The 67,436-nt window shown below is 36.2% G+C and overlaps 3 protein-coding genes across 4 annotated transcripts; all 3 read left to right on the top strand.

Moving 5' to 3' along the window:
• The first annotated feature begins 8,103 nt into the window (after positions 1-8,103).
• On the top strand, positions 8,104-37,905 carry LOC142607345 (uncharacterized). Of its 2 annotated transcripts, none has more exons than XM_075778794.1 (15): positions 8,104-8,194; positions 16,091-16,760; positions 16,843-17,155; positions 18,592-18,738; positions 18,851-18,939; positions 19,924-20,016; positions 20,969-21,095; positions 22,044-22,108; positions 22,196-22,367; positions 22,953-23,147; positions 23,690-23,737; positions 26,775-26,921; positions 31,301-31,383; positions 32,541-32,656; positions 37,559-37,905. In XM_075778794.1, exons 2-15 carry the CDS (start codon positions 16,162-16,164, stop codon positions 37,639-37,641), a joined length of 2,277 nt encoding a protein of 758 aa, XP_075634909.1. In that variant the 5' UTR covers positions 8,104-8,194; positions 16,091-16,161; the 3' UTR covers positions 37,642-37,905. The 2 variants fall into 2 exon arrangements, with proteins under 2 accessions (XP_075634909.1, XP_075634910.1); XM_075778795.1 differs by lacking the exon at positions 8,104-8,194 and adding an exon at positions 13,052-13,165.
• A 5,273-nt stretch (positions 37,906-43,178) lies between these two features.
• Positions 43,179-43,742, top strand: LOC142607597 (uncharacterized). Its single transcript, XM_075779139.1, has one exon. The coding sequence runs from the start codon at positions 43,179-43,181 to the stop codon at positions 43,740-43,742; it is 564 nt and encodes a 187-aa protein (XP_075635254.1).
• Positions 43,743-44,222: 480 nt separating this feature from the next.
• Positions 44,223-44,759, top strand: LOC142607595 (uncharacterized). Its single transcript, XM_075779138.1, has one exon. The coding sequence runs from the start codon at positions 44,223-44,225 to the stop codon at positions 44,757-44,759; it is 537 nt and encodes a 178-aa protein (XP_075635253.1).
• The last annotated feature ends 22,677 nt before the right edge of the window (positions 44,760-67,436 follow it).

Here is a 67,436-nt window from a genome sequence, read left to right as displayed (position 1 = left end):
AAAGTGAGGCTTTCTTTGGGAAGAACATGACTACTATGTAAAAACACAAACTTTCACATAATAGAGAACTCTTAGGAGTAAGGGACATTCTTCCCTTACCCACCCATGACTTTCCAAGTATTTCCCATATCTCATTTACTTTCTCTATTTCAAATTTGCATTCTCTCAATGTTAGAGTGTTAAAATTTTCATTTTTTGTTCTTAATCTTTTTCACTTAGATGTACTATTAGGCACATCACCTATTTCCTTACATAGTCTTGATAAATCTAACTTCACGTATAAGCTGAAAAGGCCCAAGTGAAAGAAGAGAGAGAAATAAGGTCCAACGGGCTAGCCTAGTAGAAAGTAGCAGCAGGCAGTTCCATAGGGCCATGAAGAGGCAAAAAGTGGGGGCAAACCCAATAAACTCATGGCATCCTCTATAAAAGATAAGCACAAACAGAAAGAGGTCAAGAACAGAATGAGACAAAGTTGAGCAGCAATGACAGCAACAGCGTGAGAAAGAAAGAAAATAAAAATAAAAGGTAGTGTAAGAACCATACCATGGTCGGAGCACCACTAACCTGCACCTAACAAATGCAAGAGAGGTGAGTCCACGGTTAAGAGATTTGCAAAAGGTGTGGTTTAGTGGAGGGTGAAAAGGTCCTATTTCCGATATCCTGCCATGACCTCTTTTGGGATATGCTTTATTGGGATGACATCTTTACCCAAATGGGGTGGAAGACGTTTGGGACTGCTTGAGGCATGCCAGAGAGAGAGAGAGAGACCCAAGGCCTTATTTGTCCAAGCAAGGGAGAAATACCCACGGCAAAACCAAATGGATTGAGATTTGTTGTGGAATGGGTAGTGGAAGAGAGAAAGAGAGGATAGTGGGCGTGCCCAGGTGTAGTAGCGGCCGAGAAACTAATAAGTTAGTGGATAGCTCTAAAGAGATGTTCACAACATACAAATATGATTGGTGAGCTATAGGGATAAAATGGAGAAATCTCTTAGGGTGAGCGTAGTATAAATAGAAATAGTGGCCATAAATGGAAGGGGAAAACAACTAAGGCAAGAAATAATGAGAGCTGAAAGAGAAATAATAGAGAAAAGAGAAGAGTTAAGTAAAAAGAAAAGAGGGTAAACACGGTAGAAATGCATGCATCAATAGGCTACTTTTTCCCTCCCTTTTACAGCAAACCCCCTCTTCGAAATCCCAAAGCAGTGACAAGTAGCCATACAGGCCCATTCTCCAAAATACACAACTTTGATGGCTTAGACCAATAGCGAGGTCGTTCAAGTTGGGGTTTGACTTCTTTTTGGTTTACTTCTTGCGGGAGGACTTATCACTTTACATTCTGCTTCATTATCTTTATATTTTGATGTTTCGTTTAATATTCTACCATATTGATTGTGTTAAATGTTTCCTTGAACACCTTTCTTTGATGTAACTTGTCTTTCTGCTATAAGGCATTCGCTTTAAATTTATGAATATAAATTAACATTCACAAATTGATACATACCTATATTTGTTGATATTTGTTGTCTTTATTTTTGGGATGTTGGGTTTGTGCAAAAACTAGTCCTTTAGTAAGGTACTGCTAGAATAATGGGCCAGACCTAACTCTTCGACCCACAGCAGAACAGGCATTAGTCCAGTAGACGGGCTCACCCCAATAGCACAAAAAGGCTCCCATATAACCCAAACTCTAAGTTCTCTTCATATAGTTTGTATTGGTTTGGTGTTATGCTCAAGATTATTTGGTTATAAATTTGCTTTTATCTGTGATGATGTTGTTCTAATAATCAATTTAATAATAACAATAGTAATTTTTTTATAAATAATTGTCCAATCCATAAGTCCAACTTAATCCAAGTGGGTTGAGTTAGGTTGGGTTGGGTTGAATTTTTTTTAACCTACCCTGGTGGGTTAGGTTGAAAAAACCCCTCAACAAGACCCAACCTAAGTCATGTACACCCCTAATTCTATTTATTTCATTAGTCCTTGTTTCAAAAATAGATTTATCTATTCTTGATTTCTTAGCTTATACTCTGACTTGACAAAACTTCACCAAAAAGAGAGAAGAAGAAACCAACTGAAAGTTTTGTTATTTAGGCTGCGTTTGGTTGGGTGTAAAATATTTTTCGGGTGTAAAATAATTTCAGGTGAAAATATTTTCGAGATAGAAAATTTTTTTTAGGTGTTTGGTGGTATTTTAAAAAATACTTTGGAAAATATTTTCAGGTGTTTGGTTGTAATCTTGAAAATATTATAGAAAATACATTTTTTACTTGTTGCTCACATTTTCTCAGCTTCCAAACAAATATTAACATCATTTCTTAGTAGGGAATCACAAAAGAAACAAATTAAAAAAAAATCATAAAATCCGGGAGAGAAAAAGGAAGAGGGAGAGGCGAGATTGCGATCGCGATCGCGTGATCGCGAAGAGAGAGAGAGAGGCGAGATCGCGATCGTGCGATCGCGACGGCGGCGCAATCGAGAAGGCGACGCCGGTGCTGGGGTGTGATCTCGCCGGCGTGTCTGGGGTTGGGGCGCAATCTCCTTAACTCTCTCTACTCTCTCTTCTTTCTCTCTCTCACTCTCTATCTCTCTCTCTTTACACGTCTGAGTCCGGAAATGGTATGAAGTGAAAATTTTCACTTCAAACCATTTCCAAGTCAAACCCATTATTTTTCCGGTCAATGAAAATGCTTTTCCAGAAAATTATATTTTCCATGCGCAACCAAACACACGGTGAGGTGTAAAATGATTTCTTGAAATAGTTTGAAGCCAAAACAAACACAGGCTTACTTTTTTTTTTTGAGGAAAAAAGTGTTGTCATTTCTTAAATAATAAAGAGTAGCATTCTTCTCATAAAAAAGAAAAAGAAAAAAAAAAAGGAGTAGCATTTTGGTACGAATATTGTAGAAGAGAAAGAAGAATATTCGATCCAATTCAAATAAAGCAAATTGGCGTCAAAGATGTTGGTCCCCTCCACAAAATTTCACTTCCCTCACTAGCGGTCTATCAAAAAGCTCCAACCGTTGATATCCATGGCCCACAAATCTCATTCCCACCTCACATATCATCGTATTGTATATACTAGTCTAGTTATACAAGGAGACTTTTTAATCACCCCACAAATCTCATTCCCACCTCACCCCCCAAGTCTAGTAATAATTTTTTTTTCATCACAATTTTTGGATTATAAAAGATAACATGGGAGACGTGAGTTAAGATGTATTTAGTTATCTCAAATAAATGCTTTATTTTGAAACAAATATAATTGCTTTAAAAAAAATGTTTCAAGGATTTTTGAAAATGAATAAACTGCTAGGTTTAGTGTGTGCTAGTTAAAAAAAAAATGTATCAAAGATGTAGGATATATATATAGTGTGTGTGTGTGCGCGCTAATTTTTAGGAGAAAAATCTTGAATAGTTAAATTGATGTTTCTTCGGTACATTTTTGTTTTTGAATCTTGTTGAATTATGATTTTAATTCTATTTCTTATTTTTTAGGAATAAGGACTATATAATTAGAGTATGAATTTTTTTTTTTTACATTTTTTTGAAGTCATAATTAACTTTTTTTTTTTTTTAGAGAAGAGATAAATACCATACTTTTTTTAAAAAAGATAAATGACAAAATTTAGTTGTAAAATTGTTTGTAGCCTAAAGTTATAACCTTACTCAATAAAATAAACATTACTACATATTTTGAAAATCTAACCATGAAATTGCATGTTATTCATGTTCTTAATACACATGTCAAATTTTGTGTCAATTGGATATTCTTTACTTTATTTTTTTTAGGAGAATATTCTTTACTTTATAATTTATAAGCTTATATTTTATGGATAATTTTAAACTACAAAAACTTTCATATTAAACAATTTATTAATGACATATCTATTGATCTTTAATTTTCTATAAATTTTGCAAGTATGAAGAATTTAGGAAGAAGACGTGATCAAATGGTGTATTTGTTAAAATTCATCTCCAATAAAAAAGATCTTGAGAAAGGTTGTACAATTTCTCAAGACCTTGTAATTATAACCAATTTTGTAGCTAAACTTTATCCTAAAATAAATACCATACTCCATTAATATATCAGTATTTATCTCCCCTCCCCATTATACCTACAATTATTATTTTTTTGTTTACAGTTACCTGGGTAGTTTTGTTTTTTGTTTTTTTTAGGGCAATTACCTAGGTAGTTTGTAGAGATTGATAGTGATGAATAAAATGTTAGTCTTACTCAGAATTAAAATTAAGAAAATTTTATTCCAATTTTGTTTTTAGAAAAATTTAAAATTACTATAAATTTCATATTTGATATATGTAATAATAAATAAAATTAATGCTACACTAACAACATATAATATATTCAAATATACTTTTTTTCGAGAAAAATATTCAAAGGCAATTATGATTTCAGATTTCTAATTGATAAAATTTATTAATTGGTTATTAAAGAACGCAACATAATATATATATATATATATATATATATACGTGTTTGTGTTTATCAAAAACACATACATGACATCATACACCTTAATCGCTTTTCAGGGCAAAATTTGATGTATTTCTCTATCACTGTACAAACACATACACCTTAAGAAGGCTCTCTCTTTGTCAAGCACAGAAACATTCAGGCACTTTCTTCTTCTCCTAAATTATGTGTGTCGGCCAAAATGGGCAATTAGCCATAATTCGTCAACAATATAGTTAGTAGGTACTGTTTCGAAAGTTAATATAATACTAACATCTCGACTCTTAGAGAGTCGATTTTAAACCTATAAATCGAGTCTTAGAGACTCAATTTTCATGTTCTAATCGCGTCTGAGTTGGTGTTTTGTCCATGTGGCGTCCACCTGAAAATTGAGTTTTATAGACTCGATTTGTCCACGTGGAAGTCACCTGGAAAGTCTCTAAGACTCGATTTCTAATAGGGCTTTTTCAAAATTAAACGCAATCTCTAACGCGGAACGCCTCTCCACTCTCACTCACCCTCTCACTCTCACACAGACCAGAGCGATCTCACGCCTCTCTCACTCACCGACCCATGCTCACGCCTCTCTCATTCACCCTCTTCACCCTCACACTGACACCCATCGCGCCTCTCCACCCTCACAGACACCCTCATAAACACCCTATGACGGTCGCGCCTCTCTCTCTCTCTCTCACTCACCCTCTCCACTCTCACTCAGTTCTCTCAGGTAATTTTCTTATTGTGTGAATTTTTCATGTGGGTTTGTGGTTTTTTCTGAAATTATGATTGATTTTTTCATGTGGGTTTGTGGTTTGTGATTTTTTCGTGTGTTACTCTATTTGGTGATAATGGATGAGAAAATTTTGTGAAGCTCGTTGTTGTCTATTTGGTTGAAATAGACTCCCAAATTCCAAACCAGTTTGTACTTTTATATAGTAGTTGCTTCGAAAATAAAACTTCTAGGACATTTTAGCCAAGACTTGATGTGGACATTAACTTTGATATCATATTGGTGAATCATAGATAGCCTTTGAAAATAAAACTTATTTACAATATTTCCTATAGGACAGCTTTAACATTAACAGAAATGACTTGAATCAATTAGGAGGAGCTTTGACAAGTAAACTACATAATAAATTAGTTGAACTTTTAATAAAATTACTTAACAAAAAACGAAATTAACAAATTAGTTGGATCCCCACTTACTGTCAAAATGTGTGAATCTTTGAGTTGGACCTGTTTGTTGTACTTCTTAGTTCTTATGTTCAATGTCAATTTAAACATTAGATCAATCTTTCATTTATGTTATGCCATTATGGTTGACAGAGATGATGTCCAGTACAATCTCTAATTCCTTTTGCACCATTTCAGGCAGATATAGTTGTGACTTTTATCCTTTTGATTTAACATAATTGTGTGTGTTAAATTTTTGTTAATGTATTTTCTTGTGCTTCTGGACAGTTTTTTTTCTTCATCTTTTTTAATTTTGTGGTTAATGATTTTGTGTTTCCCACTTTTGTTTGACATGAATAATTTATTTTGCATCCTGAACTTGCCTCATTACAAACTTGTGATGCCACTGTTTTTCTTTAGTAAAATTCTCTCTTAATTGAGTAAGTTGATCCGTTAAATAAGATTTTTCAAGAGCAAGGGTTGAAAACATTTTATTAAAGGTCTGCTTTTAGATAAATTGGTGCATTTGCTATTGAAGATAGATAGATTCTTTTTGGTAGTGTGATTTTGTTGGTGGTTAAGGAAAAGAGAGAAATTTAAAGGAAGACATGCAGGTTATGCACCATATCATTAAAAATAAGAAATACACACACCCAAAAAAAAAGGTGTCTGACCGTCTGTAAGAGCCAAATGAGTCAATTGTCCAATAAGGAGGAGTTTTGGTAGTTTCAATTTGTTGTATATTGCGGGACTGCCACATTGTTTTTGTTTTTGTTTTGTTGAGAATCTTTCTTAGATTGTTTTTGTTTTTGTTTTCAATAATGTCTATTACTTGGTAATTGCTTATCATTCTTGTGCAGTATGGCTGCTGCAAATGCTGGACAGATTGACCATGCGCAGCCTGGCCCCATTGACCCGTCGGTGTTGACTTGTAATTTGTCCGTTCATGAACGACTTCTTGTGGGTAACGATAAATAATATTTATGTAATAACAAATAGGGCTCAAACTCAGTTCTTTCATTATTTTCATCTTCAAATCATTCAATGTCTTCAACTTACGACGTATCATCATGTAATAGCATTCGATACTCGGCCCTTGAAATGGGAATCCGTCAATCTGTTCAGGATTGAAAAGGGGTCCATCGTAGTATACATTTATGTTAATATTCTTCAGAGATTGTGAACCTATTAGAGTCAAGGGTAATCTATTAGTGACATATTTTAACACAATTACAAAACATTTTTATGTACTCAAAGTACAAAAATTACAACTTCTTACATCAAACACACCCCACATTTGCATATACTCACTCCACATCATATACAAACACATTCAATCATTATCATTTCATACTCAAACAAATAAAAAAACTAAAGACAAAACTTACCCCCACTACAAAATTTCAAATCATTCTAACAAAAAAAATAATGAAAATATTAAACCAAACAACAACAAAAATAGCCATGATAAAAGCCTAACAATACAAATATATCTTAAATATTTATTACTTTTTATATAAAAAAAAAAGCGTAGCATATATACACTAACTTGTTACATCATATGCATATACAAACCTCACATTTGCATATATACTCAATCATTACCATTGGTTTCTAAACAAAAAAAAAAAAAATCATTAATCATACTCAAAAAAAAAAAAAACTAAACACACAAATCTTCAAATCATTCTATCAAAAATATAAAGAAAAATAACAAACCAAACAAAAAAACTCATAATACATACCCATAACAAACCTAACATTACATATATATGTAACTAACAACTGCCCATAAAAAAACCCTAACATTACATATATGTAACTAACAATTATTCATAAAAAAAAAAAAAACTAACGACTAGAGAGAGTGTATAAAAACCTTACTTGACATGAGAATGTGTAAATGGAGGGTGAGTTTGATTTGAAGTTTTGTATGAGAGTGAGAGAGAGAGAGAGAGAGAGTGATAGAGGAAGAGAGACCTGCTGGATTTTTTGGTGTAGGAAATGACAGACCCCAAAAAATAGGTAATGTGAACTAAAGAGCAGATGCCCTAACCACGTGGATTAAACTGGACCAATTATTGCAAATAGAGTCTCAGAGACTCGATTTCTTTTTTTAAAAACCGAGTCTCTAAGACTTGATATCTAGTTGGAGTTCACGTTAATGCAATTGACAACATAAATAGAGTATTTAATTTGTTCACATGTAAATCGACTTTTAGAAACTCGATTTTTAGGTGGCCGCCATGTGAAAAAGTACCATATTAGATCTGATCAGCACATAGAAATCGAGTGTCTAAGAGTTGATTTATAGGTTCAAAATCGACTCTCTAAAAATAAAGATGTTAGTATTATATTAGCTTTCGAAACCGTACCTACTAATTATATTCTCGAGCAATTATGACTAATCACCCATTTTCACCATGTGTGTCTCTCTCTCTCTAACAAACTGACATATATATATATATATATATATATATATATATATATATTTGTTCTCTTTCTGATCGATTTTCTTTTGCTGTGAGCTTCATTACTTCAAAGGGTAAGTAAAAGTTTTCATCATCAAACTTTGCTTATAACTATTTTGCTTCATGAATTTGCATTGTTACACCCAATATGTACACACGTAAAGAGACGTGATTGTATGTATTTGTATATGTTAGTGGGTGTGCCATTTTGGATTTGGGTTTTGATTGATCATAATCAATATTTGACTTTCTCTCTTCTGGGTTTGCAATGATTTTGTTATTTATTACTATTAGTATAGTCATTTGGGTTTTTATTTTGTACTCTGTTTGGTTGCCGAGAAATTGGAGGAAAATTTGAGGGGTTAATCATTCTGGGTTTTTGATATACATGACTTTGAATGGCGGGAAAAAAATTCATTTGCCCCGACCCGGACTAGTTTGTTGAGGATCCATAACCATTTTTTTCAGTACCTTGTTGGTTTTGCTCTGTGAATTTGCATTGCTACACCCAATATGTACACACACAGACACGATTGCATGTGTATATGTTATTGGGTGGGTGCGTGATTGGATGTGGGTTTTGATTGATCAGAACCAAAGTTTGAGTTTCTCTCTTCCATTTGACAAATGGGTAGGGCCGGTTGGCAATAATTTTGTCATTTATTAGTATCATTATTTGGGTTTTTAGTTATACACTTATACTCTGTTTGGTTGCTGAGAAAATGGAGGAATATTGGAGGGATTATTCATTCTGTGTTTTTGAGATATATATGTTTCACTCAAGGAGGTAATGACTTTGGATAGTATAGGATGATGGAAAAGAATGCATGTGGCTGGCCCTAATTAGTCTGTTGAGGATCCATAGCCAACCATAAAATTTTGGGACTAAGGCTTGGTTGTTTTTGTTGTATAAATGTGTGTGATTTTGACTATTTGGGATGTGAGCAAGTGTAACAAAAAAAAAAAAAAATCCAAGAATGGTAGAAGATATTGGCTTTGTTGTGTTGTACTCTTGCAGTTGGATACCAAAACACAGAAAATGAGTAAATCTTCGTTTCGTTTTTTCCGTTTTTCTTGTAAGGACCTATTTATGAGCATGGATTTTAAATCCTGAAATTATGATCGAGAAATGTCTATTTCTGTGTGTGTGGGAGTGGGTATGGTTGAGGCAGAAGTGAACTAATTAAGGTTTAGTAATTTGTGCAGATACTACTAGCTTAAGCAGGTTGTTGTGACTTATTATGCCTAAGCAGGTTGAGATTACAATTTACATCGTTCTGAAAAGATTACAATAAAATTATAAGGAATTAGTTCATGATAAGGTTCTGCAAAACCAGAACCTATGATAGAGCAGCTGACTTCGAGGGCAGCTAGCCTCCAAGAATTGGGGAAAAGAGAGAGAGATAGGAAAAGAGTGTAACTGACACAAAAGATTATTTCATTGCTCTAGTCCCCCATATAACTAGTACTCTCTATATACTTGTACATGTCTATCCCTTAACTGTAACTAACTAACAAAATAGGAATCTCAACTAACTACTAACAGTTTAGCAATTATATGGTACAGCAGCTCACTATACAATTTTCTGCACTCACTCACTTAGCCAATGATCCTAACAATATCCCCCCCTTTAAAGCACCTTGGCCACAATGTGAGGGAAATGTTGTTATAAACTGTATAAGTTCTCCCAAGTTGCATCATCTTGATTGTTTCCTTGCCACTGGACTGATACTTGAATGATGGTTCTGTTTCAAAGCTTGTGAGACCTCTATTGCAGCACTGCAACAGGTTCATGGTTAACAATGCCTTCTGTAGTAATATCTGGTAAGATAGGAATGGGAATGACTTGCTGTCCCAGCTTGGCCTTAAGGCAGGACACATGAAATACTGGATGAATTAAGGCATTGGAGGGTAGGTTCAGCTTGTAAGCTACTTCACCTATCTTTTGCAGAACTTGGAATGGCCCATAGTACTTAGGAGCTAGCTTTCCAAGAGTTTTATGATTAATTGACTTTCAAATACACCCACTCCCCCACTTCGAATGACCTTTCAGACCTATGCTTATCAGTTTGTAGCTTCATTCTTTTTTGAGCTAAAACCGGATTATGCTTTAGCAATGACATTATCTGCTGTCTAGACCTGAGATGCATATCAACTGCCTCCACTCTAGTAGTTCTAGGAACATAATGCATTAATCTTGGTGGTAAATAACCATATAGGGCTTCAAAAGGATTTGTTTTAGTGGAGGTGTGAAAGTTGGTATTGAACCAACATTTAGCTAAAGGAAGCCAATCAACCCAAGCAGTAGGTTTATTAGTTGCAAATGCCCTCAAATATTGCTCCAAGCTCTTGTTCACCACTTCAGTTTGCCCATTTGTGTGTGGATGATAGGCCGAAGACATGGCCAATTCTATTCCTTGCAGCTGCATCAATTGCTTCCAGAATTGTGAAGTGAAAGTAGGATCCCTGTCACTTAAAATAGAAGCTGGCATTCCATGCAACTTAAGAACATTCTGCACATACAATTCTGCCACCTTGGAAGCTGTGTAAGGATGTGCTGAAGGAATGAAATGAACATATTTGGTTAACTTATCCACAAATACCAAAACCACATTTTTCTAGTGGAATTTAGGAAGACCCTCAATAAAATCCGTACTTACATCTGACCAAGGTATAGAAGGAATGGGCAAAGGTTGAAGTAACCCAGCTGGCTTACAAGTCTCATGCTTAATTCTCTGACAAGTGTCACACTCTCTTATATGCTGCCTTAAGTCCTTCCTTAATCCAGGCCAGTAGAAATCTTGTTGAATTCTGTGCAAGGTCTTCAAATAGCCTGCACGTCCTCCTAAAGGACTATTGAGCACATAGTGCAAGACAGAAGATTTGAGATGGCTATTAGGCCCCAAATAGATTCGACCCTTGTATAATAAGAGGCCATTCTGCATTGTGAACTCTTTGGGAATTTCCCTCCCAATTTGAAAAGCTTGAAGCAGTTGGTGTAGGTTAGGATTAGACTCATAACTATCCTTAAGTTCAGCAATCCAAGTAGGAGTGGGAAAAGAGATAATGCATAAAGTACAAGCACTAGAGGAAGCACCCTCATCGCCCTCCTTGCTGGACAATGCATCAACTACCAAGTTGTCCTTACCCTTCTTGTATTCAACTATGAAAGCATACCCCATAAGCTTGGAAATCCATTTCTGCTGAGCTGGAGTGCCAACCCTTTGATCCAGCAAGAACTTGAGACTTCTTGATCAGTCCTGATAAGAAAGGGCCTTCGCACCAAATATGACCTCCCTTTTTTGACAGCTGTCACCAAAGCAAGGAGTTCCTTTTCATAAGTAGAGAGAGTAAGAGCCTTTCCCTTCAAAGCTTGGCTATGAAAAGCAATGGGCCTGCTATTTTGCATTAAGACACCAACCCAAGACCAGAGGTATCGCATTCCATTGTGAAGGTTTGAGAAAAATCTGGTAAAGCCAACACTAGAGGATTGGAAATAGCTAACTTGAGATGATTGAAAGCCTGTTCAGCCTTGTCAGACCATGAAAAGGAATTCTTCTTCAACAAAGCAGTTAAAGGTGCTGCTATTTAACTATATCCCTTGACAGATTTTCTGTAGGAGCCAGTTAGACCAAGGAAGCCCCTCAAAGCCTTAATATCTTTAGGAATAGGCCAATGTTGCAGAGCAGCTGTCTTTCTAGGGTAAATTTCAACACCCTCTCTTGAGATAATATGGCCTAGATACTCCACTTCCTCACAAGCAAACATGCACTTGGATTTTTTTGCAAACAAGTGATGCTTAGCTTGCAATCCCAACACAATCCTTAAGTGCTCAACATGGTCAGACAGGGACTGACTATAAACCAGTATATCATAAAAAAATACTAACACAAACTTCCTTAAATAAGGTTTAAAAACCTCATTCATGAAGGACTGAAATGTGGAAAGGGCATTGGTCAAACCAAATGGAATTACAAGGAACTCATGATGTCCTTCATGGGTTCTAAAAGTAGTTTTAGGGACATCATATTCTTTCATTCTAATTTGGTGATAACTTGATCTTAGATCGAGTTTAGAAAAAAGGCTAGCTCCATGCAATTCATCTAAGAGTTCATCAATGACAGGAATTGGGTATTTATCTTTAATTGTAGCTTGATTCAAAGCCATAGTCAACACAAATATGCCAACCATCTGCTATACTTACTAAGAGGACAGGGGAAGCAAAAGGACTTTGGCTATTCCTAATAGACCCCACCTCCAATATTTCTTTGACTATTTTTTCAATTTAGTTTTCTGGAAATAGGGATACCTGTAGGCTCTTTGGCAAACTGATTGGGTGCCCTCCTTGAGATTACTTTGGTGTTCATGTCCCCTTAGAGGTGGTAGACCTGCTGGTGTAGCAAATACCCCATCAAACTCTTGCAACAAAGACTCAATAGCAGCTGGGCATTGGTTCTGATCAACTGCAGCAGACTGCACTGCTACGTGAACAAGTAGACCTTTCTTTGTAGGTTCCTTGAGGAATTGGGAAGCATCTTGGAAGCTAGCACTTGCTGCCTCAATTCCATGTAACACAATTTGCTGTCCTTCATACAAAAACCCCATATTCAACAGTTTAAAATCCCAGCCAATAACCCTTAATGTACTGAGCCAATGAATACCAAGTACCGCATCACAACCTCCTAAAGATAACACATGTAACTGCACATAGAACTTATAGCCCTGTATTACCACAAGAACATCTTTGCACAACCCTTTGTCTTGATTATCTCACCATTAGCTACTTCAACTTCAAGAATTTGTGATGTATCTATTGGAATCTGCAACTTGGTTGCTATTGCATCATCAATGAAATTGTGGGAGCTACTAGAATCTAAGAGAATGATTAAACATTCTCTAATAATCTTGTCCTTGACTCTCATGGTTCCAGGTGCAGGACTTCCAACCAGAGCATACAAGGTTATTTCAGCTTCTAACTTCTCTTCCGGCACAACTATAGCATTCTCTATTGGTCCCTCTTCCAACTCAGTAATTTGCACCCCAGGTACTGAATCTTGAATTACCTCAATACCTTCTAACAAAAAGAGTTTGGCATTCTTACATTGATGCCCCAATACCCACTTTTCATCACAGTTATAGCAAAGTCCCTTTTTTTTCCTTTCTTCCATTTGAGCAGGTGAAATTCTATTAATGGGTATTCTTGTTTTCTCTTCTATGAAACCACTAACTTTAGGAGGCATACCAAGTATAGAAGACTTAACTTTAGGACTGGTAGTCTGATTTCATCTTTAAGGCCACTCAAGAAACAACTCAGTTTGTGTTGTGGAGATAAGCCTCTGATTCTGTTTGACAATTGAAGCCTTGTTAAATCTTCCATTGGAGCATCATAGGAAGTGGTACCAAACATGAGCAGCAGAGCTTGTACCAGTGTTTCCCATCGATCAAAAATACCAGATTCTTCACAATCTTGATACCAAACCAGAGCCTCAGCCTCCCCATCCATATGGAAGGATGCCAATGCCAATTATTCATTAGGTGAAACATTGTAATACTTGAAGTATTGGTTTGCCTTGTAAACCCAAGCTGTGGGGTTCTCTCCCCAAAACCTTGGAAATTCCAATTTCATGGGGCGAGAGGCACAAACAATTGCAGAATTGGGTTGTGGAGTATGAGCTTGAGGATTGCACGGTCTATCATCTTCATTGGAACTCAGCTTCTGCAACACCAGGGCTAATTGCTGATTCATCTCATTCAGAGTACGAGTATGACATTGTGTGTTTGATGAATTTCCTGTATGTCTTTGGTATGATGATCTGAAGTAGTTCTCAATGATGCAATTGCTTCATTCATTGCAGCAGTGGAACGAGTCTCAGTCATGGTGGAAATGGCTGGATTGAATTGCTCTGATACTACTTGATAAGGTTCTGCAAAACCAGAACCTATGATAGAGTAGCTGACTTCGAGGGCAGCTAGCCTCCAAGAATTGGGTAAAAGAAAGAGATAGGAAAGAATATAACTGACACAAAAGATTATTTCATTGCTTAAGTCCTCCATACAACTAGTACTCTATATACTTGTACATGTCTATCCCTTAGCTGTAACTAACTAACATAATAGGAATCTCAACTAACTACTAACAGTTTAGCAGTTATATGGTACAGCGGCTCACTATACAATTTTCTGCACTCACTCACTCAGCCAATGATCCTAACAGTATGATGGGTTGAACTAATATTTTGTTGAGACATGTATATGTAAACTCTTATATTAATGCATGAATCTCTTTATGTGGTATGTGTGTATGCAATGGAGAATCAATAGATCACCTCCTTATCCATTGTCCTATTGCTACGGAATTGTGGACTATGGTGTTCTCTTTGTTTGGTAGTCATTGTTTTATATCGAAGACGGTGGTTGACCTTTTAGCTTTCTGGCAAGGGAAGTTTGGGTGACATCGGAATTGTGTTATATGGATGGCTGTTCCTCATTGCTTGATGTGGTGCATTTGGCTGTTCCTTATTCCTGATCTTAAACTCTTCTTCTTCAAAAGCTTATTGGTTTGGCTGTCTGTAATAGGCAGTCATTCTATTTTTTCAGATTTTTTGTTGATGGATGCTTGTAATTTGTGTCTTTGATTGTTCTTGTCCCTAGTGTATACTTCCTATATTCTTGGATGACCCTTTTTTGATATTCTAATAAAATTTTCTCATTACTTATATATATAAAAAAATGTATGGTGTATGGCCTTCTGTATGTATGTGTATATACATGGATATGTAAATCTTTGTCTGGATAGGAAAAGAATGTAACTGACACAAAAGATTATTTCATTGCTTAAGTCCTCCATACAACTAGTACTCTATATACTTGTACATGTCTATCCCTTAGCTGTAACAAACAAACATATAGGAATCTCAGCTAACTACTAACAGTTTAACAGTTATATGGTACAGCAGCTCACTATACAATTTTCTGCACTCACTCATTCAGTCAATGATCCCAACAGTTTGATGGGTTGAACTAATATTTTGTTGATAAGTTTATATGTAAACTCCTATATTAATGCATGAATCTATGTATGTGGTATGTATGTATGCAATGGAGAATCGATAGATCACCTCCTTATCCATTGTCCTATTGCAATGGAATTGTGGACTATGGTGTTCTCTTTGTTTGGCATTCATTGTTTTATACCGAAGACTGCGGTTGGCCTTTTAGCTTGCTGGCAAGGGAAGTTTGGGTGACATCGGAATTGTGTTATATGGATGGCTGTTCCTCATTGCTTGACGTGGTGCATTTGGCTGTTCCTCATACCTGATCTTAAACTCTTCTTCTTCAAAACTTATTGGATTGGTTGTCTGTAATAGGCAGTCATTCTATTTTTTCAGTTTTTTATTTCATGGATGCTTGTACTTTGTGTTTTTGATTGTTCTTGTCCCTAGTGTATACTTCCTATATACTTGGGTGACACTTTTTTGATATTCTAATAAAATTTTCTCATTACTTATATAAAAAAAAAAGTATGGTGTATGGCCTTCTGTATGTATGTGTATATACATGCATATGTACATCTTCGTCTGGGTACTGAGCACTGTGAAATAAGTTTGAATTTAGGCTTCCAATGTTTGGGCTTTATGGAGAAAGAATCTTTACTGAACAGACCCTAAGCCCTTAATGCAATTATTTTGCTTATTCAAGTTCAATTTTGGGAAACAAACAACATAAATTGAACGTTTATATTTTCTTTTTATTGTCCTTACAATAAACAAGAGGGTAAATGAATCGAAAGCAACTTGAGAAAGCGCACATTAGTTTATAATATTCTTTGATAACTGTTATTAATTGGGGAGAATTGGGGAATAGTGAGAATGCATGGCTTATTGAATTTATCAAAATTTCAAGAATTACTTTGTATTTTTCCACTTGTTAATAGCGTGCTTCTGTTGGGTGATTGTACCATTGTGTATAGGCTGGCTAAGGCAAGTGGCCGCATGAGACATGTTATCTTTTTTCTTTGCATAGAGGCGGAAGATTGTAATAATGGCTTCAAGAGCAATCTTGCAAAGGAGGAGAAACCTGTTCAATTCCCTAAATCAATCCACTTTCTTGATTCGAGGTTTCCAAAGTTTTGATCATGGACGACCATCCCCAACTAATGAATTAGTGAATTCAAGCTTGGTTGCAAATCATGCAATTGCAGGCACTGATTACAGAAATGAAGGAGGTTTATCTTCAGTCAACAAGGATGGATCACCAGCTCTTTTAACAGCAGGATTTCGTAGGCATAGCTCCTTTGTTAGTCCAACTCTAGGTTATGGAATTGGAAGGGAAAATTTTATTCCTCATTTTGGAGTTCGGTGGATTTCACAATCTATTCACTATGCTTCCACAGCTGCAGCTGGTCAACCTGAAACAGCTGGTGGTAATGATGAAAATGAACAAAAGGTTGCTAAAAAGGCGAAGGAAGCTTCACCAGAGGAGTGTGATCAAGCAGTTGAAGGTTTGAGTAATGTTAAAGCCAAAGCAAAAGCGAAGCAGATGCAAGAACCTCAAAAGAGCGTTGAATCTATAATGAAGAAAGTATGGGCCAAGCTTCTGGGCGTTGGTCCTGCTTTGAGAGCTGTTGCCTCCATGAGCCGGTTTAGAACACTTATTCTGTTGTGTTTGTCTGTTTGATCTAATTTAACTTGTTTAGTACTTATTTTTTTATTGTATGTATAGGGAGGACTGGGCTACGAAGTTGGTCCACTGGAAGGATGAATTTAAATCTACATTGCAACACTATTGGTTGGGTACAAAACTACTTTGGGCTGATGTTAGGATCAGCTCAAGGTTATTGTTGAAGCTTGCTAAGGGGAAGAGTCTTTCTAGAAGGGAGAGACAGCAACTCACGCGCACCACAGCTGACATTTTTAGGCTAGTTCCTGTTGCAGTTTTTATTATAGTTCCATTTATGGAGTTCTTGCTGCCAGTATTCCTGAAATTATTTCCCAATATGTTACCATCAACCTTCCAGGACAAGATGAAAGAAGAGGTAATGGTTCTAATGTTTGTCAAAATGCTCTTTGTAAGCTACATGCAATTCCTATTTCATAGTTTTGGAGGTCAATGAACCAACCTCTTTGGTCTCTTCCCTTTTTCAGCTCTTTAAATTTTTATTTATTTATAACCCTTATAAGAGGGTGTTGCCCAAAAGTTTTACCCTTATTGCTAATCCATTGGTCTAGGGCACTGCCCATGAATTTTTGTGACAAATCATACTAGTCTATAAGGTTCCTATGTACACTGCTTCTAGGAATTTTCTATTAAAAATGTACTGTAGCTAAGGGATTGAGTTTAAATATAATTACATGGTGAGTGTTATATATTCTTTCATTATGGATTCTTTCTAAGAGAGTTTGACTATTTGTTTTTGTATGGATTCTTTAGGTATCTTTTCCTCTTACTTTAATTCATGATCAAATACTTATCTTTGGTATAACTATTTTAATTAGATTAATTCTTATTAAAAGTTTTTAGTGAGGAGCAATTTATGTCTTCTTTATGGGACATCTAAGACACTATTCATGAAGAAAGTTCTGTTTTATTAAGAGTTTGATGATTGTACTAAAAAAATACAGAGTTTGATGATTAGTTAAGAAAATACAAGATAAAAATACCTTTCCTGCTTGATTTTCAACAAGCTACCATAGATTTGACTCCATGTGAAGATTTAACAATTTTATAGGCTCTTTTTGAGAAAGTTAGAATACATTTATTGATTATGCTGCTGGCATTCTTCAGGTGAAAAAAATAGAAGAAAAAACTTCTTCACTGCCAGTCTGCAAGTTATGTTATTTAGTTGGATGTAATGCTAAACTATTGATTCCTATAGATTTGTGTCATCTGAATTTCCACAACTATTGCACAAGCTGCAAATTTTAGTGTTTTTTGCTTGAGCTATACTGACTATTTGGTGTCTCATTTACCTGAGCACTGAGCACCTAACATGTTGGTTCTTCTGGGCAAGTTATAACAAGACCAATGAATTACTTTTTATTTATCTATGTTGGTATATGCATGTTATTGAAGGTTGAACAGGCAAAGACTGGTGAAAATGAAAACAATTAACTAGTTGTCTCTACAATTGTGGCGTTACATATTATGCCGTTAGCAAACATGATGATCTAAAATAGATAAAGGTATATATTGATGTTTATATCTTTTTTGAAAAGAGAAGAATGCCAACTATCTATGTCACTGTTGCTTAACCCTTAATTATTTAAAATATCAGCAAATGTTTCACCTAATTGCTCTGTGTTGTGTTCCCATTTATCAATAGTCCTCATAGAAGCGGGGTACCCACAATTCTGGCACACTCAAATACATATACATAGATATATACATGCATGTCTATGTATATACCCTTCAGATTTGGCAGTCCCATTATCAAGGAGATTGTTGGTCTTAATTATAATGGTTAACTTGTAGGAGGCTTTAAAAAGGAGGCTAAATGCAAGAATAGAATATGCAAAGTTTCTTCAGGATACAGTGAAAGAAATGGCAAAGGAAATTCAACACTCTCGAAGTGGAGATGTTAAGAAGACAGCGGAAGATCTTGATGAATTTATCAATGAGGTATGCCATTTATATATTCTCCTTTTCATAAACAAGTGAGTTTAAATTACTCTTTACACCATTCTTTCTATTGGTAATACATTATGTTTGTTTTTGTTTTGTGGTTAAATAGTTCAGAAGAGGTGGCCGTGTTTCCAATGATGAAATTTTAGGATTTGCTAAGTTGTTCAATGATGAGCTTACTTTGGATAACATCAGCAGGTTGTATTTTCTCTTATTACTTCATATTTTGTTAGTATTTCTTTCTCTTTAGTTTAGACTTGCTTGAGTATCAAGTCACTAACTCGGATTTTTTTTTTCTTCTAAATAACCAAATCCCTCAAACAATTTCATTAGTTAGCAAGGTTTCAAAACAATTTAGCAATCTAACAAATTGAGTCCTTTAGACTTGATTTTTCTCTTTGAAATCGAGGCAGGAGGGGTCGAGTTTCAGTTGGAAATTGAGTGTTTCACACTCGAGTTTCATACTCGATAGTGAAGCACTCGAGTTCCATATTGAAAGCCCAGATCCCAGAATCCCATGCCCTGCTCTGAACCCAAATCTCCCTACAGCAGCAAACCCATGCCCTCTGATCTTCAGCAAAAATGACAAGGAACATCGAAGAAACAACAAAATCAACAAACCCACAACGAAATCAAAAACCCAAGCAAACCCACAGCAAAATCAATAAACCCAAGCACCTGATCAATGCCGTGATTGCGACTCGGATGCTAACTTGGAACTCAGAAATCAAGCTACTGTTAGATTCTGCTTCTTCTTCGTTCTTCTTCACTTAGTCTGATTCTTCTGGGTATTTTTTTTTTAATTTTTTTGATTGTGGGGTTCCTCTTCTTTGGTCAGATCCTCCATCTTCTCTGTCAGATTCTTCCTCTTCTTCTTCTTCTTCTTCTTCTTCTTCACACTTAGTCAGATTTTTCTTTTTGCAATACTGAACTCGAGCACTGTTGGCTTGATTTTGAGGTCGTTGAAATTGAGTTTATTATACTCAATTTAGCACTGCAAAATCAAGTCTACTGGTCTCGAGTTGTTAGATAGCAAAATAGTTTCAAAAGTGTGCTAACTAACAAAATAGTTTGGTTTTTAGTGTTATTTTTTTAAAAAAACCCACTAACTCTTATGGCGATTGGTGTTTTGTTTTCACTTCAGTATTTGACAAAAGTACCTGATTTTGTTGTCAAATACAGGCCTCGGTTGGTAAACATGTGCAAATATATGGGGATCAGCCCATTTGGAACAGATGCATATCTGCGGTTTATGCTTCGGAAAAGACTGCAAGAGTAAGATATATGTTATTTTTTCTCCCCATCCCCTCCCTCCTCTAACCACTTTCTGTTAGCTTGCTTGCATGATTTTTGGTCTGGGCATTGGACTTTCAGCAAGTCATTTGGTCAGAAGTCCCTTATATGGCCACCTTCGACAAGTGTGTTTGACAGTGGGCCTCTGAATCTCTCTCAACTGGTCTTTGCCGCATTGGTTAATTGTGCATACAGGAAGATTCATTTGTGAAATATCTTTTGTATCATTGCCAATCTGCACACTAAAAAAATAAAAAACTGAAGGATTTATTGCCAATCTGCTTGCATTCTTTGCAATTGTTTTTTTACCCATTAAGGTTGAATTTGATACTCACATTCTTCATTAAACTTTTCTTTTCGCCATGTTATTATTTAGTGATGAATAACAGAATAAGTACTTAAAAAAAATTTAATAAATGTTTCTAAGACCATTGTTTTGTATAAATAGGGGGAAAAAACTGTGGAACAGTAATTTTCCTTGAGTTCCTTTGGAGGCAATTATAGAGGGTTTCGTGTTTCTGTTACAGTTCTGGTGTTTGAATATTTTTGGGGTATTTTTTGGTGGATAACTTCAATCTTGGGACCAAAAAGTATTGTGGTCTATATGGTTGTGTTTTTGCGTTTGTTTTTTCTTTAAAATTTATACATAATTCACCTTCTCAATATGATTTGTCATTATATGTAAAAACTTTTGGGCTTTTTATAAATGAATGTGATGGACTTTAATCATAATATGTGAATATATTATTGAATTATATGCATTATTACGAATTTTTCTTGCTTTGTTAAATATGCAATATATAGATTGAAATTAAAGAATTTAATTGCCATTTGAGGATTCAAGAGGAGCTAAAAATGAGGGATAAACAAAAACTTCTTTGACTATTGTAAAACATTGAAGTTTTAAAATCATGATATTGTTTGGGTTTGGCAGGATCAAGAATGATGATAAGATGATTCAAGCTGAGGGTGTGGAGTCCCTTTCAGAAGCAGAACTTCGTCAAGCCTGTAGAGATCGTGGAATGCTTGCATTATCTTCAGTGGAGGAAATGCGGCAACAGGTTAGTTCTTGATCTTACATATTCTGTTGTTTCACTGACTAAACAAAGGAACATGCTTTTATTTTTTTTTGGTGATTCAGTGATTGTGACTGATAAGAAGCATGATATTCATAGATAAGTGTAGCTGAAATAGGAATGTTAAGATGGATAAGTAAAAATAAACGGAAAGATAGGATTTAAAATTAATTTTTTTTTTGCTTAAAGATAGGAGTGACCTCAATTGATGAATAGATGAGGGAGAGATGCTTGAGATGGTTTGGTCATGTTCAGAGGAGAGCGATTAATGCACCAATGAGAAAGAATGAGTTAATTCAAGTGGAGGGAACAAAAAATCTAGAGAAGACCAAAAATAACATTTGTAGAAATAATAAAAAAGGACATGTTAATTAAAGAAGTAACATGTGGCGGATCTTGACTTATCTATCAAGGATTCATAGCTGATCCCAAAAAATTTGGAACTAAGGCTTGGTTGTTGTTGTGACTGAAAAGAAATGTTCTGAATCAGAATCTTTAGACTTAATTGAAATCCTCGGTTCGTGGGACTTGCATCCATCAGCAACTCTTGTGTTCTTTTGATATGGTCAGCATTAACCCAATAATTCTGCTCAGAGCTGTTTAACTAACCAATATACCTTAGCTCACTGTGTGCCAAGCTTATGTTTTCCCAAGTAATTTGCTTCAAGAACAGAGGATTTTTCATGCCTTTATGGGATTATATCACTTTGAACCTAATTGGTTCATGGCAATAAACCCTGTCTATTGTCTGTAACTTATTTGTGATAATATTTTGAAGATGCCATTGGAAAAGTTAGCTATTGCCTTTCAGTTTTTTCTTATATTGCTCTCTTCATAGAGAGTACAGAAGTTTCTCTGTATTCAAGCATGTAAATAGTTTTATTTTTTTTTTTTTTAAGACTTTAAGCATGTGAGTTGTTTATCTGTTTGCAGCTGCATGATTGGTTGGATTTATCTCTCAACCACTCACTTCCATCTTCCCTCTTGATTCTTTCTAGGTATCTTAATGCTACACCTGGTTATCTCCTTTTCAAACCATACAACCACATCTAAATTACTTAATTGTGGTCTGTTACCCTCTGCAGAGCATTCTCTGTGTCTGGTAAAAAGCCAGAGGAAGTTGTTCAAGAAGCAATCTCCTCTCTGCCAGATGAGGTTGTGGATACTGTTCAAGTGACAACCTTGCCATCTGAAGATATTGTTTCAGAAAGGAGGAGGAAGTTGGAGTTCCTAGAAATGCAGGAAGAATTGATCAAGGTTGATTATACTATGCCTTAGATATGTTTGTCATCTTCAGGGGCTTTTTGTTGGGCTAGAGAATTGGTATTTGTTTTATGTACATGATTGTAGTTTTGTTTACAACTATTATCGATACTCATTCTACAAGCAGATAGGATTTTTTACTTTTGATGTTCTATTTATTGACCCTTACTGAAGTTATTTATTAAACTTTTTCGTCATATGTCATACTTAAATTTCCATCATAATTTTGTTAATATTAACAAAAAGTCATAATTGTAAAGTTGTCAGATATTATGAACTCAAGTTATCTAAACTTGTATTAAAACAAATGAGAAGGATAAAGTGTCAGAAATTTGTATATGCCATGTCTAACTGAAAAATCTTGTTCTAGTTTTTAACGAAAAATTTTCATTACACCTTCTGAAGCATATCAATTATAATTGAAAAGAGCTTTACTATATTGTAAGATGATTATTGCAGAAGGAAAATGTAATTCTGTTGCAATGAAACTTACATAGTTCTTTAGTTTCTAGGTCTGGTGTTTATCATATCCTAAAGCTTTGCTCTTTGGTTAATGCTTTTAAATAATTTAATATATAGGAAGAAGAAGAGGAAGAGGAAGAGGAGCAGGCCAGGATGAAGGAATCTGCCAGCAGTCAAAAGGATTTCGCGTTGGAAGAGATGACTACAGCAACAGCTAGTGAAGCACGAGAACAGGCAAGAGTGAAAACAATGGAGAAAGTGGAGCAGCTTTGTGAGCTCAGTCGTGCATTGGCTGTTTTGGCTTCAGCATCTGTAAGGATTGGAAGTAATTAGATTTCAAAAGGCTTGTATAAGTCATATAATTGTTATTTCATGGGAGATACTTTGATAGGGTATCACCCTATCATCTTGATGGGGCCTCACCCAATTTTTTCTATACAGGTGAAACTTTGTAACAACTTAAGATATTTAATTGGTCAAGGGTTATTATGCAAAAGATTAAAGAAAAAAAATGAAAAATAATAATTTAAAATCCTTTTTCCTTAAAAAAATTGGGTGCTCTATGTTGCCCATGTATCCATTGCTATCCACCATTAAAATTCATGTGAAAAAATAAGTTATTTGGCTCCTTTATTTTAAACCAGATTTAGAAGATATTTATCTATAAAGTTCATTGAATATCTATTTATACTGTTATAGATTACTTGAACAGTTATGATTATCAACATTAAAATTCAAGGGAATTTCTATTTATTTGGCTCCATTAATGTTGATGATGTGCTACCCTATCATAGTTTGTCTTTTATTTTATTTAATGTAGATTCCTGATTTGCTTTTTCTGCTTCTCATTTTAGTCAGTAAGCAGGGAGCGAGAAGAGTTCCTACGACTTGTCAAAAAGGAGGTAAGCTAACTAATTTGTAAATCTAACTTATGGACCATTATGTTTTAGCTTTTTAAGTCCTAGAAAAGTGGCAGTATCTTTATTTGAAGATTCAGGGAATATGATGCTAGTATCACTTCCCAAAAGTGCAATCTCCACCTTTTTAAAATTTTTTTTTAAATTTAAAAAAGCACAAAAATCGATGGCTACCCCAAAACACGGAAAATATACAAAGGAAGTGCCAAAAAAGAAAAGAAAAATATATTATAGGTATTATTTGAAATTCATGTTGTCCAGGAATTCTAACAAGTTCGAAGTAGAGAATGAATTCAAAGCTAAAATCCACACATATGATGTCTTCACAATTCAAAAATAAGAACTTCAATTTCTTCAATAGTGGTTGATAAGAAATTTGTTCCAAAAAAGAGAGACCAAAACACAAGTATATAGTTGATGACAACGGGCTTTGGGGTGAAGTGACGTAATTGGATATGTACTTGTATATCTACAGTTCAATTCTATGTTTTAATTAGCGGGTCTCCAGCTGATTTTTTTTTGGCAGTTTGAGGGGATTGAGACAAGGGGGCCCACTATTTCCTATGTTTTTGATTATGATGGAGGTATTTAATAGGTTGTTGATGAGAATAGAAGGAGTAGGCTCACTTATCAAAAAAAAAAAAAAAGAGAGTGGAGGTAGTAGGCTTACTTGGAGGTTTCAAAGTTGATGATAGGTGGGGTGGTGGGAAATGTGTTTCACATTTCTTGTTTGCCAATGATACAACTCTTTTTTGTGATTTTTTTGTGATGCAGAAGCGGGCAAATCCTTCATAAAAGGATGTTGCTACTTTGTTTTCAGGTTGTGACAAGTTTGAAGGTTAATGTGTGTAAGAGTGAAATGGTTCCAATAGGTGAGGTTAGTAATGTGCACACTTTGGCAGAGATTTTGGGCTGTGGGGTTGGGACTTTGCCTATGTCTTTTATAGGCATGCCATTGGGGGCTTCTCATAAGTCACCTCAATTTGGAATCCTATATTGGAAAAAATTGAGCGAAAGTTGGCCGGGTGGAAGAAGTTGTATTTGTTAAAAGGTGGTAGATTGATGTTCCTTAAGATTACATTATCTAGCCTTCCTCCTTATTTCTTATAACTTTTCACCATTCCTACTCACGTGGTTAATAAAATTGAGAAGTTGCAATGGGACTTCTTATGGGGCAATTCCAAATCACATTTGGTAGGATGGGATGAAGTGTGTGCTCCTATGGCCAATGGTGGATTAGTAATAAGGAAATTGACTACCATTAATAAAGCCTTAATAGGGAAGTGGTTGTAGTGTTTTGGGGTTGAGGAGACTCGGCTTTGGAGAAGGGTGGTAGCTTTGAAGTTTGGGGAAGAGTGGGGAGGATGGACTTTCAAACTGGGTAGTGGTGTTCATGGGCGTGGGTTATGGAGAGATCTCTGTATGGATTGGGAGGCTTTTAGAAAAAACACTCAGTTTGAGATTGGGGTGGGGAATTGAGTGAAATTTTGGCAGGATTGGTGGTGTGGGGATCAACCTCTTCAATTGGCATTCCTGGTATTGTATGAGATTGCCACTAATAGAGAGGCCTCAGTAGACTTGTCCTTGGCAAGGTAGGGGGTGGGGGAAAGGAGAAGTTGGGATGTGCGTTTCACTCGGGATCTAAATGATTGGGAGTTGGATTTAGTGGTGGCTTTCCTTCATATGTTGGAATCTAATACACCTTTGGGGATCGAATGTGATGGAAGTTGAAAGACGAAAGGGATTTTGACATTCGTTTATTTCATGATGAATTGAGAAGTTCTTTCTTTGTCATTTTTCCTTGGGAAGGTATTTGGAAAGTTAAGGCTCCTTGGCGAGTTTCATTTTTTACTTGGACCATAGCTTAGGATAAGATTCTTATAGGTGATAATTTGAGACGTAGGGATTTGATTTTGTTGATTGGTGTGCTATGTGTCGTTGTAGAGAGACTGTGGATCATTTGCTACTTTATTGCGAGAAGGCTCATCGGTTGTGGAGCCTTGCTTTTAAATCATTTGAGGTATCGTGGGTCTTACCAAAAATGGTCTCAGATGTTCTTTGGTTGGTGGAATTGGTTGGGGAAACACTCATCAAGTATTTGGAATTTAGTTCCGTTTTGCTTAATGTGGTGTATATAGAAGGAGCGTAATCAACGGACATTTGAGGACTTGGATAGATCAAGAGATTAGTTGCTTGCTTCCTTTAGTGGTTCTCTATTTGACTGGTCTTGAGTTTGGGGACTCGCATCTAGTGATTCCCTCCTCTTGTTCCTTAGTTCTTTCCCTGTTTGTAATTAATTTCTTCTTTGTTCTTTTTTCCTTTTAATTTTTTTTCGACTGCTTTGAGCTCTTCACATAAGGTAGCTTTTTATTTATACATCTTTTTTTTCTTATTATAATATATAAAATTTTCCTTGGGTTATCCCAATGGAATTTTCCAACGTTAAAGCCAGACCATGATTACTAGCTGTCATCTGGTATTTTGCACTGGTTGCAAGATTGAGGTGGTCATGCTGTGCAAAAAGTTTCTAACTACGCTTTTTTTTTTTCCCCAAAAATCTTCATTTTTTTTTCTTTATATAATTTCTTTCTCTTCCACGAAGGGTCTTGTGAAAATTTGTCTTCTAGGTATAGTCTCCCTCCCTGTAGTTTGTTATTGGAAATTGTTAGTGGAGACCAACTTTGTGATCTGTAGAATGATACTTGAGTACTCTTCATCATCATCACACGTTTCTCTTATTTTAGAATTATGTGTAGCTGATGATCTTGAGCATCAGCTACATCACCCATGGTCACTGCCACATGGGTGATACTGTCATTTCCCCTTGAATTATGTTATAAACTGTACAATAAAACAAAAATATTTACTATGTAATTTTCATGCTGATGTATAGAAATAACAAGTAGTTAAGGTGTAGAAGTTTGCCAGGTTTTATTTGCTTTTGCTTTCTCATTTGTAACCTTGTATTTTTCTCGTTATTATGCTGTTGGTTATACTTATTTGTCGTTAATATCATTTCCAGATAGGCCTGTATAACAGCGTGGTGGAGAAAGAGGGTACAGATGGTGAAGAACAAGCTAAAAAAGCATATAAAGCTGCCAGGGAGGACAGTGACCATGCTGCTGAGACTGCTGCGGATCAGAAGGTTTCTTCAGCACTTATAGACAGGGTAATAACTAGATTATAACGTTTCTATATATAATAGCTACAGTTTTTTTTTAAAATTTTTTTTTTTAGTTTGTTCAATTTTCACTGTTCACTGGCTTTTTTTTGGGGGTAATATCCCCCGTTCAACTCTTTTATTTTTAATTTTTAATTTTTAAATAATAATAATAATAATAATAATAATAATGCAACCACAAACTAATCTACAACAATTTTACAAACTATTGATGTGGCAAATTATTATTAGTTCTAATATGGGTCAACTGCTAACATCACATTTATGTTTACCAATAATTATTTGAAAATTACTAAAACCACATTAGCAGTTTGTAAAAATGTTATAAATTAGTTTGTGTCTGTAGTATTACTCATAATAATAATAATAATAATATATTCAGGCAACAAATTGTTTATTATTCACACAACAAATTGTTATAATTGTTGAGGTGTTAATTCCTTATAGGTCAAAACAAAATATCATACTACAACCAATCACAACCAAAAATAAAGGTATTCTGAAAAAATAAGTGTTACATCCACAACTTTTTTCATAACACTTTCATAACAAACCGTAGGTGGTAAGTTGTTATTAATTCATCATTGTTGGAGAATAGTGGAGAAAGACGTCCTTGCGGTCTTTGAAGAGTTTTTTCAACATTGTAAGTTTGAAAAATCCCTTAATGCTACCTTCCTTGCTTTAATTCCTAAAAAGAATGACGCCTCTAATATTAGAGATTTCCGCCCTATTAGCTTGGTGGGGAGTGTGTATAAAATCTTGGCTAAGGTTTTGGCAAATCGGTTGAGAGTGGTTTTAGATCAGTTGATCTCTGAGACTCAGAATGGTTTTGTGGGTGGGAGACAAATTCTTGACTCGGTTCTTATTGCAAATGAGTGTGTGGATAGCCGAGGGACGAATAGGGTTCCTGGAGTCATTTGTAAACTTGATATTGAGAAAGCCTACGATCATGTGAATTGGGAGGCTTTGCTGTATTTGTTGAACATAATGGGCTTTGGGGCGAAGTGGTGTAAGTGGATCTGTACTTGTATATCCACAGTTCAGTTCTCTGTTTTGATTAATGGGTCTCTAGCTGATTTCTTTGGTAGTTCAAGGGGTTTAAGACAAGGAGATCCGCTATCTCCTATGCTGTTTTTGATCATGATGGAGGTGTTTAGTAGGATGTTGAGAAGAGTGGAGGGAGCTGGTTTGATCCGTGGTTTTAAAGTTGAGGGTAGGAGGGGTGGTGGGGAATGTGTTTCATATCTATTGTTTGCAGACGATACTATCCTATTTTGTGATGCAAATGTGGAGCAAATTTTGCATATTCGATTGTTGTTACTTTGTTTTCAGGCGGTAACAGGTTTGAAGGTAAATGTGCATAAGAGTGAAATGGTTCCAATAGGGGAGGTTGTTGATGTGCATGTCCTGGCTGAAATTTTGGGCTGCAGAGTTGGATCCTTGCCTATGTCTTATTTTGGCATGCCGCTGGGGTCTTCTCATCATTCCCCTTCTATTTGGAATCCAATTTTGGAAAAATTTGAGCGGAAATTAGCCGAGTGGAAGAAGTTGTACTTGTCTAAGGGGAGTCGATTGATGTTACTCAAGAGTACGCTATCTAGTCTTCCTACTTATTTTCTATCGTTATTTACCATTCCTACTCATGTGGCCAATAAAATTGAAAAGTTGCAAAGGGACTTTCTATGGAGCGTTAGCAAGTCTCATCTGGCAGGTTGGGATATAGTTTGTGCTCCTATAGCCAATGACGGTTTGGGGATGAGGAAACTTACTACTTTCAATAAGGCCTTAGTGAGAAAATGGTTGTGGCGGTTTGGAAAGGAGGAGGATCGGTTATGGAGGAGGGTGGTAGCTTCAAAATTTGGGGAAGATTGGGGGGGTTGGACCTTAAAGCTGGGTAGGGGAGTTCATGGGTGTGGCTTGTGGAGAGGTATTCGCATGGGATGGGAGGATTTCAGCAAAAATTGTCAGCTTGTGGTTGGATTGTGGAATAGAGTGAGGTTTTGGCAAGATGGGTGGTATGGGGATCAACCATTTCAATTGGCCTTCCCAAGGTTGTATGGTATTGCCATTGATAAGGAGATTTCTGTAGAAGCTTCTTTGTCTAGGCAGGGGGCGGAGGAAAGAAGAATTTGGAATGTTCGTTATATTAGAGTATTTGAGGATTGGGAGATGGATGAAGGGCTGCATTTCCTTCGTTTATTGGGAGCTAATACTTCTCCGAGGGATGTTGGAGACCGGATGAGATGGAAGTTAAAGCCTAATGGGGAATTTGACATCTGGTCGTTCTATAATAGATTAAGAGATTGTCCCTCAATTGTCTTTCCTTGGAAAGCTATATGGAGAGTAAAAGCCCCTAGGCGAGTTTCTTTATTTGTTTGGTGTGCAGCTTGGAATAAGATCCTAACGGGTGATAACTTGAGATTGAGGAGATTGGATTTTGTGGATTGGTGCATTATGTGCCGTCATTGTGGAGAGACCGTAGACCACTTCTTCATTGTGAGATGGCTTATCGGTTATGGAGTTTTGTCTTTAGAACTTTTGGCTTGTCTTGGGTTATACCTAGATCGATCCCAGATTTGCTTTTTGGCTGGTGGAATTGGTTGGGGAAGCACTCGTCTCAGATTTGGAATTTAGTTCTATTGAGCATCCTATGGTGTGTTTGGAAGGAGCGGAATCAGCGGACTTTTGAGGATTTGGATAGCACTGGTGATCAGTTGCTTGCTTCTTTTAGTGGGACTCTTTTTGATTGGTCTAGGGCTTGGGGACTCACAACTAGTGACTCTCTCCCTTCTTTTTTTTAGCTCCCTTTCTCTTTTGTAGTTTTTCTGTTGTTTGGTTTTCTTTTTTATTTTTGTTCTGTTTTCTTCCTCTTGTTTTTTTCTAGGTTTGCTCTATGTTTTTCATGCATAGAGTAGCCTTTCGTGTGTGTGTATATATATATATATCACTCTTACTTATCAAAAAAAAAAAAAAATCTACGAATGAAATTACTTTTTTGCCCACCAATAACAAATCGTAACAACCTACTACTTATGATTTGTTGTAAAAATGTTGTGGACATAGCATTTCTCTTGTGAAAATGTTAAGACATCTTGTTGTCGTTATACTATTTTTCACAACTGTTGAAGTGTCAATTTTCTACAAGTGAAAATAAAATATAACAAAATTATAAAGGTATTATGAAAATGTTATATCATTCTGTCGTGTTTCTATAAATTATTTTTGGTTTAGTCAACTTTATTGAGCCAAAATGCATTATTTCACCTACAGTTCTTAGGTTGACTTTTTGTATTTTTTATTGTATTTTTATCTTTATGCACCATTAAAGTAAAAACACAGTTTTACAAAAAATGAAAAAAAAAAGCTTGAAGTAAGTAAAATATTTTTCGTCGTTTATGTTTGGTAGTTCACAATTCCTTCTTAAACTTTAAAAATCAAGCAATTTCCCCCTTAATATTTTGGAAAAGAGAAAATATGTCATATTTTTATTCTCTTAGTTAAACCCTAATGAAAGCTTATGATTCTTAAAATATTCCATTGTGTAATTTCTAAAATTCTCCCACTAAATTTTAACATTCCAAAAATTTTCTTCACGTATTTTGAGTTTTAGATGATAGTAATGCTTAGAAAGTTAGAATGGTGATATAAGGTGTTTTATTTATTGCCTAGAGAACATTGATTTTCTAAGTTTAAATCTTCCAAACTTATAATTTATCTAATGGAAAATTTGATGACATATGCCTTTTGTTATCTTTTTTATTTATTTATTTTTGTTTCTTTTCTTGCCTAAAATGGGTGTTCATTAAAATCTAAGCTAAATATTGCACCTAGACTCATGTAGAATGATAAAGAAGAAAATATGAATGACAAAATTTTCATTGTATATGGTTGAAGGTCTTTGATGAAGAGGTTCAATTGTAGCATATGACATCATTTATCACGAAAATTTAAATGTTGTGGCAATATCTTAGCAAAAATTAGTTGCTTATTGTTGGAAGATGATGATATTTGTTATCGTTCTTAGAAGTTTTAGTGAGTGAATATTTCCTTTAGCAAATAAGTACTAAGAAACTATTATAATAAAATAGATATTCATATGTTAAAAAGCAACCATAACTTTTTGTGTGATCAAAATTCTTATATGAATGAGATTAACTTTGTATGACACATTTTTCATACTTCTTCAAAAAGAAATTTTATCTTAATTTTCTCACTCAAGAGGTAGCATGTGCCACCCTAACTAGTCTTGTTATAAAGCTGCAATCTTAATTTTGATTCTTGATTTTTGTCCCAATTGTAGTATCATCAACTTTATTTCTTTGTGCAATTGGCAAGTTACAACATGTTACTGGATGTTCATGTTTCAGGTTGATGCTATGCTCCACAAGCTTGAAAAGGAAATTGATGATGTTGATGCAAAAATTGGAGATCGTTGGCGGTTGCTGGACAGGTTTGTTGCCATTTAGTACCATATCTTTTGACAGTTGATACTACATTGAATTTGCTACAGAACTTTTGTTCACAGTTATGATGTGTGCATATAGGATGTTTTTAGATTATATAATAGCGTATAGAATTACAGAATTGAAGCAAAACTGACACCAAAATGCTAGCTATTGTTTAAATGGTTCCGAAAAAAACAAAAAAAAGAAGAAGAAGAAGAAGACGCACTGCCTGTCAAGTGTTTATAGTTGCTGAAAACTAATTGTATCCTCTACTTTTACTTTTATAACTGCAGCATTGCATATTGTATGCTGATTCCATGTCTTAATGTTCTAACAAAATAGCAGGAATACAAGCCTTTCAGGTATCCCTTGTCTTCATGCATGCTGATTAGTGAGTACTTTTTACTTTAGGTGATGCCTGTATAGAGAGAGATATCTTGTTGTCTGGATAGCATATGAAACCACAACAAAATAAATAATGGGCTCTTGAGAGCTTCAATTATTGGAAAGAAAATATCTTATGACTGTTCCATTGGAACCATGTTCGTCCTGAAGGATGCGTCTATGGCTTAAAGCTAGTTGATGCAATATAGAGGGGACCAAACCTCCTAGCATGTGAACTTTCTTGGAACAGCCAACTTGAAGTAAAATAGGGGGGAAAATAGAGTCAAACTTTTAAGTGGTGAAACTCCAAATTCATCCTCGTCCTGTTGACCAGAGAACCAGATCAAAGAAATACTGATGATCCTATTTCATATTTTAGCAGTCTTCTGAAATTAAGGCTCCAGATTTGAGATTTGTTGTACTTGCACTGAATTTTTTCGTACATCACCTGCTCTTCTATATCAAGCAAACACAAAATCATTTATTAGTATTGATCTTCTACATCACCTTTCCTAAAATATTGCTCTTTTACCCTAAAGATCAATACTTCCCATAATGCACCAGTGCAGTTTGTTAGTCTTCTAATAAGTCACATGGTAGGCGTACTTTTGAATCCTTCTGCACATGCACCTGATGTCGATAAGCAATAATAACCATCAGTAGTTTACAGATAAGCTTTTAGATTGTCAACTCCAGCTATCTTCTTTCTTGAGAATTTAGTGTCATTCCCCATTGGAATTCTTTCAAGTTAACTCATTTTTGTCATTTTTTATGCCAGGGATTATGACGGTAAAGTGACACCTGAGGAGGTTGCATCTGCTGCTGCATACCTCAAGGACACCTTGGACAAGGAGGGTATTCAGGAACTTATCAGCAACCTTTCCAAGGATAAAGGTCAGTGGTTTCTCTCTTCTGATAATACTAGTAAGGGCAAGGCAAGGCACGCGTTGACCCTTGAGTGAGAAATTAAGTGAGAAAATTTAAGATAGAATTTTTTTTTTTTTGAAGTAGTATCAAACCATATATTTAAATTTAGAATAGTTATTTAACATATGACTATCTATTTAGTATGATAATTTCTTAGGAGAAGATATTTGGTATCAAATGATACTATGTCAGCAATATCAAAATTCAATCAAGTGTGAGACATGTTAGAAAAAATAACTAGCTCACTAACAATTGAAAAACATGTGTTAGTGGGTAGTTATTTTTGTACACATGTCCCTCATTTATTGGATATTGATACGGATGATGTGGTATCATTTGATATAAAATACTTTATCATTTCGTAAAACCTATTTATTAAAGATAGTATTTATTTACTATCAAAAAAATTCTACTAAGAATGATAACAAATGTTGTCATCTTCCAACAATAAATAACTAAGGTTTGATAAAATATTGTCATCATATTTAAATTTTCGCAATAAATGATGACATATACTATAATTGAAACTCTTCATCAAATTAAATACCTATAACCATTTGCAATGGATATTTTGTTATTCATACTTCATTTCTTGTCATTTTATTTTATGAGTCTAACTACGATGCTTAGCTTATTTCACTTTTAATGAACACATTTTTAAGAAAGAAAACAAATAAAAAAAGAACAAAATAACAAAGAATATATGTTATTGAAGTTTCTATTAGATAAAATTATGAATCTAGAAGATTTAAACTACTAATAAATTAGTATCCTCTAGGTAACAAATAGAACATCATACATCACCATTTTTACTTTCTAAGTATGACTAACACATAAAACTCAAAAATACATGAAGAAAATTTTTGGAACATTAAAATTTCGTGAAGCATTTTAGATATTGTATAATGAAATATTCTAGGAATCATAAGATTTTGTTAAGGTATAACTAAGAGAGTAACATCATGGACTATATACTTGTCTACAAAATATAAAAAGAGGAAATTACTCAACTTTAAAGTTGGGGGATGAAACTACCTCAAACATTAAGGAAAAAAGTACTTTTTTTCCATAATTAATTTTTTTAGTATAATTATGTGTTTTTTACTTTAACCAATGTGTTAAAAAAAAAAGTCAACCTAACTGTTCGTAAAACTATGAATTTTGGCTCAACAAATTGGCTAAACAAGAAAAAAAAGTCAGAAATACAATAAATGTCATGATATTTTCTCTGTACCTTTATTTTAGCTATGGTGGGTCTTGGTATGATCTTTTATAATTTTATTTTAGAGTAATGCTAAATCCACAATATTTTCACAACAAATCTTTTCACAACAAATTTTAGGTGGTAAATTGTTATTGGTTTTTATTGGGACAACCACTTTAAACTGTGCATTAAAAGAAACAACAAACAAAAAACCAACAAAAGAAAATTGTGCGTGAAACAGTAAATTTTTGCTCACCAAATTTTACTAAACTAAAACGAAGTCTAGGGACACAGCAAAATGTCACAATATTTTTACGATACCTTTATTTTCAACCGTGGTAAGTTACGGGTTTTTTATTTTATTTTAATAAGTAATGTAAAAATATTATTAATAGTAGAAAAAGTGCCTAGCCGAGTACATTGGGATGTACTATGAGGACACAAATCAAGAACCAAAAGTACACCGATCAAGAAAAATAGGAAAAGAAGAACAAGAAAAATGAGAAAAGATCACACTCCATTCAAAGAGAGTGTGCAAGAAAAAAGACTTAATCTCTAGCAAAGAACGTTCACATCCCTTAAAGTTTCTAGCATTCCTTTCATGCCAAATGCACCAAATCAAGCAATGAGGCACTAATCTCCAAACATCTATGTGATGATGTCGCACAAACTTCCCTCGCCAAGTCTCAAACAACTCAAGAATAGTATGAGGCATAACCCATTGAATACCAAACAAGCAGAAAACCAAAGACCACAACTCCCAAGCTACCAAGCTATGGGGCAATGAGGCAGAAGATGATCCACCAACTCCCCACAACTCTTACACATATATCACTAATCAAGCACTAACACACGTCTTTTACAAATGTTGTTTGTTGTTAAGATCTTACCTATAGAAGCAGACCAAGAAAAGAAAGCTACCATTGGAGGGATCTTTGATTGCCATATCATTCTCCATGGGAAGGATACAAGAGTAGGAGGGTAGAAGGAGCTATAATAACCTCTAACCTCAAAACCTCTATTCCTTGCAGGCTTCCCTTGCACTTTCGAAGAATAGACCAACCCCATAAACCGATCAAAGGCTTCTTCTTCCCAATCTTGTGGTGGACGACGAAATTGCACATTCCAGTGAAACCTCCTAGCAGACCAACCCATAACTTTAGCCACCAGGAATCCTTTGACCTACTAAGATAATAAAGCTCTAGAAAGCCTTTTGGAAAGTATTATCCCTGCACCACACATGCTTCTAATGTATCTCCACAAGCTGACCCAATAAGGACTTGTCACCGTCTTCTTACACTAACCACCCCAAATATTCCCATATTTTGCCTCTATAACCCTCCTTCATAAAGCATCAGTCTCCATGCCATACCTCTACAACCATTTTCCTAACAGGGCAGAATTAAAGCTTCCCAAACGTCTTATACTCAGCCCCCCAACTTGCAAAGGCTTACATACCTTGGCCCATATAACTAAATGTATTTTAGGTTCACCTCCAATTTCATTCCACAGAAAATCTCTTTGTAATTTTCCATACGTTTTGCCACCTTACCCGGTAAAGGAAAAAGGGAAAGGAAGTATTTAGGTAAAGACGATAGTGAGCTTTTGATGAGTGTCACCTTACCCCCTTTAGATAAATATAGCCTCTTTCAACCTGCTAATCTCCTCTCCATTTGTCTCTAGGATAGGATTCCAAATAGATAAATCCTTAAACTTAGCACCTAATGGAAGACCCAAATATTTCAAGGGCAGAGAAGATTGCCCACACCCTAATAGACCCACCAAAGCCTCCATATTATGCACCACACCAACAGGCACTAACTCAGATTTCCCCAAGTCAATATGAAGCTCTGTTACCTCAAATCTAGCAAGAATCGCCCTTAAATTAGCAATTTGAAAAGGTTTGGCATCACAAAAAATCGGAGTGTCATCTATAAATAAAAAGTGAGACACCATCACTGATGGACCAGCCATACTACCCAGAGGAAAGCCTGAGAATTGCCTAGTGGAGCCAGCCACATCCAACATACGATTTAATGCCTCCATTACAATATCAAACAACAATGGAGATAATGAGACCTCTTGCCGAATCCCCCTAGAACTTCCAAAGAAATCAGATGGACTACCATTAATCAAGAGGAAAATTTTACAGTTGAAATGTAATACTTTATCCATTTTCTCCATTTCTCTGAGAACCCATAGTGCTTAAGCATATATATTAAAAAATCCCAACTCACATGATCACACGCCTTCTCCACATCCAATTTACACAACACACTTGGAATTCCTGATTTCAGTCTACTATCAATACATTCAGAAGCAATTAATACAGAGTCCAAAATTTGTCTGCCCTTCACAAAAGCATTTTGAGAATCCGAAATAAGCCCATGCGCCACCCTACGAAGCCGATTAGCCAACACCTTAGTTTCGGTCTGATATATTATTATTTATTTTATATAAATGTTATCTTCATAATTTTTTCTTTACAAATTCTAGATGACAAGTTGTTATTGGTTTTAAAATAGACCCACGACTTATATTATTTTTTTATTTATCAATAGTAGCTTACCTATGATTTGTTATGAAATTAATATAAAAATGTTGTGGACTTATTATTTTTTTATTTGATTTATAAGAAACTAAGATTTCAACAATTGTGAAAATATTGTGATAACAAGTATTACAATATTTTCACAAAATATTTATTTTCAGTTGTAGTTGGTCACAGTCTCATATTTTATTATTTTATTTCGACCTATAAGAAATTGATATCTCAATAATTGTGAAATTTGTTGTATCAGTATAACAATATAGATGTCAACTCATATAAATATATATATTTTTTAATTTTAAAAAAGAGCACAAACTGATGATTGAAAAGAAAAAAAAAAAATTCAAGGAAGTGATTAACAGTACATATTAAGCAAACTAAAAAAGTAATGTAACTTTTATACATTCACACAACAAGTGTTATAACGTTTTTACAAAACATTTATTTTCAATCGTAGTTGGTTACAGTCTCATATTTTATTATTTTATTTTGACTTCTAAGAAATTGACACTTTAGTAATTATGAAAATATTGTAAAGTTTGTTGTGTCAATGTACCAATATATATGCCAGCTTATATAAATATTTAAAAGAAAAAAAAAAAAAGCACAAACCAATGACTGGAAAAAAAAAATTTATAGCTACAGTGTCAATTGAACAAACTAAAAAACAATGTAGTTACTGTGGCTACACGCATTCATGCTTTTTATATATAGAAATGTAGATCTTAAATATCCATCAACATATCTTACTCAACTGGGGAACTCAATATGGGGATGTTATAGGCATATATACTTGTACCTATTGGAGACAAAATCATTCTTTATCATCTTAATTAGCTATTGTCGGAATTGTCTTCAATTCAAAGTTATAACAATTAACAACACAGGAAAAAGAAAAGAAAATTTTGATGTGAGAAAAGTGGAATATGAGCCAGTTTCAATTGCTGTTTCGGATAAAAGTTAAAGGAGTGAGCATCACGAAATGGCAATTTATGTCTAAAATCTTTCATATAAGTGATTTTTTTCTTCATTCTCCAGATTGATTTTCAAACGTCATTAACTTGTTATAACTAATTAATATGACTGTTAATTTTTTGATGTTTCCTTGCAACAGAAGGAAGGATACTAGTTGAAGATATTGTCAAATTAGGCAGTGAAACAGAAGATACTGATACAACTGAAGCAGGGAAATCATAGAGGATATATATAAAATTAATTAATTAATTCAAACTTATCTTTCCGGTTGAACTGACTTCTGGGTTAAAGCAAAGCTTACATTAATACTTTGACAATTACCACCATCCTTAATATATGTAAGATGTTGGCTTAATGTGCCCCTTCACCTTTAACCAAAGAGAAAAGTAAAGATTATCTATAGTTGTAGCAGTAGAAAATAGTAATAAATTCCTTTACTATTTTAAAAGAAGATCAAGTATGCGTATACACACATTACATGTTAAATGCCGTATGGTCCGTATGGATTTGGTGTACCACTTCATTCCTGCCCTGAGATTCCGAACTGTGCTATCGTGAGCTGATTTTTTTTTTTTTTTTTAAAACTTTTTTGACTGACTTTTGAATCTCAAGACTAGTAGTTCTTTAAAAGGTTCAGAGATGTGCTAAGCCTTTGTTAACAGTATTGCAAGACAATGAACGAGTTAATTATACAAATTCATGTTGAATAATTATCTCAAAAAAAAAAAAAAAATCTGTAGAGTTAGAGAGGTTTGATGAAATACTTTCTTCTCGTTTAGTTATGTTTTGTTATTAACGTTTTACGGTTTTAGTTTTAGTTGGAGTCGGTATTTTGTGTTTCCATTGCTCTAAGTGTTGGACAAACCAAAACAAGGCACGTCATTTAAATAGTACCAACTAAAAACAATTAGAAGCCACTCTAATTAACGCAATGTATCATGTAATTGAACAGATTTTTTTTTCCAAATTAGTTTGGAGAAAAACCTTTCAAACTTTTTTTAAAAACTAGTTTGGAGAAAAACTTTTCAAACTTTTTTATATTTTCATATTGAATATGAATTTTAAAAATCTAATCATTAGATTGTATGTTCTTATTATATTTTTCATACTTGCAAAAATTCAAGAAGATCATAGATCAATTGCTTTGTTATTAAATAAATGTTAAAATTTTAAGTTTTTGTGATCTACAAATGTGTATAAAAAATAATTTTATTGATTGAATAGTAAATAATATCTGATTTGAAATTTGATTAGCATGTTAAGATCATAAGGAACATGAAATTCAATGGTTAAATTTTCAAAAAATTCACACCTAAAAAAAATTTATATGAGATGTTTGAAGAGTTTATTTTCAAATTAGTTTGGAGAGAAACTTTGTTTCATGTAATCATTTTCTTATATATAATGAAAGAATAAGTCCATTTTCTGTGAAGGTATGGTAAGTTCACACAAGTCAAATTGGCTGAAAAGGTATGGTCACAGATCTCCTTTCTCTAATCAGTTGAGGCCTTCCCTTTTTTAATTTTATGAAACCCAACTCTTGCCTCTCTCTCTCTCTCTCTCTCTCTCTCTGGAAAAAAAAAATTTCTTTCCAAACTAATTTCAAGAAAAATCATTTTTTTTGAAATTTTGCAAGTATTGAGGATATAATAAGAATGTGTAAACCAATTGTTAGATTTTTAAAATTCACATTCAATAAAAAGATATAGAGAGAATCTGAAAGATTTCTCTCCAAATTAGTTTGGAGATAAATGAAAAACCTTGTCCCTCTTTCTGCTCTGCTTTTATGCAGTCAATTTGAAAAAGAACAGCAACTGATATCTCTCAAGATTAAGATTTATCTAAGGGTGTGGCTTCTAACATTTGGATCAAAAAGGACAAAAATAATTTTTTTTTAAATATCAAACAAACATGTGGGGACTAATAAGAAAAAGAACAAAATTGAAATGGGTGGTTTCTTTAACTTTTGTAGAAACGGAATATTTCACGTTTTCCTATGAAGTATTAGTATTAATATTGTTGTGATTTTATTGTGTCATTAAATTAAGAATAAAGTTTCTCTCCAAACTAGTTTAGAGAGAAACTCTACACAAATTCATCATATATCTTTATATTGAGTGTGAATTTTGAAAATCTATCCGTTAGATTGCATGTTCTTATTACATTCTTAATGCTTACAAAATTTCAAGAAGATCAAAGATCAATTGCTATGCCATCAAATAAATGTTATAATTTCAAGTTTTTGTGACTTAAAGTTGTATATAAAAAATAAGTTAATTGATCAAATAGTAAATAATACCTAATTTGAGCGAAATTTGATACGCATGTTAAGAATATAAGGAACATGAAATTCAACGGTTAGATTCTCAAAATTCACACCCAAAAAAGAAATATATGAGAAATTTGAAGAGTTTCTCTCCAAACTAGTTTGGAGAGAAACTTTGTTCTTAAATTAAATTTGTTGTGGTTTGTGGGCAACATGTTTATTTGGGACTAATTTTGTGGGGCATGTTGTGGATTTGGGTGTGTCCCTAGCATTATTAAAAAAAAGAAGAAGAATAATTTATAAGCTAATAATGATGATTTAATGCTGTCAACCTCTAGTGTTAATGTCCTAATTTTTGAAAATCTTAAAGTAAAATTTTGAAAAATCACTGACAATGAAATTGGTATTAGTTTATTGTAGTGTGATCATGGATTGCTTTGCAAATATGAGATTATGATGTTAATGAACGTAATGAAACTTGATAAGCTTACATTAAAACATTAAGTTTGCCCCCTAGGTTCGAATTCAAAGTCTAGCTTTGTCCATGCTCAGAATCCTTGCACAAATTGTGATGCTTTTAAAGACATTTTCTTGTGGCATTGCTCTATTTTGGTGCTTTGGGAATCATTAAAATGTATTGTGAGGATAAGTAGGTCGAGTAAGTGTGTTGGGTTGTGGGCCGTGCCTGAGGACAAATAGAAACTCGAGGATGGTCATAAGTTTTGTTAAGTTTTGGGGCCAATGAGCCAAGGACAAGGGAAGATAACAACATGCTAGTGATAGTTCCCGAGGAGCCGAGCTTCCTCGGGAAAGCATTGTGGAAGGTTGAAACCCAACCATCTTGGGAATGCTGTATAGAAGGTAATCTTTCTTTTGAGGATAAGCTTCAAGGAAGGTAGCCAACAACAAAGGAAGAAACATTTGGGAAGAAGGCTGCTACCACTACATTAAATGCTCTGTACGTAACCAATTGATTGCATTTATGTGGAAATGACATCTAAACAGTGATATTTCAGTTTACAGCTATTCACAAATCTTCTAGGAGGTTTTTGATGGGACAAGCATCCAAGAGATCACCTACAAGATCAACAAGTGGAAGGCTAGGATGAATGATGAAAGGACTATATAAGGGAAAGACCCTCTTGAAAAATGGGGCATGTAATCTGAAAAGAGAGAAAAGAATAAACATTGAATTCAGATAACTTGAGTAATTATAAGAACATCTCCTCCTCGGACTTGACCAAGGAGTGTTATTTCTACCAAATTGTGCTTTTAGTTTTCTTCACATGAATCTAGTTAATTATGGCCCATACTTAATTTGCTAAGACATAACCTGTAAAATCCATCCTCTTACAAATACATTGTTTTGGGCTTGTTGGGCCACCATCTATTGTGGTGGGCTGAGGCACCAAGTCTAGTCCTTACAATTGGCGCCGTCTATAAGAAACAGGGAAGTACTTACAATTTTAGTTAGGGTTCGTTTGGTTGAGAGAATGGAAAAGTGGGAAGATAAAAAATGCAGAGAGGATAGAATAATAGGAGGATAGAAAAGATTTTAGTTTCCCTCATTTGTGTTTGGTTGGGAGAGTGGAAAAGTGGATGAATGGAAATTTTTTTTGTTTTATTGAAAATAAAGTTTGTATAAATTGACCATTATGTTCCTATTAATTAAATAAAATAAAAGGTAACACATTATACTTTTAAAAAAAAATTATGTATAGATAAAAATTAATTAAAGTATAAAAAAAAGCATAACAAAATGTTTTCAATAAAAAAAAGAGTACACACAAAAAAACCCAACCAAAATTAATAATAAAATAAACATATGAGCACAAAAAACAAGAAAAGAAAGCTGTACATCCAGAAAAAGTCAAAGAAAATAAAAAGAAGAAAAGAAAAGAAGCTACGTTCAGACTTTAGACAAAAGAAAAGAGGAAAAAAAAAAAAATGAAAACCATCACGTCAGTAATAAAGAAAAAAAATCAAGGGAAAAAAAAGAAGTCAACATGTTAGTAACAAAGGAAGAAAAAATGAAGGGAAAAAAAAGAAGTCAACACATTAGAGACTTGAAGGTGAATTTTAAGGGTATTTTTGGAAGCTCATTTCATGAGTTTCTTCATTTCAGTTCTCCATTTTGGAGAGAAATTTTTTTGGTGGACTAGGAGAGAGAACACTTAGGCTCCATCATTTATTTCCCTCTTTCTCCCCATTGGGGATTCTAGCATTTTACCCTCATTTTAAAAAAAATTTGGCAATATGCCCCTGTTTTAAAACTCAATTTCCTCAAAATCGAGTTTCAATGAAGAACTCGATTGGTTAAAAATTAAGTTATGCTTGATCAAACTTAAAAAAAAAAAATTGCATGGAACTCGAGTTCCATTGAAAATGCCGCTATAAGTGTTACTGAACGCCGCTATAGGTTTTGGGTTGATCAAACTAAAAAAAAAAAAAATTGTATGGAACTTGAGTTCATGGAACTCGAGTTCCATTGAAAACGCCGCTATAGGTGTTACTGAACGCCGCTATAGGTTTTGGGCTGATCAAACTAAAAAAAAAAAAATTGCATGAAAATGCCGCTATAGGTGTTACCGAACGCCGCTATAGGTTTTGGGCTGATCAAACTTAAAAAAAAATTGCATGGAACTCGAGTTCCATTGAAAATGCCTCTATAGGTGTTACCGAACGTGGCTATAGGTTTTGGGCTAATCAAACTTAAAAAAATTGCATGGAAACACCACTATAGGTGTTACTGAACGCCGCTATAGGTATGGAACTCGAGCCCCATAAACTCGAGTTCCATGCAAATTTTTTTTTTATAAGTTTAATTGCCCCATACTCGATTTTATACTAATCGAGTTCTTCATTGAAACTTGATTTTAATAAAATCGAGTTTCGAAACAAGGACATAAGCCTAGATAGTTTGGAAATAGGGGCATATTGCCAAATATTTTGAAAAATAAGGGTAAAATGCTAGAATCTCCCTCTCCACCCAACCAAACACACTCTAAAAAAGTTTTCCTTTCTATTTTCTCTCCAAAGTTTTTCATCCTTCCTATTTCACCTTCAAACAAACACACCCTTAGCCATGGTGGGTTCAGAATCAAATAGAGAAGAATTTGTGGGGTCACAGCGTGAAGATCAGTTCGTAAATCTTGAGAGGAGGAGAGATCGTGAGATTAATCACCCTCCTAGTGTTCATACAAGTTATACTAGTAGGAGTCGCTCTTGGACTGGAAGCCATGTCTCACATAGGGAGGAAACTCGGAACCTTAGGTTAGAGATAGATCACTTACGTAGGAAGTTACGTCGCAGACAACGAGAAGCGTCCCCTCTTAGTTTCGGAATTGACTCAAGTGAAGATGGGAGTTACCGGCCAATGTCTAGAACACCTCCTAGTGAATCTTTTTCTGCACCTTCATAGTTGGATAAAGAGTAACGATATCACAAGAAAAGGGATAAAATCCCGACCCCTAGGAGCTCGGGGAATGACGTAATGAGTAAGGCTCTGCGTCAGATTTCAAAATCACATTTTACCCACAAAATTGATAGGGCTAAACTCCTTCGTTGGTTTACACAACCCACTTTCATTATATATAATGGGAGAACTGTCCTCGTTAAGCACATTAGTCATTTCAATCAGAGGATGACTGTTCATTATAGGAATGAAACTCTGATGTGCAAGGTTTTTTTCTCTAACTTGAGACCTGTCGCAATAAGGTGGTTCGATGGTCTGGATGAGGGCTCAATTAGCTCTTTTGAAAAGCTCATTAGAGCTTTTGGAGCTCGATTTGTTACATGTAGTAGGGTTCCTCATCCTTTAGATTCTTTGCTGTCCATGGTAATGAGAGAGGGTAAGACCCTGAAAACTTATTCAGATAGACATTGGGAAACGTTTAATGAGATAGATGAAGATTTTGAAGATGTGGCAATAAGGACATTTAAAGTTGGCCTCCCTACTGAGCATGATTTGAGAATGTCCTTGACAATGAAACCTGTGCGAAGCATGCACCAGCTAATGGATAGGATTGACGAGCACAAACGGGTTGAGGAGGATTAGCAGCAAGGGAAGGGGAAGTCAAATGTGGCTCAACGTGATCGAAGAGACTTTAGGTCAGAAAGATATAACAATAACTGACCTAGGAGAGATTTTGCTGGACATACTGAGCATCCTAGTGCGCAGGTGATTAGTACAGTGTTCAAGGGGCCTGTTCATTAGATTCTTGAGAAAATAAAAGTTGAGCCATACTTCAAGTGGCCAAATAAAATGGGAGGTGACCCTACGAAGTGTAATCAAGATCTTTACTGTCAGTATCATCAAGATCGTGGGCACACTACTGAGGATTGTAGAACTTTCCGTGACTATCTAGAGTAGTTGGTCAAGGTTGGGAAACTGAGAAAGTTTTTGCATCAACCTTTTGGCCAGGGGGGCCAAGTTGGGTCGGCATACCAAAGGGAATTGGCCTCGAGACCAACCCTAGGAACAATTAGCGTAATTCTTGCAGCCCCAGGTCGGATTGGGGGATGTCCCTCCGGGATTATGTCCATAGCAAGACCATACACTGAGGACTCGGTCCTTGAGTCCAAACGAGGGAGAGTGGAAGTCCGACCAGCTTTGAGCTTTTCTGATGAAGATAAGGTTGGAACTTATCAATCACATGATGACACCTTAGTGGTCACCCTTCCGATGGGAGGATACGATGTAAGGAGGGTCCTGGTAGATCAGGGCTGTGGGGCAGAGATTATGTATCCTAACCTGTACAATGGACTTAATCTAAAACTTGAGAATTTAGTTAGCTATGATTCCTTTTTGGTGGGGTTTAATGGGAAGACAGTCATCTTAAAAGGCCTGATCAAGTTACCTGTTCAAACAAGGTCAAAAGTAGTTGAAGTAAATTTTATTGTGGTGGATGCTTATTCACCTTATATTGCTATTTTGGCAAGAACCATGACTCCATGCCATGAGGACCGTCTCTTCGAATTTACATTTGAAGGTGAAGTACCCCTTAAGGGGTCAGGTCGGGGAATTGATTGGAAGTCAGACCATGGCAGGACAGTGCCTGGTCGCTGCTATTAGACATCAGTTTGAGGTAGGCACCTCGGCTACCCAAGAAAAGGCCTTGTAGCAATTAGCCTAAGTAGCTAATCCCCCAGATATTAGAGATGGGGGGGAGGGGGTAATGTGTGAAGAGCTTGAAAAGGTTATTGTGAACACTGATGCTGATAAGTATTTTCAAGTTGGGGTTCATTCCCTCCTCGAGAGAAAGAGGACTTATTGGTCTTTCTTAGGAAAAATGTTGATGTATTTGTTTGGAGTGCGTATGAAGCTCTCGGGATAGATCTAGATTTCATTAGTCATCATCTAAATGTGAACCCGACGGCTATCCCTAAGAAAAAATCACCTTGGCACTCTTATAAAGAGCACTCCGAGGCCGTTAAGGAGGAAGTAAATAAACTTAAGCGCGGGGGGCAATTAAGGAGGTGCTCTATTCGGAATGGCTAGTTAATATAGTGGTGGTGAAGAAGAAGTCAGAGAAATGGAGGGTGTGTGTGGATTTCACTGATATGCATAAGCTTGCCCCAAGGATCCCTTTCTGATCACTTGGATTAACCAGTTAATCGATGCTACGATCGGCCATCCTTGAATGAGCTTTTTGGATGCCTTTCAGGGATATCATCAAATGCCATTAGCTTTGACCGACTAGGAAAAACTGCCTTCCTAACTCCTACTGGAAATTATCGCTGTCGGGTAATGTCTTTCGGTTTGAAGAATATTGGATCCACTTACTATAGGATGTTGACTAGAATGTTTAAGGAAAAAATGTAGAAGTGTATATAGATGATATGGTTGTGAAGAGTAAAGTAGCAGCTGAGCACTTAATTGATCTGGGAAATGTGTTTGAAATATTAAGGAAACATAAATTGCGTCTTACTGCCTCAAAGTGTTCCTTTGGTGTCAGTTTTGGCAAATTTTTGGGGTATATGATTATGCATCGGGGGATAGAAGTTAATCCTGATCAAATTAGGGCAATAAGTGACTTACGACCTACTCGGAATCCTAAAGAGGTGCAAAAATTGACCAGAATGACTGCTGCCCTAAACAAGTTTATCTCACAGTCCGTAAATAGGTGTCGACCAATTTTTTAGCTTCTTCATAAATGGAAGGGATTTGAGTGGACTGAAGAATGCAACCTTGCTTTCCTGGAGTTGAAGGAATTCTTGTCCTGACCACCTATTCTCTTTAGGCAGGAAAAGGAGGAAGTCCTTTTTGCTTATATTGCAGTAATGTGCCATGCCGTGAGTTTAGTTTTAGTAAGGATGAGACTGGGATGCAGAAACTGGTCTATTATGTGAGTAAGTCATTGTAGGAGGAAAAGGTCCGTTACTTGCCATTGGAGAAAGCCATTTTGGCCATAGTGCACGCTACGAGGAAGCTCTGTCACTATTTCCAGGCACATACTGTTGTGGTCCTCACTCAACTTCCCTTGCAGTCATTACTTCAAAGATTTGACTATACAGGAAGGATTGCCAAGTGGGGGACGATTTTGGGATCATTTGACATAAATTACATGCCTCGTACCGCCATTAAGAGGCAGGTTCTTGCGGACTTGGTGACAGAATTTACAAAATACCCCGGAATGTTTGTTGCCGAGGAGGAAGAATTTGGGGGAGTACAGGTTACAACAGTTTCTATCCATGAACATCCAGCTTGGAAGCTATACGTTGACGAGGTAGCTTACCAAAGGGGGTCTGGAGTTGGGATAGTGATAGTATCCCCAGAAAGAATTCTATTGAGAAATCTTTGAGGTTGGGCTTTTCAACTACTAATAATGAGGCCGAGTATGAAGCCTTATTAACTGGGGGTAGCTATGGTGAAGAAACTGGGTGGAAAGGTGGTTGAGATCTTCTCAGACTCAAGGTTGGTTGTCGGACAAGTTAAGGGTGAGCTGGAAGCCAGGGGTCATATGATGCAGGGATATCTTAGTAAAGCTCGACAATTACAGTCTAGTTTTGAGTTTTTCTCTATACAGCAGGTATCGAGAAGCAAGAATACTCATGCAGACTTCTTGGTAACTTTAGCAACTTCTTCAGAGCAGGGCCTTCCTCGAGTCATCCTCGTTGAGGATCTATTAATGCCTGTCGAGGTAGAATTGAAAAGGGTTAGAGTACACCAGATGAGGGTTGGTCCTAGTTGGATGGACTCTATAGTTGCATTCTTGAAAGAGGGAATGTTGCCTCCTGAGAAGGGAGAGGCAGAGAAAATATGAAGAAACGCTCCCCATTTTTGGCTGTTTGAGGAGCAGAAATTGTATAAGTGTTTTTTTTCAAGGCCATATTTACTTTGCATTCACCTTGAAGTGGTGGAGCCACTGCTGGAGGAATTGCATGAAGGAATCTGTGGTAGTCATACAGGGGAAAGGTCGTTGTCGCATAGGGCCCTTACTCAAGGTTATTGGTGGCCAAGTATGCAGGAGGAAGCTCAAGATTATGTTAGGAAGTGTGATCAATGCCAGAGGTTTGCCCGAGCATCCATCAGCCTAGGGGTATGCTAAATCCTCTTTCTAGTTTGTGGCTTGGATATTGTTGGACCATTTCCTTGAGCAGTGGGTAACCGAAAATGGCTTCTTGTCGGAACAAACTACTTCACAAAGTGGGTTGAGGCTGAACCGTTGTCCAATATCAGGGATGTTGATGCAAAAAAGTTTGTGTGGTAGAATATTGTTACCAGATTTGAGATTCCCCATACCTTTATCTCGGAATAGGTATTCAACACCGGCTTATTTGCAAGGGAATGGAAAAGCTGAGGCAGTTAATAAGGTCATAGTTAATGGGTTGAAGAAGAGGTTAGATGAAACTAAAGGCAGGTGGGTTGATGAGCTCCCATATGTACTTTGGACATATCGAACTACTCCTCGTTGATCAACTAGGGAAACCCCATTTTCCATGACCTATAGTTTCGAGGCCACTATCCCTTTGGAGACAGGATTTTTGATGTTGAGAACAAGTCTATTTGATCCCAACAAAAATGATCAGTTACTCCGGGAGAGTTTGGATCTAGTTGATGAGCGGAGGGAAGTGGCCATGGTCTAATTGGCGCATTATCAACAAAAGCTTAAGCAGGGGTATGACATGGGAGTGAGGGTCAAACCGTTAGTACCAGGGGATTTGGTGTTGAGAAAAGTGGTAGGAACTGCAAGGAACCCATCATGGGGAAAATTAGGAACTAACTGGGAAAAACCATATTGCATCACCTCGGTAGTTGGAATAGGTGCTTGTTTTTTGGAAGATCTGGATGAAAATATTGTACCACGTCTGTGGAATGTAAATAATCTTCAAAGCTATTATTATTAATAAAAAGCAGTGTTGCAATCTTTTGGTTCAATAATTATTGTTAAGAGTTCTTTTTACGTGTATAAGTGCTAAACAAAACCTCGGCCTTGCTTGGTTCCTCGGACTACATGCCTTAGGTAAATTAATACTCTTTATATAGTTAAGTGTTAAACAGAACCTCGGTCATGCCTGGTTCCCCGGACCACACGCCTTGGGTAAGTTAATACTCTTTACATGGTTAAGTGCTAAACAGAACCTTGGCCATATCTGGTTCCTCGGACCACATGCCTTGGATAAATTAATACTCTTTATATGATGAAGCATTAAACAGAACCTCAGTCATGCTTGGTTCCTTGAACAACATGCCTTGGGTAAATTAATGCTTCTTTTTATTTGACTAAGTGTTAAATAGAACCTTGATCACGTGTGGTTTCTCGGACCATATACCTTGCGTAAATTAACGCTGTTTATTTGATTAAGTGTTGGTTTGCTAGTTGCTTGGGTTTATCTAAGCATGTTGGAGCAATGTTTTGTCAGTTTTCAATCTTTGGAAGCTTACAGTTTAGTTTTACGATTTAAAACTTAGCCATGTTTGAAAGTAGATTATTAACAGTATAGATTATGCTTTACCTGAATAAGTTGTATTTTTTTCTAAAAAAAAGGGGTGTAATAGTAGTACATACTGTGAAGGAACTGAAACTTCTCATTGAATTCTTCCTTAATAAAAAAAAGGGAAGTACCACACTTTCTTTCTAAAATAAAAAAAAACCAACAAACAAAGAAAAAAAAAAACCAACGAAATAAAAGGGGTGAAGCAAAAGTAGTGAGGAGCAGTGGTGTCCTAGCTGCCAGTAGATGGTGGAGGATTGGTTTTAGTTGTTGGTGGTGGCTTGGACTGTTCAACCTCTTTCCCTTTAGAAACCTTTTTTTCCTTAGTTGGTGCCTTTATAGGTTTTGAGGTGACTTTGGTGGTGCTTGCATCAGCAGGAGCTTTGGCAGCAGGTTGAGTAGTTTTAGGAGCTTTGGCAGTAGGTTGAGTAGTTGTAGGAGTTTTAGGAGCAGTGGTTGCTTTGGAGGCTGGTGGGGTTGCTATTCGCAGTGCTGGAGTGTAGAAGATGTTCTCTGTTTTCCTTAAATTTGAGGAAGTGTCCACTCTGGCTAGGTTCAATGCCTCAGTCCATACCTGAAGACAATGACCTTGGTAAACTCCTATGACCTGGGCCTTTAGAGCATCCTTTGTCTCCTTCACTCCAATATCATAATCAGATTGCTTGGCCTGAGCAAGTGTCTCCTCTTTCTTCTCTGTCCCTTTTTTCTGAGCTTCAATATGCTCTCAAGCAATGGCCAATTGCTCCTCGGCCTTGTGAAGTTGCTGACGTTGATCCTTAGCCTGCTTCTCAACGTCGACCAAAGCGGCTTCAACACTCTTTCTCTCTCTATCTGCCTTGGTTAGCTTTGTGCCGAGGTCTTAATTTTCTTTTTGGCCACGGCCAGAGTCTTGATAGTAGATACTTGGTGTGCCTCCTCATCTTTCAACTGAGCATGGGCACGATCCACCCATTCCTCAACGATGTTTGTTGTTTGCCTGGAAGAAAGCACCTGTGTGAGGAATGGCCAAGAAGTCAAATTTTATATATGTGTGTGATACAAAAAATAAGTTAAGGTGCATACCATGGCCAGATCCCTCTTCAGGGTTAAGAAAACTTGGTGCTTTTTCAAGGTCCTCAAATTGGCCATGTCCTGTAACAGGAGCAGGGGTTGCTTCATAGCGTTGGCCACGTAGACTGCTTTTCCTTTTTGAAAATCTCTAATGGAGGAGTCCAATGAGGGGGGGGGGGGGCTCCATCCAGCTCAAGCGATGGGTTCCAAATTAAAACCCTAGGGCGGTGCTCAGAAACCATCTCCATACCCAAGCCTTTTGTCGTATTTTTTCTTGGTGCCCCTTTAGTAACTTTTGTCCCTTTCTAGGGCTCGAGGTCTTTAGGGGGAGCAACTTCACCCTCCTCGGATACTTCTTTGCCCTTTCTATCCCTTTTCCTCTTCTTTTCTAGTTGTTCGGAAGGGGAAGTATGGGTAGGAAGGGGAGTTAGGGGTCGAGGCTGGATGGCTACTTCAGGTGTGGACCATTCTGTGTGTGACTCTAGTAGCTCAAGAAGATTGGTGTCCTTCCTATGTTGGAGTACCATAGCCTCTGGAATATCAGTCGACTCTTGGTTGCTACTGATTTGAGTGGAGGGTAGAGGCCTAGAAGTGGTGCCTAGAGACTCTGTAGGGTCTAGCTAGTTAAAGACTTCAAAATCTTCTTCTGAATCTACCACCTCAATTACTTTAACCGCTTCTTCCTCTTGTGCTGGATTCGAAGAAGTCTCTTTTTCCTCGGCTATGTGTTGAATAGGTAGCACAACTTGATGAGTACCTTTAGAAGGAGGACTGGTGAGGAACCCAGGTACTGCAATGTTAATTTGGTGAAGCCGAGGATCCTTTTCTTTGATGACATTCTTTGGGGACTGAAAGCTGGATGAAATCAGCTTGTACCCAAGGATTACGTGGGCGGCACGTAGTTGTTCGTCCGTGTGAAGGAAGATCTCAGATTGAAGAATTTTGTTGAGGTCTGCCTCATTAACTAAGCCAAAGTTAGGGGCGGTATGGTTCTTGTTTGCAGAATCCAAAGACAAAAGAACAATTAAAAGAGGAAGAGGAGAAGATATGGAATAACTAGAAAGAAAAAGGGATTTGAGATTACAACTTCTATTATTTGAAGGGGTTGCTTAAGCCTAGAAAACCCCACCTAGTTGTCCATCTCGCGTTGGACAATGTAGGCCATTATGCCATTCACTCGAGAATATTAAGAAGTCTTGGTCCAGACCCTTGTTGGATTTGGGGAGACATGAAATGAGTCTGACCGAGGGAACCCTAGTTTTGAGGTAATACTTGGTGTCCTTAAGGTATTGGCAATTACATACCTAGTTAACATCGTGGTGGGTAAGGTTCACCCCCATTTTTTGGTTAAGGGTGTCAACACTGCCTAGTATCCTAAACAGATTTGGGGAACATTGAGTCGGGCAAAGTCTATGGGCAATTAAAAAATCCCTAGTCACCTTTCCCGTAGGGATTTTCATTCCCCCCTCTATAAAAGCTATCATAGGGATCACCACAGCCCCGTCTAGCCTAAGAGCATGCCAATCCCCTAAAAGACAATGATGTATGTTAACCCTGGGTGGTATATTATACCGAGTTTTAAAGGCTTCTATACCCTTGGGAGTATCTACCAAACTAGTGAACCTACCCATCTAAGAGGTAAAAGGAAAAACTGCTAAAGAATAAGGAAAAGAATTGTAGGCTGAGGAAGAATAGGAACCTAGAGTCAATATATGGACAAAATGGTACTTATAGAGAAGTATGAAGGGAGCACCTTAGACCGTTTCTTTGGAAGACTAAAGATTCAGGAAATGGAAGAAATGGACCCCCTGCTTCCTTTATATAGGAAGGCAAAGTGAGTAGGAAAATTCCCGCTTGAATTCCCATGGAGAATCTCCACCGTAGGATTTCATCTGGTCGTAGAACATGGGGGATAGAGCACTGTGTGAAGCAATAAATGGGGCGTCGTGGATGCTGAAGCATTAGTAGCGTGTTTAGAGTTGGTGAAAAGACGTTGTCACGTGGGAATGTTCACTGGGTGTGTGAAGTTTTGAAGCAAAAATCAAAACCCCACTTTCATCAGTGGAGAAAAAAGGTGGTGTTTTGAGTGGCTATTGTGAGGATAAGTAGGTCGAGTAAGTGTATTGCGCTGTTGGCTGTGCCCGAGGACGCATAGAAACACGAGGATGGTCATAAGGTTTGTTAAGTTTTGGGGTCAATGAGTCAAGGATAAGGGAAGATAACAACTGGCTAGTAATAGTCCCCGAGGAGCCGAGCTTCCTCGAGAAAGCATTGTGGAAGGTTGGAACCCAGCCATCCAGTGGCGACTCTAGGAAAGTTTTTCAGGCTGTTCCTTAATAAGCATAAATTACACAATCTAATAAAAAGAAAATTTTATATATTGACAACAACAACAATAAAAAAACACGCAAATACATAAAATTTACAATTTCCTTTTACGAGTTTTCATATTTTGAAATCGTTGCATAATAGTCTCATTATCAAGTGTTGTTTCATTAATTATAAAATTATTAATTGTTGTTTAGCCTAACATAATTTAATTTGTTTGTCTTTTATAATGTATTGGCTTATTATACTACTTTGATTATTGTTGTTTAGCCTAACAATAATTTGTTTGTCATTAATTATACTGCTTTTATTTGTTATATTGTTTAGCCCCATGTGTTGACGTGCACATTACACTAAAGAGCCAATGATGTGCACATTACACTAAAAGAGGCACTGATGTGCACATTATTTACACATCCCATATGTAGCACAATAATTAAAGCAGTGTGCAATCCAGCCCCATGTGCCCACCCCACCCCATTCAACAGACAAGCAGGCCTAATGAGGCCTAATGCCCCCTGCCAATCAGAAAATTTCACAAATCACAATCACACATTACACTAGTCTAAAAGATAATTAATATCAACACCAACACACTACACCCACCAACCCAACGGATAAGATATTAAGATAAACAGACAAACACACTACACATGAAAAGCAACACATTCAAAAAGACAAAAGTAAAAAACAAACAAAAAAAATAATAAAGGTGAAGTTTAGTTCGGCCAATGAGAGGCACAGTTCAAATTTCAAAAGACTAAAAGAGAGAGTTAGTCTTATTAAAGAATAAAGAGAGAGAGAGTTTCATTCATTTTATAATTTTCATTTCATTCAATAGAGAGAGAGCGAGAGACTGAAAGACAGTTAGAGAGAAAAAGAGAGAGAAAAATGAAATACTTTGAGGGAGGGAGCACCGAAGCAGCTGAGTAGGGAGGCCTGAAGGCTGAGGCTGCTGAGGCAGACTCGGTGACAGTGGCGACGTCGTGACGACCGACGAGCAATCTCTGATGGCAATGAGGGTGAGCAACAATGATCTGGACTGGATTCAATCTCCGGCGGCGTTGCTCTTGCTTTAAGGGACTAAGGCGTAACAGCGTTGCTGTCTTTAGGTAATAGGTTTGCTTTAGGTTAAGCCTTTAGAAGTTTAGTGATTTATTTTTCTTTGATAAAGCCTTTAGTGATGGTCCTGATGGATAGATTTAGAAGTGATTTGCTCTGTTAAATGTATTGGGGTTTGTTTTTTTTTTTTTTTGTTTTTTTTGGTGAGAATCCGTGGGTAAGGTTGTTACCTCTGTAATCTATTGGGCTTGCTATGGGCTTGCCGTGGGCTTGGTTCTGTTACAATTTTTTTTTAATTTTTTTTTTCAGATTTTAGTTCAAATTTTTTTTGGGCTTTTTTTTTTTTGCTTGAAAGTTGAGCAATTGAGCAAATAATTTTTATTTATTTATTTAATTTGAGGGTGTTCCTAATTTTGTGATTAAGGGTGTTCCTAATTAGGGTGTTTCTAATTTATTATATAAATTTTTTTTCAGGTTTTTTTCAGGTTAGGGTGTTCCTGGGAACACCCTGAGTTGTACGTAGCGTCGCCCCTGCAGCCATCTCATGAATGCTGTACAAAAGGTAATCATTCTTTTGAGGATAAGCTTAAGGGAAGGTAGCTAACAACAAAGGAATAAATATCTGGGAAGAAGGCTGCTACCACCACATTAAATGCTTTGCACCTAATCAACTGGCTGCATTTATGTGGAGATGACATCTGAATGGTGATATCTCGGTTTACAGCTATTCATAAAGCTTCCAGGAGGTTTTTGATGGGACAAGCATCCAAGAGATTACCTACAAGATTAACAAGTGGAAGGCTGGGATGAATGATGAAAGGACTATATAAGGGAAAGACCCTCGTGAAAAATGGGGCATGTAATCTAAAAAGAGAGAAAATGAAGAACACATTGTATTCAAATAACTTGAGTGATTATAAGAACATCTCATCCTTGGACTTGACCGAGGAGTGTAATTTCTACCAAATCGTGCTTTTCGTTTTCTTGGCATGAATCTAGTTAATTATGGCCCATACTTAATTTTCTTAGACGTTTTCCTGTAAAATCCATCATCTAACAAATACATTGTTTTGGGCTTGTTGGGCCACCATCCATTGTTGGTGGGTTGAGGCACCAAGTCTAGTCCTTACATGTATCTTGATAGATGCAATTTTGTATTTATGTTTGTAAAAATGTCTACATTATTCTTTGTATAATTGCTATCATAATAATGGTTGTTCATATGGATATTAGGATTTTAATATTTAAGTAGTGAAAAGTTCAAACGGATAAAATGGAGAATAATTTACTATAATTTTATTTTTATTATTATTATTATTATTATTATTATTATTATTATTATTATTATTATTATCACAGCTACACAAGGTTCATGTTGGAGAGAGAGATAAGAATTTTTTTTGGCCATTTACATTACATTTTGTTGTTAGAGATGTTTGATGCATATTGTTTTTTTCCATTATAATTTTTGTTTTGGATGTAAATTGTATTCTTTTTGTTAAAAAAATGATTATCAACATGAATAACAATAATAATTGTACGGGCATGGCATTCAGGCCCTACGTAGTGCACATGAATGGAATTTAGGCCAAACCCGGTGTACAAGCATGACATAGAGGCCCAGTCCCTTAATTTTAGTAAACCAAGGACCTTGAGCCTAATAATGGTTTGAACACCGAACTGACCCAACAATTAGCTACATGTCGGGAATGGATAATGCTCGGTGTAGTAGTGCCTTGGGGGAAATCGCTTACAAAGAATCAATTGGTAGTGGGAGCAAGTTCCAAGATGGTCACATTTGTCTAGAAAAGCGGGTCCCATTGAGTCAGGAATTTGTTCCTAAGGGGTCCCGCCCACCTATAAAGTCTCCCAATCATCATGACTGTCCTATTAAGGGAAGTCTATAAATAGGGAATGAAGGGGAGAGAAGAGGGGTTGGAAAAAATGGGGTAAGAGAAATACATGAGAGAACGGTGAGGAACTAAAGAAAAGGAGGAACCCCTTCAATGACTTAGGGACTCTTCGGGGGATACATAACAAATAGAGGGAAGGGAGATACAGGAATTCCATTACCCACATCATAAAAATTAATTGTGGGCTTGTTCCTTGGGCTTACAAGTCATTCAAAGGAAGAAAGCTCGAACAATAATAATGGGCTCATATGCTCGCGACGAGTGGTTTTTGGGTCTTCTCATAGGAAGTGCACCTCGGCCTAGAGTGGACATAGTGGAGGGTGTAAATAAAGTTGCCACATAGATTAGGAGGTCTAGGAACCATATGTATGACGCTCTTATGGAAGGATTGATCCTTACTAGGGTATGAATCCGGAGTTTAGGTATGGGGATGAGAAGGTGTTAGACATTCAACCCTACCGGACTTGTAGGTCAGCCTCCACTCATTGTGTTTTAAATCCTAATCCCCTCAAAGGGTATTCTAACTTGTTATTATAAACTCACACACACACACACACACACACACACACACACACACACACTTTAACATTCATTTAAAGCAAACAACATGACATATTGTCCCCATACCCTAGCATTCATTTAACATGTCATTCAAACACATTAATCAAGGGTTGTAAGTTTATCACAAGGCAGTAACATCAACAAGACAAAATTTAAACACAAACATCAACCAATCTTCATGGCATTCAACCAAGCATATTATCATAATTGAATCACTTTATTTTCAAACACCTAAATTCATGCCCATGTGGTCAATACATGACCTACCTCACTTACTTCACTGCATCTCAGTACCTATTCATTAATGCATGTTTGTATTCATATGCATGCTAATGGCATTCTATAAAACATAAACCTTAATCATTCATCTAATGAAAGACCAACACAAAGCATGTTAATCTACTAATTCCAGGGCTTATACATATGAAATTAGACCAAACAAAGGCTAAGCATGTGAAAGAAAACAGATAAAAGCAGGGAAGAACTAATTTTCGGTTTTTGGGCACGAGTGTTTGTGCGCATACATAGGGTATGTGTGTGCATCCCAATTGTATGTGTACGCACACTACAAGTATGCATACGCATCCATAAAGCATGCTTACACATACACTCCCAGAAACTCAACCCAAAAACATAGAATAGAAAAGAAACAAAGCAAGGAAACTAGCAACCTATCATGCTTATAATACAAATATAAAATAAACCTAGGTTAACACAAGTATATCAAAACATTAAATCATAAAAAAATAAAAATAAAAATAAAAATAAAGAAGAAGTGAAGAGCCAAAGTTGAACCTTTACAATAACACATAAAACTCTCTAGAACTTTGATTTGATAGTTTCCCTTTGTCAATCTAATCTAGAACAAAACCAAGAAGATTAGTAAACTTTTAGAACTTAAAGGTCAAGACCAAAACAGGTCCCGACCATGTAACACTTGACTTGAGGATGTTTTAATGTAAAAACTCTATCTTTGATTCATTATTTTCTAGTGAATCTTGTATATTTCGTTCTCCGTTGTAAAAGAGCCTTTTTGGGCTTTTAATAGTGGCCATAAAGAGGTGTAGTGCAGCTCCCAGATGATGTGGGATTCACTCTACATGAATTTAAGTCCAAAAACTTTCCTTTAATACATTCTAGAACCCTAGATGCATGCACATACTCAGGGCATGCGTATGCATGCCCTAAGTATGCGTACACACGCTTAGGGTTCTCCTGCACCTTTTTCTTTTCCAAAAATAGTTTTCATTTTCTAGAAATACCTATCAAGTTAAGATTTTATGAGATTGGGCCCTAAATCAACCTTAGGCCTTAGAGTGATGTTGTTATTGGGGAACAGAGCTCGGGTTGTAAAGGGTACAAAATGAGGTGTCTATAGTTGCCCTTCTTTTGATTCATAAGCTTTGCTAATAGAATCAAAATAAAAAGAGACAAAATATTTTGTTTTGATGTATGGCTTGTGCCTAACCTGCACACATGGTAAACAACATGTATACATTAGGTGAGGTGCAACTCTGAAGAGTTGAGTGGGATTCGTATGTCTGAATTCCTATGGGTGTTACTTGAGAAATGAGTAACGAAAGAATCAGTATCCAAGAACTTGGTTTGCCAATTGTCAAGCAAAAGCCGAGTGACTCACTATCCTAGAGTCACTAAAAAGAAAACAAACATGACCAACAACCTCAAACATCAAACAAACAAACAAATTGCTCTTACAAGTGCAAATGATACATATTGTTGGTGTCTATCTATGGCTCCTGCCTCAAACTTTTTTGGTTGCTTTTGCCTCTATCTCAATCTCTTCTGGACCAAGTGGCTTATGCCTCTATCTCGATCTCTTCTATTCTAAATGGCTTATGCCGCTGTCTAGGTGTACACGTTTAGTTCCAAGGAGGATATGTACTCAAGTTCCGAAATCTTCATTTCTGATTATCAATTGTTCTGAGGACTTGTGCCTGCATGTTCAATTCTCAAAGGATATTTGCACAAAGCATGGTACTCCCTTATGGTGATAGTAGTATGCTCACGATCTTGGTGAAAAACTTGCTTGAGGGGTTTTCCAAAATGTTAGGACATATGTGGTTCAATTGTTAAGAACGTATGTCATTATTTTATGTAATTGGCTAATGCTTTGACAAAACGCACTTTACTTGTAATTGGGTAGATTTAGGATGTTTTTGATACTTCAAGAAATAAGGTTTCAAGATCAAGTGTTAAAGCCATGCAAGTCTGTTCAAGAAACAAGCTAAGAAGTGCTCTTCATTAAAGCTCGACAGCTGGCTCAACAGCTGCATCTATCGAGCTTTAAGAAGCTATTCCAGCCTCGTGGCTCGACAGCTGCTCGACAGCACCTCGACACCTCTAGCTATCGAGATTTAAGAAAAACAATTTTTCAATACTGTTTTGGTTTTAATCTATGCACATGTCTTTGGGCCTTCTTTTCTCATAACCCTAGACATATAAAATGATTATTTGAAGGGCCGTCAAAGTAAGCACAAGTTGTACAAGCATTGAGCAAAGTCTGTTCAAGCAATTTGTGACCAGAGACAAAGTTTGTCCTATTTCATTTCTTTGTGAAGAAGCTGCTGTGTCTTTGCACCATAGGGTTTTGTAACCAAGCATCTTCTCTTTCTTCATTGTGAGGATGAATTGAAGAACTTTGCAGCCAACATCTTTCTCAAGTTGGTGATTGAAGTCGCGTACTGGGATTCGCGTAATTGGTTAGTCACGTACTGGGAGCCGTGCATTGAAAATGAGAGATTGTCACTACATAACAAGTCCAATTGGGTATTGGGGTAAGGTTTCAACTGTAGGTTGGTATAAGGTACTGGGATTCCTTTACTTGTAACTGCTTGTTGTGATAATAGTAGATTCTCGGGAATGGTGACCTTAAAATCACCCGGTGGGGTTTTTGCCTTGGAGGTTTTCTCCATTCGTAAACAAATCACTGTGTCAATTTATTTTCCGTTGCACTTTAGTTTATTGGTGATTTTTTTGTGCTACCACGCGTTTGCATGTTAATTTGATTAATTAATAAACTTTGCTAATTAATCAACTTAATCCGTCACAAGAGATCAATACGTTTTTGGCCTATCACAAAAATTATGGGAAATTCTTATAATTTGGATTTCTTGACCCATTGAGAAGTTTTCTTGATGATGCCTGACTCAGTGGAGAGTTTTCTCGATGATTTTTGACCCACTAGGGAGTTTTCTTGGCATTCATAGGCTTATTGGGTCCTTTATGTAATCTCGACTCTTCTCAACCATTGATGGGTATTTCTGTCATTTGGGGGGGGGGTAATTTGGTAATATTTGGTGCCCATGATCCACTGAGGATGATTTTGAGATTTTCCATTTTTCGTGCCCTTTGAGAGTCCATTGGGGAGGTCTTTGTGACTTTTTTTACTAAATTACACGTAGTTTAGTAATGTGGCCTAAGTTACATGTAGTTCTTCATTTTTCCAATGGTTACCAACCGTTTCTTTTTTCTCCTCATTCTCCTCATCTTTCTCATTTTTCCATTTTCTCTCTAGTTCTCCAACTCCCTCTTTTTCTCTACAAAGCCTCTGCTCTCTCTCATTCTTTCATCTCTTTACTAGAATTTGAAATCTCTTTCTCTCGAAATAGTCTCTTCCTCTCGAAATGACTCCTAAGTCCAAGAAAGCTTCCTACACAACTTTTGATGACATCTTCATTCTCTCTCGCTAGATTGGTGCCACAAGGCTGAACGAGATTCCTCCATTGCTTTACAGGCCAGAGGAACATCTCTCAGACAATGCATGGCTCGGATTGGTAAGTTTTTCAAACTTTTCTCATTTTTGAGTTTTGCTCTGATGTTCTATTTTAATCTATTTTTAGAGTTCTAAATGCTTTATTTTTTCCGTGGAGAAGTTTAGATGAAAACTTGATACCTTAGAAAGGGAACATGTTTAGGATGATTTTTGTTCAAAAAGAGGCCGAAAAATGGCGATGAACACGTTCTGATTCCTTCCTTGTGTGCGCATACATCGTGTGTTTGCATACATCATGTGTACGTGAGAGTACTCAGACTATGCGTGCATATACACTGTGTATACATACACATGGTTGTTTATAAAAATATGCATGCTTCTAGCATTCACGCACAGTTGGGCTTAAAACATAGCTTTATGCCCTAAAGATGCTGTTTCGCTTTTCACTCACTTATTTCTATATAATATGATCTTTATGCTCTTATTTTTGTCTTTTACAGGGCCGAAAATCATACTCGAGTAGGGGTAACTCCAAAACCCTATTCGATTGGCATTGGTCCTTGACGGTTGAGATAAGGGCCTTAGTGGATGTGGTCAGCTTCGCGCTACTCATGCGCCTTCTTCTAGAGAGCTTGGCCAGTAGTGTGCTGGTCCAAGCATTAGCTGAGAGGTGGGGGGACGCTACCTACACATTTCACATTGCTGAGCGAGGAATGACCGTGACTCTCCATGACTTCCACTAGATGACCTCTGAGATTCCATGGGCTCATCATCAAATTGGAGAGCAAGTCAGGTATAGAGCTTGGCATAGACCTGCTGAGGCGTACCTACTCTAGTGAGCATGACCGTTACTTTGATCTAGAGGTGGATTTTAGGTCTCTTTCTTAGGTGACTCCCGAGGATCAAGCTTGAATGGCTAGGGCATTCTTGCTTTATATGGTGTGGGCATATTTATCGCCAATTAGGGTAAGCCAATTCTTAAGGTGGCTAGCTCTCTTCTGCAACTTCAAGGATGCTGGGGAGGCAAATTGGGGGCATGCCTACCTCACCTACTTCTACTCAATCATGGACACACTGAGCGGGGGTACTCTTTGGCAGCTAGTGGGGCCTTGTAAGCTCTTGGAGTTTAGATTCTTTCTCCTTACTTCTCTTTATGTAGTCTTAAAAACTATACTTTGTACTATTGCAAACTACATCTATCCTCTATATCTGAATTGTCATTCTAGACTCACAAACTCTATCTCATACTTTTGCAAACTGTACATACGCTTTTGTTTCTTGCAAATTTTTCCTAACTTGCAAACTGTACATGTGCTTTGTTTCTTACAAACTGTATATGTGCTCTATTTCTTGCAAACTGGTCCTAACTTGCAAACTGTATCAATATTTACCTTCTTTTTTGCAGTGATGGGCCTTGTCTTATGCCATCTTTTCTTGTGGGGCTGATGTGAACCTGGGGACCCTTCTCTTGGTGCAAAAGCACCTTGATGGCCTTACCTCTGACTCGGTGAGCTAAACTCTCTTATCTTTGCTTTCATCATGGTCATTTATGTGTCTTTAAGTTCTTTTTATAACCCACTATGTTATGCAAACCACTTGGGGACCTTGGGCTGGATCTTCTCTTGTTGTTGCCCAAACTTGGAGGCAGCTGCTATTGTCTTTTCCTAGACTTTTCGGCTCTTCGAAGGTGCTGGCCTAAGGGCCTTATATCTTGCTGAGTAGGTGATTGGATAGTTAGTGGCTGCTGATGAGTCGTAGATGCCTATGAACCCTTCTTCTTTCATGCTTGCCTCACTTTCCATGTCCAAGGCCGAATACCGGCTTTGGAGGGGTGGCATTGTCTATACTAATCTCCTTCTAGAGGACTAGAACTATGATAAGTTCAGTGAGAGTCGTCTTATGCATCCTTTTGGTACTGTGGTATGTACTTTATCCCTTCCACCTTTCTTTCCTCTTGTCTTGTATGTTGTGCCATATATGTGTGGTAACATCAGGATGTATAGGGCATGTCCTCTTCAGTCGGAGGCGGCTCAATTGCTGGACATTCCATTGACCCTCTTCACCTACCTTGGTCAGTCTACGCTTATGGCTTAAATGGGGTCTTTGGGGAGCATACAGTGGAGCGAAACCCTAATATCATGGGTTATCCCCTCACTGTGGAGACACGAGTAATGAGTTTCTGATGAGGACACAATTTACTGTTTAATTATTGTAATTTATTATTTTTGGTATATTTATGTAAAAACGTTATTTTAGGTTTAGGTGATTTAATTCCTTGTTTTTAGATGCATTTAATGCTTTTTAGGTCAAATTTGATTCCAGATATGGTAAGGTATCAATTAGGAGTTATTTTAGAATATATTTTCTTGTCTGTCAAGTTTTATGGAGCCCTTAAATAGACCTTATGCTTGTAAACGTTTTTTATAGAATATTATTGAATAAAATTTAGAAAAGGTGAGGCTTTGCTCTCTTTTGGTTCTTCAAGAACTGTGAACTTATCAAGGATTCTTCCTTGTGGCGTTCAAAACTTTATACCTTTGGTTCGTGATTCTTTATAATCATTGGGTCAAGGTCAACTTATACCTTTGGTTCGCGTTTCGATTATAAACGTTGGGTCAGGGTTTCTACATAAATATGATTTTTAGCTTTCTTGGGCAAGTATTCCAATATTTTTGTTGGGTCTCAAAGCGTGTCGATTGAGGTTCGCATCATTTGGTATTAAATATTCCAATATTTTTGTTGGGTCTCAAAGCGTGTCGATTGAGGTTCGCATCAGTTTCTTTATCCAAAATACTAGCCTACTGTAGCTGAGCATAAGGACCTAGTCTGGTTGGCTGGAAACCTTAAGTTAGAGGTGACAGAGTATTCTAAGTAGCTCTATGGTCCTGGTGGGTATGGCCGAGGTCCAAATGGTGATGGTGATGATGATGATCCTGAGGCGACTCCAAGGGTCCAGTTGAGGAAGAGGCATTACCAGCAATGATCCTGTTGACACATAAACAGATAGACATATTTCTAGTTTTCTTTTTCTTTTTTTAGCATTTATTTCTTGCACTTTCATTTTATTTGAGAGACTAGGTTGTATGTAAGAATTGTTGGAAAAACTGGTTTTGCATCACATACAACCCACAGCAGAAGCTACACAAGGATCTACTTCATTCATGAGAGATAACATACAACCTTGAATTCTAGAACGAAGAAGAGAAAGCATACCTTGATGTAGGAAAATTCAAAAACAAAACTTGAAAATACCTTCAATCTTCATCCCAATTCCACATGGTGTCCAAGATGAGTGGTCTCTCAATAAGTTCTTGTGTATGTTGATTTTCTTTTAGAAAAATGTATTCCTAAGATACTATAGAGAAAAACTATTTTTTTCTTCTTTTAATTATACTATAAACACCATATTTTGTACCCCTTACGACTTGGGTCCCCGTTCCCCAATGATGCTTGAACTCTAAGGCCCAATGTCATTTGGAGACCAGTTAGATATTAAATTGACTTGAGGAGTGTTAAAATGGAAAATATAACCTTTTGAATGAGAAAAAAAAAATATTTTTGGAAATAAAATAACCAAAGTGGCCCTCAGCGTACATACATCGGTTGCGGCCTGTGTACACAGGCCAAAGCATGCGTACGCAGGCACATTCCTATGTAAGCAGCTAGGAATGGCAACGGGCCGGGTTCGGGCCGGGTTTTTTCATACCCGGACTTGACCCGTGGCCCAGACTTGGCCTGTTTATTAAATGGATTTTTTTTTTCGGGGTCTAGACTCACCCCGCTGTGCCCCGCGGGCCCCGTTTAGGCCAACCAAATTTGGGCCCAATCTGCGGCCCAACTCATGGCCCAACTGAAAAAAAAAGAATTGAAACCCAAATTCATTTTTGCCTAGATTCAAGCCCTATAACATGTAGATTCAAGCCCATATAACGTGGCCCAAATGCCAAATCAGTCCAAATCATAGGCTAATAATCATAAATCAATAAATCACCTGTTAATTATAAATTTATAAATCAATAAAACATAGCTAATATTATAAATCAATAAATAACCTATTAATTATAAATCAATAAATCATAACTAAGATTATAAATCAATAAATCACCTAACTAAGATAACCATTTAATCATAAATCAATAAATCATACCTAAAATCACCTGCTAAACATAAAAATAAAATAAATCCAACAAATCCAAGAAATAAGTATCACAAGTCCAATAAATTAAAAAGCTACAAAATAAATCCACAAGTTTAGAATAATTACAAACCAACAAATTAATCTAACAAGTCTGAGATAAAAAAGGCTACTAAATCAATACAAAAAGTCTAATCCTCTACAGCTGTGACACAACTCCCATCCTCTTCTTTAGGCTCCCCATCTTCAAGAATTGATTGAAGTGTACAATCTCCAGGCATAGTTGAAGAACCTACAACAATGAATAAAAAAAATGGGATAAACTTCATCAAATTGTTTCCTACAATTCAGTTTTTTGGGAATGTAAAATTTAATGAGAATTTAGGGCATCAAAACTATTATAGACCTTTTAAGGACAAATCAACTACTAATACCAGAACTTAAGCAAAAAAATTAAAATAAGGCATGACTTTATTAAATACTAATTACTTGCACAATATTAATTAAATACAAAAATAGCATTAGTATTAGTGAATAGTGGAGGCAAATTGCATTCTGCAAGACCGCAACAAGAACATGAATATGCATTCTGCAAGACCACAACAACCTAACCTCAAATTTCGAACCCTTAAATTCTGATTCTTTGTCCATCAACTACATGAAGCATTACAAATTCAAAGTTAAATTTCTTTGTATAAAAATAAATTAAGAAAGCTTCTTTGGTCCTATTATATTGCAAATAAAGTTCCGCTGGCTTAATTAAGAAAGCATTACAACTCTCACTCGGTCCTAATATATTGCAAATAAAGTTAAATTTCTGCAAATATATGCATAAACAAATTCTGGTCTACCATCACCTTAGACTAGATTCGGTTATTTAATTAAAAAAAATATAGTCAAAAGATTAAAATGAGAGAAAGAGAGAAAACGAACTTGATTGGAGGTGCAAGTGATGGCTGGCGGTGACAGACAGGGACGGAGCTAGGATTTCGAGTGAGGGGGGCGAGATACACTCAAACCCAAATGCTTAAAAAATTTGTTATAGCCTAAACCTTCATATCATAGCTCTAGATTAACCCAAAGACAACCGTGTTTTTTTTTTTTTTTTTTTAAATTTTATCCAAGCTACTTATAAAAGAATATATACATACATATGTGTGTGTGTTTATCCGAAGCTTCTTTGGGAATTTCATCAACCACTTAAGCTGTAATTATCCCATGCTAATGCTTTAAGATAAATTTTATAAATCATTTAGAACGCAGATAGAAACTCACAAAAAGAATAAAAATTTAATGAAATTTTGAATAAAGAAAGTGTATTTTTTTTTTTTTTTGTGAAAGCAGGGAAATATTGAACAAAAATGGAGCATGAAAATTCAAAACCATGCTTTATATATTTTATATTTTTCTTTTTTTCACTTGGCCAAGGGGGGGCCATTGCCCCCCTTGGTCCAAGCATAGCTACGTCCCTGGTGACAGATGTTCAAGCTGGCCATGAAAAATTGGAGGTTGGGGGTGAGTGAGAGGGAGTGATTGAGTGAGAGTGGGAGAGGAGAAAGTGAGTAGGGGCGGCTGAGAAATTGTGTTTTGTGAAATGGGATTAGGGTTTTTTTTATTATATATTTTTTTATAACTTATATATATGGGGGTATTTTTGTATTTTTAACATATATATGGGTTGGGTAGGGTCTGGGTTCAGGCTGGGTTTTTACAAAAACCCGAACCTGACCTGGACCCGATTCGTTTTTAAAAAAAAAAACCCTTACCCAACCCTATAATTAATCGGGTTGGGTAATATCCGACCCATTAGGGTCGGGTGATGGAAATATGCATATACGCATTGGAAAAATAACGGATCTACTTCATTAATAAATGTTAACATGCACTATGTAAGTTCCATAATTAGAGAACAAGAGAGAGTACCGTGGAGCAGTGAATTTCAAAATCGAAGGTCAGAAGCACTTGGGAACACTTTCAATCTTCACTCCAATTCCACTAACGCCCAAGATGTGTGGTCTCTCAATCAGTTCCAAAGGGAGAATGTCAAAAAGTGTCTAACACTTCTTACACCACTTCGTAATAGTGTTCTTACAAATCTCTCTACTGAAAATTCTATATATTTCTCCCTTTGTTTTTAACTAATTATCTAATTGGGCTAGCCTTTTGGGCCTTTCCAATTGGGCTTAAGTGTGTGGCTTGGAGTGGGACCAAAAGGGACCAATAAGACACTAGCTCCAATGGGCCTTGGGCTTTTCTGTCAACTTTTGACAAGTCCAAAGTTACCATTAACTATATTAAATACCACTATATAAATATAGTTGCACTCTAGGCCTTATTTATAAATTATATCCCAAGACTTTATTGTACATGTAACCCCTTCATAAAATATTCGTAGTAATACAAAGTCATGAAAGAAGACTGCCACTTTGTAGATTACTACATCTTAATTCCTTGAGTACCTGGTTTAATCCTTTAAGGTTATTTATTATATATTTATGAAATCCAATTCCATAAATATATACTTTAGTAACTTCTTACTAAAGTGGTTAGGCCTAACTCTCTGAATAACAAACCTATTAAACTTATCTCAAGGGAATATTTTGTATCTTCGTTAAGAGACTATGAATTCCATCTTGAGAATATACGTTCCATCAACACTAAATGTGGTTGCCCAACATACTGAGGTTTTGACCGTTATTCTAGATCTCACTCTTGATATATCAAAGCAACCTACACTTTATGATCAAGTCCATTATCCTCTCAGGATTAAGAGTTCATGTAAAAATAAGTCGTGAGTTTATTATTCATTTGATAGTTGTTAGAAGAATAATAAATCTCACAGCGGTCCAGTTCAATATGTCTTAACTCTTAAAACATATCAATATACCAACTAGAAATCTCCATTTCCATGATCAAGACAAATCATCTTAGTTGATATGTTATAGTCTTCGCAGATGAAATGCCTAATTTCATCACCGACTAGGAACTACATTTTGAATTTACAAGGAACTTGTGATTTACATCTTCTGTGACTAAATCACATAAATCACATACAATGCATCTCATGGACTATATGATAATGTCCTAATATTCATGTTACCATTATTTTAGATAATAATAAAACAACTTTATTAAATGCAACATTAAGTCATACATAATGTCATACATAATAACATACATAGTATCACACAATAGGATTTAAGGGCACTAATCCTAACATCGGGCCGGGCCGGGTATCCACGGGTCGGATATAAATTGCCATCCCTATAATCAGCTAGGGTTTCAAAAACATAAGAAAGGCACGTTTTCTGTAATAATGGCTGAGGTTTGGAACAAATCCCACATTGTCTGGGAGCCGTTCCAAACCCCATTTTTTTCAACTATAAAAAGCCTTATATGGTACATTTTCAGGAAACATATAAATCCCACGGGACAAACCTAATATTCACTAGAAATTAGTGAATAAAAAGGGAGTTTTTTACAAAGCACCCTCAAGTCATTTTTTATTTTACTGGGACCTTTTCTAGCTCTAATCCTTTGAGTTTAAGATTGCTAATCACTATTTTATTGAATTGTGATAGATTTGACTGAGGGGAATGATAAAAAACCAAGCCTAGGAGCTTCTGCTTTAAGGTATTCTTCCTTTTTCTGCCTTTAATCTTTTCTTTAATATGTTTCTTTGTTTTGTTTATGTTTATATACGTTTGTTTCTGTGTTTTAGGTTTTCTAGGTAAGGATTTGCGTACGCATAATCTAGCCTACGCACGCAGGCTAAACTCATGTGTAGTAGACCTGTTCTAGTGTGCGTGATGCTGTTACCTAGAAACCCTAAATTTTTTTTTGTTTTGTTTTTGGATTCACATGTTTGTTCTATGTAGCCTCTTTTTCATATGTTTTTAAGCCCCATAGTTGCTTGTTCACCTTTTACCATGTTTGTTTATTATCACATGTCTAGATTAGGGTTTAGCTTAGGGTTTCTTAGTTTTAATGTCATTCATTCACATGTTCATGCATTGATGCCATAGGTTTTGT

Source organism: Castanea sativa, chromosome 8 (assembly GCF_040712315.1).
Source record: "Castanea sativa cultivar Marrone di Chiusa Pesio chromosome 8, ASM4071231v1".
Classification (NCBI taxonomy): domain Eukaryota; kingdom Viridiplantae; phylum Streptophyta; class Magnoliopsida; order Fagales; family Fagaceae; genus Castanea; species Castanea sativa.
The sequence above is the reverse complement of the archived record's forward strand: the minus strand, read 5'-3'. Positions and strand labels throughout refer to the sequence as shown.

Excerpts from the sequence above, each read along its gene's own strand:
- LOC142607345 (XM_075778794.1), top strand. The coding sequence starts at position 16,162 with ATGGCTTCAAGAGCAATCTTGCAAAGGAGGAGAAACCTGTTCAATTCC. Across the intron at positions 18,940-19,923 it reads ACTTTGGATAACATCAGCAG|GCCTCGGTTGGTAAACATGT; the intron begins GTTGTATTTTCT and ends TGTCAAATACAG. Across the intron at positions 23,738-26,774 it reads TACGACTTGTCAAAAAGGAG|ATAGGCCTGTATAACAGCGT; the intron begins GTAAGCTAACTA and ends TATCATTTCCAG.
- LOC142607597 (XM_075779139.1), top strand. The coding sequence starts at position 43,179 with ATGAGTAAGGCTCTGCGTCAGATTTCAAAATCACATTTTACCCACAAA.
- LOC142607595 (XM_075779138.1), top strand. The coding sequence starts at position 44,223 with ATGTCCATAGCAAGACCATACACTGAGGACTCGGTCCTTGAGTCCAAA.